General features: G+C 35.6%; 6 protein-coding genes across 11 annotated transcripts; 5 read left to right on the top strand and 1 right to left on the bottom strand.

Annotated features, from left to right (window-relative positions):
* The first annotated feature begins 18,559 nt into the window (after window positions 1-18,559).
* LOC108468440 (uncharacterized) lies at window positions 18,560-20,763 on the top strand. Its single transcript, XM_017769325.1, has 2 exons — window positions 18,560-19,191; window positions 20,142-20,763. Exons 1-2 carry the CDS (start codon window positions 18,560-18,562, stop codon window positions 20,761-20,763), a joined length of 1,254 nt encoding a protein of 417 aa, XP_017624814.1.
* Window positions 20,764-26,737: 5,974 nt separating this feature from the next.
* LOC108469640 (syntaxin-22) lies at window positions 26,738-29,647 on the top strand. The gene is made up of 7 exons (XM_017770601.2): window positions 26,738-27,170; window positions 27,555-27,648; window positions 27,788-27,927; window positions 28,186-28,257; window positions 28,698-28,855; window positions 28,953-29,053; window positions 29,262-29,647. The coding sequence occupies exons 1-7, from the start codon at window positions 26,983-26,985 to the stop codon at window positions 29,325-29,327; spliced, it is 819 nt and encodes a 272-aa protein (XP_017626090.1). The 5' UTR covers window positions 26,738-26,982; the 3' UTR covers window positions 29,328-29,647.
* A 119-nt stretch (window positions 29,648-29,766) lies between these two features.
* Window positions 29,767-31,893, top strand: LOC108469639 (uncharacterized). Of its 2 annotated transcripts, none has more exons than XM_053018367.1 (7): window positions 29,767-30,144; window positions 30,229-30,318; window positions 30,404-30,558; window positions 30,834-30,912; window positions 31,157-31,276; window positions 31,349-31,419; window positions 31,513-31,893. In XM_053018367.1, exons 1-7 carry the CDS (start codon window positions 30,037-30,039, stop codon window positions 31,742-31,744), a joined length of 855 nt encoding a protein of 284 aa, XP_052874327.1. In that variant the 5' UTR covers window positions 29,767-30,036; the 3' UTR covers window positions 31,745-31,893. The 2 variants fall into 2 exon arrangements, with proteins under 2 accessions (XP_052874327.1, XP_017626088.1); XM_017770599.2 differs by having other exon boundaries at window positions 30,792-30,912.
* Window positions 31,894-31,987: 94 nt separating this feature from the next.
* On the bottom strand, window positions 31,988-38,860 carry LOC108469638 (calmodulin-interacting protein 111). 3 transcript variants are annotated; one of them, XM_017770597.2, is made up of 11 exons: window positions 38,238-38,860; window positions 37,947-38,105; window positions 36,697-37,568; window positions 35,913-36,117; window positions 35,433-35,640; window positions 34,446-34,939; window positions 33,784-34,210; window positions 33,558-33,638; window positions 33,235-33,425; window positions 32,976-33,163; window positions 31,988-32,393 (listed from the first exon to the last, which is right to left on the bottom strand). In XM_017770597.2, the coding sequence occupies exons 1-11, from the start codon at window positions 38,523-38,525 to the stop codon at window positions 32,333-32,335; spliced, it is 3,174 nt and encodes a 1,057-aa protein (XP_017626086.1). In that variant the 5' UTR covers window positions 38,526-38,860; the 3' UTR covers window positions 31,988-32,332. The 3 variants fall into 3 exon arrangements, with proteins under 3 accessions (XP_017626086.1, XP_052874326.1, XP_017626087.1); XM_053018366.1 differs by having other exon boundaries at window positions 31,988-32,389; window positions 38,238-38,843; XM_017770598.2 differs by having other exon boundaries at window positions 37,952-38,105; window positions 38,238-38,369.
* Window positions 38,861-40,377: 1,517 nt separating this feature from the next.
* Window positions 40,378-44,750, top strand: LOC108469853 (alpha,alpha-trehalose-phosphate synthase [UDP-forming] 5). 3 transcript variants are annotated; one of them, XM_017770922.2, is made up of 4 exons: window positions 40,378-40,709; window positions 41,418-43,509; window positions 43,694-43,967; window positions 44,220-44,750. In XM_017770922.2, exons 2-4 carry the CDS (start codon window positions 41,522-41,524, stop codon window positions 44,544-44,546), a joined length of 2,589 nt encoding a protein of 862 aa, XP_017626411.1. In that variant the 5' UTR covers window positions 40,378-40,709; window positions 41,418-41,521; the 3' UTR covers window positions 44,547-44,750. The 3 variants fall into 3 exon arrangements, with proteins under 3 accessions (XP_017626411.1, XP_017626410.1, XP_052887566.1); XM_017770921.2 differs by having other exon boundaries at window positions 40,395-40,709; window positions 41,434-43,509; XM_053031606.1 differs by lacking the exon at window positions 40,378-40,709 and adding an exon at window positions 40,720-41,148 and having other exon boundaries at window positions 41,434-43,509.
* Window positions 44,751-45,524: 774 nt separating this feature from the next.
* Window positions 45,525-46,550, top strand: LOC108468438 (transcription factor MYB93-like). The gene is made up of 2 exons (XM_017769323.2): window positions 45,525-45,931; window positions 46,028-46,550. Exons 1-2 carry the CDS (start codon window positions 45,663-45,665, stop codon window positions 46,548-46,550), a joined length of 792 nt encoding a protein of 263 aa, XP_017624812.1. The 5' UTR covers window positions 45,525-45,662.
* Window positions 46,551-71,124: the final 24,574 nt, after the last annotated feature.

Here is a 71,124-nt window from a genome sequence, read left to right as displayed (position 1 = left end):
AGGAAAATTAATAAGATACTTAGTGTATAAAAACTCATCAAAAGGGATGAAATTTGCCATAAACAGGATACTGCAGCAACACTGACGCAAGTTTGAAAATTTACTAAAAATCATAGAAATTGAATTTGGTGATGGAATACATATCAAATTGAATCTTATTATGTCTAGTTTCACATGAAACAAATGAAACAAGAAAAGGAATTATATGTTAGAAGATATTAGAATTTTAGTGAAACAGGGTCATAGCAGTTTCTGAATCCCCTGTTCCAACTTTAGAAATTCACCATAAATTGTAAAGATATAATTAGGTAGTGTATTTTATATTCTCCGAATCCTTATTGAGTCTAGGTTCAGGATAAATAAACCTCATATTCATATGAAGTTTGTACAGAGAGAAATATGGTTCGTAGTAAACAGAGGTCAGACCAGTCAAGTCCTGAAACAGGGGTAACTTTAACTAATAAACTGTACTAAATGGCCCAACTAAAAATTCTAGAAAAAAATTAGTAGATAGGTATATGAGTCTAGATTCAGGGAAAATTTACGGATCTTGATTTCGAGTTTCGTAACTTGAGATATGATTTTTCTTGCGACTGTGATGCAAGTAGCTTAAAAGCTGCGAATGTAGAAATAAATAATCCAAAGTTCTAAATATGTTAAATTAAGCTTAGTAACACCTCATACTCGACTCCGACGACGGTCTCGGGCGTGGGGGCATTACATTTAGTAGTATCAGAGCAGGTTTAGTCAGTTCTCGGACTACGTGTTGTATGTACGGATTTTGCTATACATGCCATATGTATAAATTGTGATAGTGTGACGACTTCTGACCTTTTTTTAAATGAATTTTTTTATATAGTAAATGGATCCCGATCCAGCTGTGGCAGATGAAGTAGAGAGTAATGCGCCAGCTCTGGCTGAAGGAGCAGCGCCGACTGAAAATCCACCTCCTACTGTTGGTCAGGGAGGAGGAGAAAGGGGTCGGGAAGCCTTTCTCCAAATGATGAGTACATGGTACACTGAGTTCGTTCGTACGAACCCAAATGTACAACCTCCCCCACCTCCCCCAATTCCTCAACCTGTACCCCCGATGCCTCAAGGTATAGATCTGATGAAATTTCACAGAACTCCAGTTGATAGAATTCGCAAGCAAGGGGCCGAAGAATTTAAAGCAAATATTGATGATGATGCCGAGAAAGCAGAGTTCTGGCTTGAGAATTCTATCTGAGTATTTGATAAATTATCTTGTACACCTGAAGAATGTTTAAAATGCGCTATATCTTTGTTGAGGGATTCAGCTTATAATTGGTGGAAGACTTTGATTTCGGTGGTACCGAAAGAGAAAATAACTTGGGAATTTTTTCAAGAAGAGTTTCGGAAGAAATATATTAGTGAAAGATTTATTGATCAGAAGCGTAAAGAATTTCTTGAGCTAAAGCAAGGTAATATGACGGTTACAGAGTATGAAAGAGAGTTTGTTCGATTAAGTAAGTATGCCAGAGAGTATGTTCCTACAGAGGCCAAGATGTGCCGACGATTTGAAGACGGGCTCAACGAAGACATCAAGGTATTTGTTGGAATTCTTGAATTAAAAGAAATGGTAGTATTGGTTGATCGAGCTTGTAAGACCGAAGAATTACTTAAAGAAAAGAAAAAGGTAGAGGCTAAAACTAGAAATTGGAAGAAAAGACCGATGAGTAGTTCATTTTCACAGCAACCTGGAAAGTCAAGGAATATGAATTCTCGTTCCCAAGCTTCAGCTGGACAATCATATGGGAATTATAAGAAGCAAAATGTGGGTCCTAAATCCCAGACTACTTCGGCAGCCAGTGTAGGGAACTCGAGATTTGTTAAACCTGAGTGCCAGCGGTGTGGTAGAAATCATTTTGGTCCGTGTAGAGAAAATGAATGTTTTCGATGTGGTTCTCCGGATCATTTTATTAGAGACGCTTGAGAGAGTGAAAAAGAAAAATTTCGAATACAAAAACAAGTGGGATGGATTCGAGAGGAAGATATCCAAGAAAAGTCGGAGCGAAGCAAGCGGAAGAATGTAGCCGAGGATGCACCGGTTAGACACGAAGGAAGGGCTCCGCTAGAACTTATGCTATTAAAGCGTGAAGATGCTTCCTCACCGATGTGATTACCGGTACATTTTCCTCTATAATGTTAATGTTATTGCTTTGATTGATCCCGGTTCTTCTCATTCATATGTGTGCATGAAATTGGTGTCTAGTATGAATATACCTGTTGAGAACACAGAATTTATGATTAGAGTGTCGAATCCGTTAGGTAAATGTGTGACTGTCGATAAAGTATGTAAGAAATGTTCTTTAATGATTCGGGATCATTACTTTCCGGCTGACTTGATGTTGTTGCCGTTTGATGAGTTTGATGTTATTTTGGGTATGGATTGGTTGACATTGTATGATGCTAAAATAAATTGCAAAGAAAAGGTTATAGAATTAAAGTGTGAAAATGGTGAAACTCTGCGGGTTGAATCAGATAAATCAGAGGCATTGCCTAGTGTGATTTCTTCAATGTCGGCTCAAAGATATTTGAGAAAGGGTTATGAAGCTTATTTAGCGTATGTAATTAATACAAAAGAAGTTGAAAAGAAAGTTGAATCAGTGCTGGTTGTGTGTGAATTTGCGGACGTATTTCCAGAAGAATTGCCAGGTTTGCCTCCAGTCAGGGAAGTAGAATTTGGTATTGATTTGATACTGGGAATAGCTCCGATTTTGATTGCTCTGTATAGAATGGCACCAGCAGAGTTGAAGGAATTAAAGTCGCAGTTGCAAGAGTTGACTGATAAAGGTTTTGTGAGACCAAGTTTTTCACCTTGGGGTGCTCCCGTGTTATTTGTGAAAAAGAAGGATGGTTCTATGAGGTTGTGTGTTGATTATCGGCAGTTAAACAAGGTGACAATCAAAAACAAGTATCCGTTGCCAAGAATTGATGATTTGTTTGATCAGCTAAAAGGAGCGACATGGTTTTCAAAGATTGACTTGAGATCTGGGTATTACCAATTGCGGGTAACGGAGTCGGATGTACCTAAAACTGCTTTTAAAACAAGGTATGGTCATTATGAATTTTTAGTTATGCTATTCGGATTGACAAATGCTCCTGCTGTGTTTATGGATTTAATGAATCGCATATTTCGGCCATACTTGGACAAATTTGTTGTGGTGTTTATAGATGATATTTTAATTTATTCAAAAGATGATCTGAGCATCTTGAGCATTTGAGGATAGTTTTGCAAACTTTGAGAGATAAACAATTGTATGCTAAGTTTAGTAAAAGTGAATTTTGGCTACGGGAAGTTGGATTTTGGGTCATATTGTTTTGGTGATGGTATACAAAGTTGATCCTAGTAAAATTTCAGCCATTGTTGATTGGAAACCACCGAAAAATGTAATGAAGTTAGAATTTTCTTGGGGCTAGCTGGGTATTATCGGCGGTTTGTAAATGGATTTTCTATAATTGCGGCTTCTATGACTAGACTACTCGAAAGGATGTTAAATTTGAATGGACGGAAGAATGTCAACAGAGTTTCAAGAATTGAAAAGTTATTAATCAAGCACCAAGTGTTGATACAACCCGAATCGTAAAGAATTTGTGGTGTATAGTGATGCTTCTCTAAATGGTTTGGGATGTGTGCTCATGCAAGAAGGAAAAGTGGTGGCATATGCTTCGAGGCAGTTAAAACCTCACGAGAGGAATTATCCTACTCACGATTTGGAATTGGCTGCGGTGGTGTTTGCTTTAAAAATTTGGCGACATTATTTGTATGGTGAAAAGTGCTGAGTATATACCGATCATAAAAGTCTTAAGTACTTGATGTCACAAAAAGACTTGAATTTAAGACAGCGAAGATGGTTGGAGTTATTGAAAGATTACGAGCTTGTTATTGATTATCATCCGGGAAAAGCGAATGTGGTTGCTGATGCTTTAAGCAGAAAGTTGTTGTTTGCTTTGAGAGTGTGACAGCCCAAAATTGACCCTAGTCGGAAAGTGGTTTCGGGACCACAAAACCGAGTCATAAAAATAATTAATTGTTATATTCTATGCTTATTGTGTGTGTACATGCACATGTGGAAGTTTCATTCTCTAATTTTACCAATTGTATGAGAAATTATTAAATAGGGATCAATGTGAGACATGGTGAAATATGATAGGCTAATTTTAAATGGCTTATTAGTGCATGTTAACACAAAGGTGGACTTGCATGTCAAATTGCCCAATTTATTAATGGTGGCCGCCAAGATAGGATATTGATGGGCAATATATATGTTTAATTAGATTTTTGTAATAAGGAATGGGTCATTGGAGATAAAATAATGTTAGTAAAGAAAGAAAAGAAAAAAAAAAAAAAAATGCTCATCCTTTCCCCATTGCCGTGAATTGAGCAAAGAAAACCAAAAAAAAGTTGAAATTTGAAGAGGAGAAACTAAGGTATTTCGCCATGGCTATCCTAGTCTAAGGTATGCATGGTGATTTTTCTTTTAATTGACTATGAGACTAAATGGATAAGTACATAGCTTAGTTGACCTATGGTTTAATTTCATGAGTCCATAGCTCAATATCCATTCGCAAGTGCTAAATTAGTGTCATTTTGATAAGTTTCTTTGGGATGTTAATTACTTGTTAAGTAGCCTAATTGATGCTTGGATGAGTAGGATTCATGGTCGTAAGAGTGTATATACATTTTAGAAAGAAAAAAGAAAATGTTGTTGTTAGTTGAGTTGCATTTGATATTCATTCGGTCAAATGGGAGAAGAATAAGATGAATTTAAATGTTGTGGTTTATTATTTAGTTGGTTAATGATGTGGTCATTGCGAATGCAATGGTGTTAAAGGAAATAGGGTCAAATGTTGGTTTGATGAACTAATTGCTAGTGGGCAATGTGTTGTATTGAGAATGTTTGAGTGAATTCAAAGATGTTTATATGATGAATTCGGTTGTAGATGTACATGCCTAAATAAAATGCTCACTAATGATTTTGAAATTAAGTTTTATTATGTTGTGAAAGGAGTGGCGAAAGAGCTATAGACTATTGCGGATGTATGATGGGTTAGTAGAGTCTCTAAATTGATATGTGGTAAATGTAAATGTTAAACGAAATGGAAATGGTGTTATATTGGAACATGCACATTCGCCACATGATTGAATGCATAGATGGGTGATTTCGTGTATTCGCCATAAGTGAGCATATTGGTGGCTTAATCTTGACTTAGAAAAATCGGCTAAAGGAAAATATGGGCTAATATGTGGAATTTGATTCATGATTGCATACATATATGACTCTAATGCCTAATATATAAGGGCTAAGTACCTTGAATTTCCCCTTTGATATTCAAAATGATTGAATCAATTTATTTGTTAATATTAAGCTCAAGAGCAAAGGGGAACTAGATCCGATAAAGGAAAGGAAAAAGTAATTGAATAGCCGTTGAAGACGTTCGACAACATCCGAGGTAAGTCATTAAGCGCATATATTTGATATTGCTTAAATGATTGGAAAATCTATGCAATTGTATTTAATGGAATGCTATATATATATGTATAAATGAAATTGTATGTGTATGGAATGAGGATAATTGTTGAATGTAAAAGAAATAGTGGAATGTGTAGAAAGTTTGCTTTCGGCACTATGTGTGCGGGCAATACGGTGTATGGTGTCGAGATTGGCACTAAGTGTGCGTGCTGGAAATATATGGCACTAAGTGTGCGTGCTGGAAATATTTGGCACTAAGTGTGCAAGCTGGAAAAAATACGGACCTTTGGGTGTGCGAGCTCGGAGGGTATGGCATGTGTGTGCGAGCTTAAATTACGTGGCACTAAGTGTGCGAAATCGAGTAGTAAGCACTGTGTGTGCGAACTCTATATAAATGGAGGTGTGTCTCCATTGAATTGAGTATGGACAGCGGATCGGGTAAGTACCTCGAGCTCAATGACGAATAGAGAATACGTTCATGCTTGGGGTTGAATTTGGTAAGCCTTAAATCTATGTGATGATTGAAATTGTATGGTTGTGCTGGAAATTGAGTTAATGTGTAAAAATGCTTGATTATCTTGTTGTGTAGAATATGAAATGTGGATGTATGAATTGGTATGAGATTGGACTGAAAGGTCCGAGGTATTATGGTATAGATTCGATATGGACGAGTACCTAGCCTCATTTGTTGTACATGTAGTAGTAACTTTATCAGTGGATTGATGAATGCTTATGACTTACTGAGTTGTAAACTCACTCGGTGTTTTTCTTGTCACCCATTTTAGGTCTCTTGGACTCGTATTGTTATGTGCTCGGAACCGTCGTTGAAGTCATCACACCGGCTGAAATCTTGTGGTATTGTTTTTTGTTGTTGAAGAACATTTGGCATGTATAGGCTATTATATTTTGTCGAATTGTGGGTTGTAAACTTTAAGCCATGTGAAAATGGCCTATGTGGTCGTCGAGTGGGATGCTAGAACCTATAGCCACGAGTCTTAGAAACTCAAATTTTGTTAAGGTGGCCATAAATTGTGTCATGTATGATGGGTGATTAAGGCCAAGGAAAAATTCATGAAATTGGCATAGTCTACTGCAGTAACTGTTGCGGACAGCAGCAGTGAGATGAGATTGAAAAATCACTAAAAATAGTAGAAGTAGAATTAAATAGTGAGTAAATTATGGAACTGATCCTTGATGAATCTATTTTATATGGACGAAACGAAACGACCATATGAGCAGTATACTGGGAAATATTAAAGTTCTCGTGAGACAGGGCCAGAACGATTTCTGGGTCCCCTGTCGCGACTTTGAAAATTTACCATAAATTATCCAGAAAGAATTAGGAGTCATTCCTTATATTTACAGATTCCATTTTGAGTCTAGTTTCATTAGAAACAAACGGCACCAGTATTAAAGCCCTGTACAGAAAGATATTCAAGTTGTAACGCGGAGGTCAGAGCAGTCGATCCCTGTAACATGGGTGACTTTAACTAATAAACTGTACCAATTGGCCCAACCAAAATTCTAAAAATAAATCCATGGATGGGTATATGAGTCTAAATTCAGGAAAATTTACAAAACCAGTTTCCGAGTTTTGGAACTCGAGATATGATTTTAAGGTGACGGTGACGCAGTTTTCCAGCCTGTCCAGAAATGCCAAATTGGTCGGTACTTTAAGAGGATTTGTCTCGTTAACCCTCGTGTCCGACACGGCGTCGGTCACGAGTTAGGGTGTTACAATTTTATTGGTATCAGAGCTATGGTTTAGTCGGTTCTAGGACTACCATAGCGCGTGTGAGTCTAGCTATACATGCCAAATTGATAGTGCTTAATAATGTGATGACTTCGACGGTTGAAATTTTTGTTTTGATTAGCGATGGAACCCGGTAGAGAGACCCTTGGCGGATGACGTTGAAAGTGTAGCGGCTGCTCCTGCGCAAGGGACACCGCTGTTGAGCCTCATCATCCGCGAATAATCAAAATGAAGGGCGAAACAAGCCTTCTTCACTATGATGAATGAGTGGGTCGCATAATATGCCCGAACCAACCCTACTGTCCAACCATTCCGAATTTAAACACTCCACCCCAAGAGCCCGCAATGCCTCTAGTTACTGATCTGTGAGGCTGAGTAAACCACCGTGGACTTGATTAGGAAGCGTGGGGCCGAGGAGTTCAAGGCCATAGTTACCGATGATGCCGAAAAGGCCGAAGTTCGCTCGATAACACCATTAGAGTATTAGATGAATCGTCATGCACACCGACGAATGTCTTAAGTGTGCTATATCCTTGTTCGAGACTCACTTACTATTGGTGGAGGACTTTAATTTCCATAGTCCCAAATGAACGAGTTACTTGGGATTTCTTCCAATCCAATTTCGAAAGAAATACATTAGTCAACGGTTCATCGATCGAAGCGTAAGGAATTCTTGGAACTCAAGCAAGGCGGATGATCAGATCGAATACTGAACATGAGTTCGTAAGACTTAGTCGGTATGCTCGGAGTGTGTGGCTGATGAGGTTGCGATGTGCAAAAGATTTGAAGAAGGATTGAATGAAGAGTTAAAGTTACTAGTGGGAATTTTGGAGATAAAGGAGTTCGTGACGCTAGTCGAACGAGCTGCAAGGCGGAAGAACTTGGGAAGGAGAAGAAGAAGGCTGAATTTGAAGCAAGAGATTACCGTAAAAGATCGACGAGTAAAGCTCCGTTCTCGGCTGTAAAGAGGTTCGTGGAGGACACCAGAAGTCGAGGACGATCAGGAATTTCCATTAGAGCCCGACCATTGACGGACTCCGAGCTACTTGATAGCTAGTGTGGGCAATAATCGTCAAGAGAGACTGAATGCCCCAATGTGGAAGACGACACCTAGGTGAATGTTGGGGTAAGTCATTAATAGGGCTGTTATGGATGCGGTTCAAGGACCACTTCATTAGAGATTGCACGAGCTAGATGAGAGGAATAAGACACAATGTGCAAGACCTAGTGGAACGACGGTGGAGGTAGGCCCCGAGAATCTCTGGAGGTAGGGGTGGTAATCGAGAGGAGCCTCTAATACGGCTGTCCGATCCGAGACCCGTACTCTGCTAGAGCATATGCCATCCGCGCACGAGAGGAGGCATCCTCCCCGACATTATCACCGGTACTTTTACTCTCTTTGATACTATTGTGATTGCATTGATTGACCCCGCTCTACTCACTCATATGTATGTGAAACCTTAGCATCCAAGAAGACTCTACCTGTTGAGTCTCGAGTTCGTAATTCGAGTGTCAAACCCTTTGGGTCAATACGTGCTTGTTGATAAAGTGTGCAAGAGATGCCCCTAATAATTCGAGAATCTGCTTTCCTACCGATCCGATGCTTCTACCATTTCATGAATTGATGTTATTCTTGGTATGGATTGGTGACCGTGCATGATGCAAAGGTGGATCGCAAAAGGAAAACCATTGATTTGAGGAGTGCAAATAATGAGGTAGTCCGAGTCGAGTCTCTCGATTTAAAAGGAGTGCAACAATAATATCTTCTATGACCGTCAAGATATGTGAAAAGGGTGTGAAACATACCTTGCGTATGTGTTTGGGAGTAAAGAGACGGAAAGGAAACTCGAATCGGTACAGTGGTTTGTGAGTATTCGATGTTTTTCCGAGGAGTTACCGGATTGCCACCGGTTCGAGAAGTGGAATTCGCATCGAAGTTGTACCGGTACTACGCCGATTTCAATAGCCCCGTATCGTATGGCATTAACGGAATTAAAGGAATTGAAGGTTCAATTGCAAGAATTGACGGATAGAGGTTTCGCTCGACCGAGTTTTTCTCCATGGGGCGACTTTGTATTGTTTGTGAAGAAGAAGGACGGAACCATGAGGTTGTGCATCGACTATCGCCAACTCAATAAAGTGACGATAAAGAATAAATATCCATTGCCACGAATTGACGATTTGTTTGATCAATTAAAGGGAGCCTCGGTGTTTTCAAAGATAGATTTGAGGTCGGGTACTATCGGTTGAGGTCCGAGAATCGGACATACCCAAAACCGCTTTTAGAACGAGGTACGGTCACTACGAATTCTTGGTGATGCCGTTTGGGCTCACTAATGCCCTCGGTGTTTATGGATTTAATGAATAGAATTTTCGGCCATACTTGGATCGGTTCAGTAGTTGTATTTATCGATGACATTTTGGTCTATTCGAAAGATGAAACCGAACATGCGAACACCGAGGCTAGTGTTGCAAATCTTACGAGATAAGCGATTATACGCAAAGTTCAAGAAATGTGAATTTTGGTTGAAAGAGGTTAGCTTTTGGGGCACGTGGTGTCCAGATCGGTGTCGGTGGACTGAACAAAATTTCTACCATAGTCAATTGGAAACCTCCAAGGAATGTTACCGGTTAGAGCTTTTTGGGCTTGCGGTTACTACCGACGGTTTGTGAAAGGATTCTCGATGATAGCCACACCCATGACAAAGCGCTTGAAAGATGTCAAATTTGAATGGACGGAAAAGTGTCGAAAAGTTTCACCAATTGAAAACCCATTTGACGAAAGCTCCGGTTCTAGTACTGACCGAATCGGCAAAGAGTTTGTCATCTATAGTGATGCCTCCCTACTTGGGTTAGGTTGCGTATTGATGCAAGAAGGTCGAGTTGTGGCCTGCGCGTCGAGACAATTAAAGCCACATGAGAAAAATTATCCAACCCATGACCTCGAATTGGTCGCCATCGTATTCGCTTTAAAGATATGGCGACATTACTTATTTGGTGAGAAGTGCCAAGTGTATTCGGATCACAAAAGTCTCAAATATTTGATGACTCAAAGAGACTTAAATCTGCGACAAAGACGATGGCTCGAGTTGTTAAAAGATTATGAACTCGTTATTGATTATCACCGGGAAAGGCCAATGTGGTTGCGGATGCCTTAAGTCGGAAATCACCGCTTGTTTGCTTCTGAGCGATGAATGTACACTTGTCTATTCTACCCGACAATGTGTTAGTAGCCGAATTAAAGGCCAAACCATTGTTGGCTCATCAAATTCGGGAAGCTCGAAAGTTGATGAGGAGTTGCTTGCAAAACGGGTGAGTGTGTTCGAACAAGGAATCGAGTTTCAAATTGATGATGACGATTGTTTGAGGTTCGAAGTCGTCTGTGTGTTCCAAAGAATTGAACTTATTTCGATAATTCTAAATGAAGCCCATTGTAGTCGAATGTCAATCCACCCGGTAGCACTAAAATGTACAATGACCAAACGCCAATTTTGGTGGCCCTTGATGAAACGAGACATTTCGAATTTGTTTCAAGGTGTCCGATATGTCAACAAGTGAAAGCGGAACATCAAGTGCCATCGGGATTACTTCACCTAATTTGAGCTATGAAGAAGAGCGGTTCGCATTCGATGCATGAAGTAAAAGAGTTACTGAAACAAGAAAATTCCATTGGTAAAGGTGTTGTGGCATAAACACGAATTGAAGAAGCCACTTGGGAACTCGAGGACTCTATGAAAGAGCGATACCGAGCCTATTTACAAGAAGATTTTCGGGACGAAAATTCCTTAAGTGGGGAGAGTTGTGACACCCAAAATTGACCCTAGTCGGAAAGTGGTTTCGGGACCACAAAACCGAGTCATAAAAATAATTAATTGTTATATTCTATGCTTATTGTGTGTGTACATGCACATGTGGAAGTTTCATTCTCTAATTTTACCAATTGTATGAGAAATTATTAAATAGGGATCAATGTGAGACATGGTGAAATATGATAGGCTAATTTTAAATGGCTTATTAGTGCATGTTAACACAAAGGTGGACTTGCATGTCAAATTGCCCAATTTATTAATGGTGGCTGCCAAGATAGGATATTGATGGGCAATATATATGTTTAATTAGATTTTTGTAATAAGGAATGGGTCATTGGAGATAAAATAATGTTAGTAAAGAAAGAAAAGAAAAGAAAAAAAAGAATGCTCATCCTTTCCCCATTGCCGTGAATTGAGCAAAGAAAACCAAAAAAAAGTTGAAATTTGAAGAGGAGAAACTAAGGTATTTCGCCATGGCTATCCTAGTCTAAGGTATGCATGGTGATTTTTCTTTTAATTGACTATGAGACTAAATGGATAAGTACATAGCTTAGTTGACCTATGGTTTAATTTCATGAGTCCATAGCTCAATATCCATTCGCAAGTGCTAAATTAGTGTCATTTTGATAAGTTTCTTTGGGATGTTAATTACTTGTTAAGTAGCCTAATTGATGCTTGGATGAGTAGGATTCATGGTCGTAAGAGTGTATATACATTTTAGAAAGAAAAAAAGAAAATGTTGTTGTTAGTTGAGTTGCATTTGATATTCATTCGGTCAAATGGGAGAAGAATAAGATGAATTTAAATGTTGTGGTTTATTATTTAGTTGGTTAAATGATGTGGTCATTGCCGAATGCAATGGTGTTAAAGGAAATAGGGTCAAATGTTGGTTTGATGAACTAATTGCTAGTGGGCAATGTGTTGTATTGAGAATGTTTGAGTGAATTCAAAGATGTTTATATGATGAATTCGGTTGTAGATGTACATGCCTAAATAAAATGCTCACTAATGATTTTGAAATTAAGTTTTATTATGTTGTGAAAGGAGTGGCGAAAGAGCTATAGACTATTGCGGATGTATGATGGGTTAGTAGAGTCTCTAAATTGATATGTGGTAAATGTAAGTGTTAAACGAAATGGAAATGGTGTTATATTGGAACATGCACATTCGGCCACATGATTGAATGCATAGATGGGTGATTTCGTGTATTCGCCATAAGTGAGCATATTGGTGGCTTAATCTTGACTTAGAAAAATCGGCTAAAGGAAAATATGGGCTAATATGTGGAATTTGATTCATGATTGCATACATATATGACTCTAATGCCTAATATATAAGGGCTAAGTACCTTGAATTTCCCCTTTGATATTCAAAATGATTGAATCAATTTATTTGTTAATATTAAGCTCAAGAGCAAAGGGGAACTAGATCCGATAAAGGAAAGGAAAAAGTAATTGAATAGCCGTTGAAGACGTTCGACAACATCCGAGGTAAGTCATTAAGCGCATATATTTGATATTGCTTAAATGATTGGAAAATCTATGCAATTGTATTTAATGGAATGCTATATATATATGTATAAATGAAATTGTATGTGTATGGAATGAGGATAATTGTTGAATGTAAAAGAAATAGTGGAATGTGTAGAAAGTTTGCTTTCGGCACTATGTGTGCGGGCAATACGGGTGTATGGTGTCGAGATTGGCACTAAGTGTGCGTGCTGGAAATATATGGCACTAAGTGTGCGTGCTGGAAATATTTGGCACTAAGTGTGCAAGCTGGAAAAAAATACGGCACTGGGTGTGCGAGCTCGGAGGGTATGGCACTGTGTGTGCGAGCTTAAATTACGTGGCACTAAGTGTGCGAAATCGAGTAGTAAGCACTGTGTGTGCGAACTCTATATAAATGGAGGGTGTGTCTCCATTGAATTGAGTATGGACAGCGGATCGGGTAAGTACCTCGAGCTCAATGACGAATAGAGAATACGTTCATGCTTGGGGTTGAATTTGGTAAGCCTTAAATCTATGTGATGATTGAAATTGTATGGTTGTGCTGGAAATTGAGTTAATGTGTAAAAATGCTTGATTATCTTGTTGTGTAGAATATGAAATGTGGATGTATGAATTGGTATGAGATTGGACTGAAAGGTCCGAGGTATTATGGTATAGATTCGATATGGACGAGTACCTAGCCTCATTTGTTGTACATGTAGTAGTAACTTTATCGATGGATTGATGAATGCTTATGACTTACTGAGTTGTAAACTCACTCGGTGTTTTTCTTGTCACCCATTTTAGGTCTCTTGGACTCGTATTGTTATGCGTGCTCGGAACCGTCGTTGAAGTCATCACACCGCTGAAATCTTGTGGTATTGTTTTTTGTTGTTGAAGAACATTTGGCATGTATAGGCTATTATATTTTGTCGAATTGTGGGTTGTAAACTTTAAGCCATGTGAAAATGGCCTATGTGGTCGCCGAGTGGGATGCTAGAACCTATAGCCACGAGTCTTAGAAACTCAAATTTTGTTAAGGTGGCCATAAATTGTGTCATGTATGATGGGTGATTAAGGCCAAGGAAAAATTCATGAAATTGGCATAGTCTACTGCAGTAACTGTTGCGGACAGCAGCAGTGAGATGAGATTGAAAAATCACTAAAAATAGTAGAAGTAGAATTAAATAGTGAGTAAATTATGGAACTGATCCTTGATGAATCTATTTTATATGGACGAAACGAAACGACCATATGAGCAGTATACTGGGAAATATTAAAGTTCTCGTGAGACAGGGCCAGAACGATTTCTGGGTCCCCTGTCGCGACTTTGAAAATTTACCATAAATTATCCAGAAAGAATTAGGAGTCATGCCTTATATGTACAGATTCCATTTTGAGTCTAGTTTCATTAGAAACAAACGGCACCAGTATTAAAGCCCTGTACAGAAAGATATTCAAGTTGTAACGCGCGGAGGTCAGAGCAGTCGATCCCTGTAACATGGGTGACTTTAACTAATAAACTGTACCAATTGGCCCAACCAAAATTCTAAAAATAAATCCATGGATGGGTATATGAGTCTAAATTCAGGGAAAATTTACGAAACCAGTTTCCGAGTTTTGGAACTCGAGATATGATTTTTAAGGCGACGGTGACGCAGTTTTCCAGCCTGTCCAGAAATGCCAAATTGGTCGGTACTTTAAGAGGATTTGTCTCGTTAACCCCTCGTGTCCGACACCGGCGTCGGTCACGAGTTAGGGGTGTTACAGAGAGTTATGAACACTCAGTTGAAAGTGTCAGATGATGGTTCGATTCTAGCAGAGCTAAGAGTAAAACCGAAGTTTTTACAAGAGATTTCTGAAGCTCAAAAACATGATCAAGATTTGCAAGCCAAGAGAAAGCAGTGTGAAGTTGATACAGAGTCAGATTTCAAAATTGGTTTTGATGGGTGTTTAATGTTTAAAGATCGGATTTGTGTACCAAAGAATGATGAACTGATTCAAAAGATCCTACAGAAAGCACATAGTGGTTATTTCTCGATTCATCCAGGTAGTACGAAAATGTATAATGACTTGAAGAAAATGTATTGGTGGAATGGAATGAAAAGAGATATATCAGATTTTGTGTCCAAATGCTTAATTTGTCAACAGGTGAAAGCTGAACACCAAGTGCCTTCGGGATTTCTTCAGCCTATAATGGTTTCTAAATGGAAATGGGATCGGATTACTATGGATTTTGTTTCAGGATTGCCATTGACTCCAGGAAAGAAAGATGCCATCTGGGTAATAGTTGACAGATTAACTAAGTCGGCTCATTTTATCCCGGTACGTACGGATTATTCTCTTAACAAGTTGGCTGAACTGTATATTAGAGAAATTGTTAGATTACACGGAATACCATTGTCGATTATTTCAGATAGAGATCCAAGGTTTACCTCGCGGTTTTGGCAAAAGTTACAAGACGCGTTAGGTACAAAGTTAAATTTTAGTACTGCTTTTCATCCACAAACTGATGGACAATCAGAGAGAGTAATTCAGATTCTTGAAGACATGCTCAGATGTTGTGTATTGGAATTTCAAGGAAGTTGGGAAAGATATTTGCCGTTGGTAGAATTTGCTTACAACAATAGTTATCAGACGAGCTTGAAAATGGCACCTTATGAAGCATTGTATGGTCGTAAGTGTCGAACGCCTTTGTATTGGACTGAACTCAAGGAAAATCAGATATATGGAGTTGATCTAATAAAAGAAATCAAGAAAAGTGAAGATAATTCGAGATTGTTTGAAAGTCGTTTGAGATAGATGTAAATCTTATGCAGACCTAAAGCGAAAGGACATTGAATTTCAAGTTGGTGATAAAGTATTTTTAAAGGTGACTCCGTGGAAGGAAGTTCTTAGATTTGGACGGAAGGGCAAATTAAGTCCGCGTTTTGTTGGGCCGTATGAAGTAATTGAAAAAGTTAGACCGGTAGCATATCGGCTAGCATTACCACGAATTAGAGAAGATTCATGATGTGTTCCACATATCTATGTTACGTCGGTATCGTTCGGATCCTTCACATGTAGTTTCACCGATGAAATTGAACTACAACCAGATATGACCTACGAAGAAGAACCGATTAAGATTTTAGCTCGAGAGGTCAAACAACTAAGGAATAAAATGTTGCACTTGTGAAGGTGTTGTGGCAAAGGCATGGAGTAGAAGAAGCTACATGGGAATCAAGAAACTATGAGAAATCAATACCCACTTGCATTTACGGTAAGATTTTCGAGGACGAAGATCCTTAAAGGGGGAGAGTTGTAATATCCCTAATTAGGGCCTAATCGAATAGTGGTTTCGTGACCATAAATCCGAGATAGAAATAATTATTTTATAATTATTTTGAGGTTTATGATATGATTGCATGATTGTGTGAAAATTTCGTGATGAAATTCTATGCCTAAAGTGCTTAAATTGAAAGTAGGGACTAAATCGAATAAGTTGCAAAACTTGCATTCTAGAAGTTTTAGTATGAAATTGTTTTGGAATATTAATGAGGAGGTCTTAAATAGCAATTTGACCAATTTTAAGTTCATGGACAAAATTAGGACATGGAAGGAATTTTTGAAAAGTTTAGTAGTAAGGGTATTTTGGTCATTTAGTTATTAAAATGAATTAAAAACAAAATTAAAAGCCAATTTTTGTCCATCTTCTTCATTAGGCCGAAATTTCAAGGGTTCTCCATAGCTAGGGTTTGTTTCAAGCTTCCAAGCTCCATAATCAAGAAAGACGTGGAATCGACCTCAATCGAGGAAAAGAAAAGATTGTGGACTAGATTGCAAAATCCTTGTATTTTGGTACCAAGGTAAGTTCATGTGTAAATAAAGTAGCATAATTGTTATTTTTAAGTTATTGATGTTAATTATATGCTATGCTGAATTTAATTATGAAATGTATGCTTTGTGGTTAATTTCAAATAATATGTAAATTATGCGAGCTACTTGTTAAATATAATTGTTACCGAGTATTGATTTCGGCATTCTACGGAAGACGGCAAGGATAAGTGTTCAAGGAAAAAGCCCGTTTGAACCTTAGGAATAGATTAGGATACAAGTGACATGTCACTAGGATGGTTGAGCATCCGAACTCGTTGAGTTGAGTCCGAGTTCACTTATGGATGCGAATGTCCGAACTCGTTGAGTTGAGTCCGAGTTCGTGAGATGTAACTAGGCATCCGAGCTCGTTGAGTTGAGTCCGAGTTCACTTATGGGCGGGTTACATGATTGCTTGATTTCATATATGGCACTTACATGCAAGTTATCCATGTATCCGAATTATATTCCGATGTGTTCAACGGGTAAAGCTCTACTCAAATGGAGGAATATTTGAGATGTAAAGAGACGTATTGGTAAGTGATGTGAAATGGATATTTTGAACAGGTATGTATTTAACCCTCGGGTTGAGTATTGATACAACCATGATAAGGTAATAAGATGATGAAAAATGATTAGAAATGTGACATGTGTTTTAGTGATGCATGCTAATGTTGATTGGTATGATGCTTGTTATGTTACTTATTATTTGCATATGAACTTACTAAGCATTTATGCTTACTCCTCCTTCTTACTCATTGTAGTTTTGGCCAAGCCAGCTCGAGAGTCGGAAAGGTCAAGGCTCACCACACTATCCTAAGACTTTTGATAAAGGCTTGTAAATTTAAGTATGGCATGTATAGCAATATATCTATTTTGTGTAAATGATCTTATGGTATGGTAATGGAATGGTTGAGGAAATGTTTGATAATGATAAATTATGAAAATGGTTAGTTTAGATTATGTTTGATGATAAGGAAAATTAATAAGATACTTAGTGTATAAAAACTCATCAAAAGGGATGAAATTTGCCATAAACAGGATACTGCAGCAACACTGATGCAAGTTTGAAAATTTACTAAAAATCATAGAAATTGAATTTGGTGATGGAATACATATCAAATTGAATCTTATTATGTCTAGTTTCACATGAAACAAATGAAACAAGAAAAGGAATTATATGTTAGAAGATATTAGAATTTTAGTGAAACAGGGTCATAGCAGTTTCTGAATCCCCTGTTCCAACTTTAGAAATTCACCATAAATTGTAAAGATATAATTAGGTAGTGTATTTTATATTCTCTGAATCCTTATTGAGTCTAGTTTCAGGAGAAATAAACCTCATATTCATATGAAGTTTGTACAGAGAGAAATATGGTTCGTAGTAAACAGAGGTCAGACCAGTCAAGTCCTGAAACAGGGGTAACTTTAACTAATAAACTGTACTAAATGGCCCAACCAAAAATTCTAGAAAAAAATTAGTAGATAGGTATATGAGTCTAGATTCAGGGAAAATTTACGGATCTTGATTTCGAGTTTCGTAACTTGAGATATGATTTTTCTTGCGACTGTGATGCAAGTAGCTTAAAAGCTGCGAATGTAGAAATAAATAATCCAAAGTTCTAAATATGTTAAATTAAGCTTAGTAACACCTCATACTCGACTCCGACGATGGTCTCGGGCGTGGGGGCATTACACCGATGTTGATGAGTTTCCGAACGATATCGATGATGAAGGCCCAGAGGAGGTTGAAGATGTTCACGGCACTTCATTCTATAACCCGAGTCATGGTATTATTTTACGAAATGAACCTGGGAGCAACATGTTGAACGTAGATCCAGATGCAACGCATGCATCCAAGTTCCCTGAGTACGCTGATATAGTACCTGCTCATAGATTGGCGTCAAATTCATAATTCGACGAGTTGTTCGTTGGCAACAGTTCGAGAACAAGGCGGATTGTGTATTTGCCATCAAACAATACAGCATGAAGTTGTCGATTGATTACAAGGTTGCCAAATCTACACCGACATTATACGTTGGGGAATGTTGGAGAGCCGACGATGGGTATGGTTGGTGAGTTCGTGCTGCATTTATACAGAGGACTCAACAGTGGCAAATACGAAAATTAGAAGGGCGTCATACATGTACCGTCGCACGCATGTCTCACGACCACCGAAAATTGGATGCCAAAAGTATTTGCAACTGCATCATGCCACTGGTGAAAGATAGCCCAATCATTCCTTTGTCGACATTGATTGCAAACATGCAATCTCGATTTCAGTACAGAGTGTCATACAGGAAAGCGTGGTGGGCGAAACAAATGGCCATGCAACAATTGTACGGCGACTGGGAGGAGTCATACAATGAACTTCAGAGTTGGATTTCAGCAATGGTAGAGTATGTCCCAGGAACTGTCGTGGACTTGCAAACATTACCTTATAGAGGCCCTAATGGAGAATTGGAACTTGGAAAAAGAGTGTTTCGTCGACTGTTCTGGACTTTCGATCCATTTGTTAGGGCCTTCTCCCACTGGAAACCGGTAGTGCAAGTTGATGGAACATGGCTTTATGGAAAATACACGCAGATACTTCTGATTGCGGTTGCACAAGACGGTAATGGAAATGTACTACCAATTGCTTTTGCCATCGTAGAATCGGAGAACTCTGAATCATGGGCATATTTCATTCGAAACTTACGGAGACATGTTGTCAGGCAAGACAACATTTGCATTATATCTGACAGATCGAAGGGTCTTATTGCTGCAATTCGACAATCGGAGGTTCCGTGGAGGTCTGTCTATTGTATTCGTCACATCGCTGTGAACATCCATAATGAGTATAAGAACAAAGACTGGCGCAAACGAATTGTCAACATGGGTAAAAATATCGTATTTAAATTCGTATTTGTAATTATTTCTAGTCCATTTCCTAATTTTAACGCATTTTATCGGAATATATACATAGGTAGATATGATCATGGTAGGGCGGCCGAGCCCATACAAATTTTAGGCACATTTACTAGGCCAGCCCTAACTTGCCCAAAATATGGACCTAAAATTTTGCCCAAGCCCGATTCAAATAAAATTACTAAGCTCGAGGCCAGCCTGGCCGGCCCATATTAAATTTTTTATTTCATTAAATAAAAATTTTAAAATATAATAAATCAAATATATTTAAAACATAAAAACAAATATTAAAACAAATAAAAATAATACTAAAACAATTCTTAAAACAATACACAAATTAATAATATAATAAAAATGGTTATATTAAAATTTAAAATAAAATAAAATATATATATTAATATATAATTAATTTGGTAAAATGGGCCCGGCCAAAAACTCTTACCCGAGGCCTAGCTCGTTTTCTAAACAGGCCTCGTTTTTTTGCCCAAACCTATTTTTCGGGCCTATATTTTTACCCAAACCCTCCTATTTTTCGGGCGGGCCTTCGGGCCTGGCCGAGCCGCCCAGCCCATGATTAGCTCTATACATAGGGTACAAGCTGGAACCACACCGATTTAGACATAAGTTGGTGAGGTTAGAGACTGATATGGCGGGCTGCAAACCTTCTTTTACACTGTGGTTGAGTAGTATGGAGACGTGGCAATGGGCTCAATGTTTTGACGAGAGGTACCGTTATGGCCATATGACAACTAACCTTGTTAAGGCCGTTTAACTCCGTCTTAAGGCGTACGTGTCACTTGCCAATTTCAGCTGTTTTTTCAACCATATTTTACAGGTTAGCAACCTTAATGCCAAAAATGGGGTTGAAACAAGCAAAACAGTTAGAGGCAGGACACGTGTACGTCGAAAAAATCAGAGATGCCATGAAAGATAAAACTCAAAGGGCTAGGTTGATGAATGTAGAACTATATTCTCGAAATTTGGAAACTTTTCGAGTGACAGAGTATATCAGTCGTCGGTCAGGGATCCCGCCACGGTCCTATGGAGTTGATCTCCGAAACAGGCGGTGTGAGTGCGGGATGTTCCAAGCACTATGGTACCCGTGTGCGCATGTGGTTGCAGCTTGTGCTACCTATAGTTTGAATGTCAAACAATATATCAATGATGTATACACACTTGAACGTACGTTGCATATTTGGGGTAACGAGTTCCCTGTATTAAGGGATATATCGACATGGGAAGTGCAATCGCCTGCATTCGAGATGTTGCCTGATCAGTCACTACGTAGGAGAGTCAAAGGTAGACCGACAATAACGAGGATTCGAAACGACATGGATGTAAAAGAACAAGTCGATCCAAAGCTTTGCACCATATGTAGAACAGTTGGCCACAATCGGAGCAAATGTCCCCATGGAAACGTCTACACTGGCCAATCTTCACGGTCTGAAAGAAATTAAATGTTGTGGCGAGGTCATCTATATTATGATCTTTTAGAAATAAAGTTTGTATATTTAGTGTTAAAATTATATTTAAAATTAATAGTTACAACTTTTAATACTTTAAAAGATTTTATAATAAATTAAATAAAAAAACACTAATATATAAGTTGTGAAACCTTAAACCAATACAACAATCACATAATACTTGAAATTTACATAACTTAAAATTGGAAAGAACTAAGAGTGGTATCATCATTCGGGGTATAACGGTTTACGGGCCTTCGTTGACGGGGTAGACGTTGAGGTGTATTGTACACATCTGAAGGATTGGCAACTGGGTCGATCGTGGCCTGAGGCGGGGTGGAGTACATGTTATTGCCAAACATATCAACTAATGTCGGTGGTTGCTCTAGGTCAAATGGACTCGAACCGCCTATATCCAGGTGATATGAACTCAAACCACCCATGTCCGGGTGATATGAACTCGAACCACCCATGTCTGGATGATATGAACTCGAACCATCTATGTCCGGGTTATATGAACTGCTCTGGGACTCATCACAAAAAGTGTCAACCAATTGCTCCAATGTGTTTAAAACTTGGTCCTCCGAGTCGGGCTCCGTTATATGTTGATCCTCTACCTCCACCGTAGGTTGATTTCCATGTCTGTAGCCGTGACCTGGTACTATCATAAGTTGTCCACCATATAAATAAACTTGCCATCGATTCATGTACCACTGCATATATTCAGTTGAGGGACTGAAGTCAAACATGCAAGAGTGCATCTCAGGCCGCCTGTCGTACCGAGTATTCCATAGTGCTACATAACATTGATGTTCCACGCTCCAATCTAATGTATGTCTCCCCTGCATGGTCTTACCGTGGACATCAGCAAACTGTTGTGGCTCGACCAACACAAATTGTTTACACCCAAATTGTCACATAACTCGATCACCGTTGTACCATTCAACGGTTGAGAAGTTGAGCACCGGCGTGTTAATGCACCACATACGAGCTTCAGCGTGAACCCTTTGAGGAATAAGGGTTGCAATGTTTACTGCAGAATACGGCATCCACAAGAACTGCACAATATAACATAATGAGTCAGTTCACATCACATACTGTAAGTGGATAAGTTAAATAAACGTTACTTAAACTATATTAATATATACTAATTTCTCTCCAGCGTACGCCTCTATCATTTGACGGTAAATGATTAATGTCTGGCTCGCACCAATTCCCAGAGACGTCGCCCATCTGAAATCGAAACAAACACGTTGGTAGTTAAACTTTGAAAAATATTATCCACACTTATGAGTCGTTAAATGTTAAGTATAATTTTGTTTTTACCTATTTATAAGTGGCCACGAATATGGTTGGTGCCTAACAGCCGCTAGAAACGGTATCCTGTATAGAGCCCAAGACTGCAATAGACCCAGACAACCAGCCATATTACTAACCCCATGTTTTGTTGCACGATAGAGCTCATAGTATAATCGACCAACACTGCGGGTCCCAAATGTAATTACCAAGACGAGAAAAATCCTCCAATAGAGGCAAGTACTTTAAGTGGACTCTATTAGACGTGTTGTTCGGTAGAAGTACCCCCCCAATCAGCTGCATAATATAGGCTCGAGCAGCATACATCACCTCTTGCTCAGTGGCAGTGCTCGATAACTGCTTAAAATTTGCTCTCAACCATACTAATGTCAATCATGTGAAATTCTGTTCCCCATCACGAGGGGACCGTCCAAGCAGTCTGTGGCATACTACAGAAGTTTCCAACACTTTGCTTCAACCCGTGACCACAGCACCGTCAACTCGTAACCCAAGTTGCATAGCGACGTCTTCTAATGTGATAGTGCACTCCCCGCACAGCATAATGAAGGTGTGGGTCTCCATACACCACCGCTCAACCAAGGCGGATAGTAAGTTTGGCCTCAAGTTAAACCTCCGGATCAATGCGACGTCCCCAAATCCGGCCAACCGTAAGTATGGCATGATCCGCTCGTCTGGATCGTACTTGGGAAAATGACACCGCAACCTCAAAACCCGATAACCATCCTGTATGGTAAATTTTTTATAAAAATATGATAAATCAATTATCTATATAATTTAAACATAAAAAATATATTCAAGAGTAAAATTGAAAGGTTGAAAAATAAAAACATCACACTTATAATATACCAACGTAACCATTCTAAGTATTTTTTTATTTAAGTTAAATTAAATAAGTAATAATATATTAATAATAGAATGAAAATTTGTCATAAAATATTAATAATAACACGTAGAAATCAAATGCGATTATTATATCCTAACCATAGTTAAGCATTAAATTAATTAAAATAAATATATTAATAATAAAAGAATGAGAGAAATTACAGGAATATGAACTGGGGACTAGTAAAATTACAAGAAAAGAGAAATTAATTGAGCAGCAACTCAAACTCCACCAGTGTAAAAAATAAGTCCAAACCAGAAAGCAACCCAAGAGAAGATGATTGGTTCAAGCAAGTTTAATTTGACACCAATAGCTACAATACTTATATATTTCTAATTTTAAAATTTTATGATATCTTATTCAAATTTTAAAGTGAGTAATAGCGAAAAATTGTTTTCAAGGAATACTAATATTTTTTATATGATAAAATTTAAAAACATAAAGTATTTTTAAACAAATACTTATGTTTTCTAGTTATTTATAAATTAACTAGTAAATAATCAAATATATTCACTTTTATTATTATTGTTTTAATAATATATATATTAAAATTAAAAGAATTTTTTGTCATAAATCGAGCTCGTCAAGTAATAGTTTTATGTATTAATCCCTACACACCGTCTAATAAATTAAGTATGAAATTAGTAAAAATAAAGTAAAGTTTTAAGTAAGTCGATTTTAAGGGATAGTTATTTAAAAAAATGAAAATATCCTAATTTATTTTTATAATATATCTATTCTATTATAATTTGTGTGATTAAATTAGATGTTTGGAGGTGAGTGCTACTAACTTTTTTTTAAGTATACAAATACAATTACAAATAATGTATATCTAAATCAATTATAACAAAAATAAAGTATTACAAAGTATAATCAAATTAATAATCTAAAATGTTCAACAGAAGCTAAATAACAACTAATTAGAGATAAGTATTTTAAAGCAGTCAAAACATGTTCAACAGAGTAGCGATTAGCAAAAAAAAAAAAATTGAGAAACTAAACCGAATTTTTTTTAATTTATAATAAATTTTACTGTTTCGTCGATCATCTATGAAGTGCGGTCCGTATTTACTCCAGAAGACATCTTCAAATCTGTATAATATAAAAAATAAACATACAATACAATTATTTATTATATTACATTAACTATAAAATATAAAAACAAAAAATAAAATTTTAACAAACGTACCTTTTTTTCCCTCACTCCACTTCTTCATCTATACAAGGGGACCAAGCCCCACCCATATATATAACAAATTTCTTTTTAAAAATAAAACAATAAAAGAGTCAAAATAATAACAAAATATATTTAATATATATTTTTTAAATTTATATTTATATTTAAATTTATTGATAGTCATATCACTAACATGATGTGACAAGTTATAATAAATATATATATATATATATATATTTTAATTTAACTTTAAAATTTAAATACATATATCTAATGTTAAAAAAGAATTTAAAAATAATATTTAAAATTGTAAAAATATATTATAAAACATTTTAAATATACATTACAAAATTTTAAAATTAATAATAAAATAAATAAACAAAACAAAATAAGAAAAAAACATAAAATTTTAAAAAGTAAAAAAAAGGAAAAGACAAAATTTTAAAAAATATTTAAAATAATATGATTTCTTATATTATTAAAAATTATAATTTTTAAATGTATTTAAAATTGTATTTAAAATTTAAAAAATAATCTCAAAATACATATCTAAAATTTACAAATATGTATATTAATAAAAGATTTCAATTTTTAAAGTTAATAATAATAATTAAACATAAAAGAAAAAACAAAACAATAAAAATAGTAAAAAAGAAAAAATATATTTAATATTTATAAAATAATATTTAATATATTTTTTAAAATTTATATTTATATTTAAATTTATTAATAGTCACATCACTGATATGATGTGACTAGTTATAATAAATATATATAATTTAATTTAAACTTTAAACTTTAAATATATATACCTAATGATAAAAAAGAATTTAAAATAATATTTAAAATTGTATGTAAAATTAATAAAATATTAAACATACATTTCAAATATTATAAAACTAATAATTTCAAAACTAATTTGAAAAATACATTTTAAAATTTATAAAAATTAATTTCACAAATATATATAAAGTTAAAAATATTTTTAAAATAATAATTAAAATATTTAAAAATATTATAAAACATTTTAAATATATATTACAAATTTTTAAAATTAATAATATAAATTAAATAAGCAAAATAAATTAAGAAAATAATATAAAACTTAAAAAGGAAAAATTTAAGAAAGAGACAAAATATAAGAAAAAAGTAAAAAAATAAAAAAGTAAAAAAAATATAAGAACCTGACAAATCAGAAAAGTGGTGACGCCATTTAGAATGGCTCCACCCAAAAATGGAATTTTTTTTAAGTCCCCCGTTTTTTCAGATTTTTTAGTATTTCCTTAGTATTTTATACGTATTGGTGGCGCCATTCAACATGGCTCCACCAAAAAATAATTTTTTAATACCCCTGGCTGACGTGGCAAAGTGGTGGCGTCATATTATATGGCTCCACCACTTTTTACTGTAGAAAATGGATTATTTTTGTATATAATTAAAAGGGTGAGTTATTTTGATAATTAATTTATTTTTTAGGGTTACTTTTATAAAAAAGCCTAGCATTCCAAATGCAATCACTTTCTTACCTATTAAATTTTTAAGAAAGTAGCCACTTTCTATCATACCAAACATACTCTTAAATTGAAAAAAAAGATAAGTCTAAGGGCACTCAACCTATGTTATTTTGATTGCTGTAATAGCGACAATACCAATTAAATAAATGCATGATTGATAAACATATCCTAAAATTAGATTAAGCTTAAAATGCATCCATTTATACAGTACTAAATCAAGATTCTTATTAATGTTTTTGAAACTAGATTGATGGTCAAACCGATTAGATCATCGATTTTCAATTCGATTGGTTCGAATGGTTCAAAGTAAATAAATGTTAAAAATTTATAAAAATCAATTCAATCATCAGTTTAATCGATTTTTTATCTCGTTACAATCAGTCTATACTAATTTATTAATTAATCAATTTTATATATCTCACTAAATTGATACCTAACCAATTTCCAATCCAATTGATCTGATGTATTAAATCAACAATGTTTTTTTTTTTCTTACATAAATTAAAAATAAATAATAGCAAAATCCATATTCATAGGGACCCAAATAAAAAAGAAAAAACCTTTAATCAATAAACCAATGAGCCCACTCGTGCTGAAGAAGAAAAAAGAGCTCCAGTCGTGGTGGAAACTCAGCTGTACACTTTCCATCACCCCACGTTTCTTTCTTTTCACCTTGTCGGAATAAAATAAAATACACTACAACAGAATAATAACCAAAATTTAAAATTACGAGGAGATAAATTGAATCAATTAGTAAAAATAAATTAAAATTAATTAATTCGAATCAAAGTTTTATTTTAGATTTATAAAGTTGGGTAGGACAATTAAACTAAACATGATTGACATAATAAAAAATATATAATGTATTTAATAGAGTTTCGATTTGTTTGAAAACTTAAAAGAAAAAATAACCTAACACAAAAAAATTCAATTAAATATCAGAATTTACCGGAATTAAAAGAATGATGTGATTGGATTGGGTTAATCACTTTTTTTTTGGTGTAAATCAAATTTTAAAATTACACTGATTAAGAAATAATTATCATTCTTAAAAAAGAAAAAAAAAAGAAAATTTATTTTGAATACGTCAAATTCGATTCTATTTCTTTTTTTAATTGCTCTGTTACAGTGCCTCAAATCTCGCCCTGTTCTTAGGTTCCTTTTTTTCACCCAATTTCCATCGTCTTTCCTAACCGTTCAATTGAACATCCCCTCTTTTCTGGTCTTTTTGTTTTCCCATCCCTTTCTCTAGAAAATTTTGACACCAATTTTCTCGAGAAAGTTAGGGTTTTTACAAAGACAGATATAGAGAAGGAGCAATCATGAGCTTTCAAGATCTGGAGGCTGGACGGCCATTTGCGTCGAGGCAAAACATGATCAACGGAAAGCAAGACGCTTCGCAAGCTGTGGCTTCTGGCATTTTCCAAATCAACACCGCCGTCTCCACATTCCAGCGACTCGTCAATACCCTTGGCACTCCCAAGGACACCCCTGAGCTCCGAGAAAAACTGTAATTTTGACTGTCGACGTGATTTATAATGGATCATTGTTTAATTTGGAGTCAAAATACGTACAATTATGGTTTACTTTTGTTCAATTGCGTTTTCGAGGGAGTCCAATTAGGGATGATAAATTATTTCCTTGGTCTAGTTCAATATGACTTTCTTTTGGAGAAAACTCAGAGAATTCTCTTTTACGCTTGGATGAACGTGACGATTCTCGAAATAGTTTATATATTTTTTGATATTTAATCTTGGACTTTCTTGATTTTATAGTAATCTGCATCGTTGTATTGCATGGGAAACAGTTGCTTTCTTTCTATTTTCTTGAGTGGTTTTCGGTATGCTAATTATATCGGGAGTGGGCAGTATAGCTGATATGTCTCACTTGGCAGGCATAAAACAAGGCTACATATTGGGCAATTGGTGAAGGACACTTCAGCTAAACTTAAACAAGCTAGTGAAACCGATCACCATGCTGAAGTTAGCGTAAGTTTGGTTTCTGGTTGATTATGTCTACCAAGCAAAGCAGCTGTGATGTTTGTTGTTATTATTTTTATTTATTTGAAATTCATGGTAAGTCATACGAAGTAAGAATTTGATGCCTTTTGTTTCCTTGTAATTGTAGACAAGCAAAAAGATAACAGATGCCAAACTTGCAAAAGATTTTCAAGCAGTTTTGAAAGAGTTTCAGAAGGCTCAACGGCTTGCAGCTGAAAGAGAAACTTCATATTCCCCTTTTGTTCCCCAGTCAGCTCTTCCTGCAAGGTATGTATCATGGGAGGGCCTACATGTACATGGATGTGTGGCAGAGTGAGTTCTATGTGTTTGTGTTAGTTTCATACATGGAAAATTGAGTCGTTAGCAACGTGGTTTTGACAAATGACATAAAAACCTCTATACTGAATACTGAAATTTCTGCCATTTACTGGTTGCAAATTTAAATTGTTACTTGGTACTCTTCAATCCTGCTTTAGGCTTTGGCATGTTATTTTTATACTCGAGATTTCTTCCTGTTATATGCAGCTACACGGCAGATGAGATGGATGCAGGTTCTAATAAAAGTGCTGAACAGCGAGCCCTTCTTGTTGAAAGAAGGTAAGTTCTTTAGGAATTTTAGCAAGCCATCCCCATTGCATGTTGCAGGCTGTTTGGATCACTTTTGACTTTTCTAAATAAATTCTGGATTTGTATGAACCCTCTGTGCCAGTTCTTTTTTCCGGCGTCCATGTGTCTACATGCATACTTGCCTGCTTGTATATCAATATGCCTTTATAAGATTGGAGCAACAAAAGTAATCAAAAGATCCTAGTTTGTGCTTCCTAGATACTTGTGGGAAGGTTTATAATCATATTCTTTTCTCCATTCCATGCATATTTAAAATATGTATTGTCTAGAGAACTTTAAGAACAAAACCTTGTGTAATACAAGGAAGCTATTTGTTTAAACTGTTTATCTGTTGCGTTATCTTATTGTTGATTTTTTTGAATTTGATAGTCCAACTGCAGCCTTTAGCTTTTGAGTATTCTTCCTTGCAGACAAGAGGTCGTGCTGTTGGATAATGAGATTGCATTTAATGAGGCTATCATTGATGAAAGAGAACAAGGAATTCAAGAAATTCAGCAGCAAATTGGTGAGGTGAACGAGATCTTCAAAGATCTTGCTGTGCTAGTTCATGAGCAGGGAACTATGATTGGTAAAAAAAATATTTAATCATTTGCATTGAGTTAACTATGGCTGTTCTCAACTTCTGGATCATGTAGAGAAGTACTGAAAGTTTATCTGTGGTGCAGATGACATCGGGACCCATATTGAAAATTCCCAGGCTGCCACTTCACAGGCAAAATCCCATCTCGTGAAAGCCGCAAAGAGCCAGAGATCAAATTCTTCTCTGGTAACATACAATGCTCTGTTTCTTTTATTTTATGAAGTTAAAATTGTGTGTTGCATGTAAAACACAATTAAAACAGAGGTTAGGTATTTGCTTCTTTTAATTGTAATAATGGGACTTGTGTGGGGTTTTCGTAAGCTGTCTTCTGACCTGCCTATACAAAGCCGCCTTCATTCCAAGGAATTAATATGTTTATATTTTTTTTGGGCAGGCATGCTTGCTCCTGGTGATATTCGGAATTGTGCTTCTGATAGTGATCATAGTACTGGCAGCCTAATCAGAAAGTCGTCCAAGATGATCAAGGGCAAACTCAAAAGATCTTCCCAGCAGCAAGAATGTGGTCTTCTGAGTAATGTGTTTGACGTTTGTTTGCAAGACATGATGGCTGACTCGAATTCGCTTAATAGTTTTTCAAGTATATAGCATGTGATTATCAGTAAATCATAATGATATTTTTGGTTAATCTTTGGCGGAGTGTCTCTTTTCTAAGTTGGTGTTTTGGTTTTTTTGTTGAGGATGTCTTTACAGCTTTCGTGTTGTAATAAGAGTTGCAATTCTTTGTCTTTCTATATAAATATATATCTATGAGTTGTTAAATAGCTAGCTTAAAATATTTATGCATTGCTTCAAAGTATGCTAGGTTTTCTGATTTCCATCCCATAAAAAAAAAAAAGTAGAAATTCATGTTGGCCGATGTCTAAGAAATTGGTTTGGTGCCAATACAATTGAAAGAGCGGATATGAAGGGCTGGATCAATGCCAACAATCCATGACTTTCACACTAATTAAATTTAATCTCAAGTAATAATTTTATTTATTCCAACTATTTGAGTTGAAAATTGTAGTACACCTTTTATATTACAAAATCATCAGAATTAATGGTCTTCAAAACTGCTGAGCTGGAAAAGATTAGTAGATCACCGGTCTTTTAGGTCTCGAGGGGAATTGGCGGGAAAGGAAAACAAGGAGAGAGAGATTGTGGAAGAGATGAGCTCGTCGGCAGTAGAAGCAGAAGCGCCGGATCTGGTGTGCCAGTTGGACAACGTCCAAGGTATGGTCGACGCACTCTCTGCCGTTCGATGGAAACGCCATCAGGTCTCTTTCTTTTCTTTTCTTTTTTTGAAAATTTACGGTTAGGGTTTTGGGGATTTCAATTTGCTATTTTTGCTATAAGCATAGGACGCAGTGGTGGAATTATCAGAGCATGGTGTCGTTTTGATCGTGGAGGATACTGGTTGTCTTCAAGCCAAAGTTTATCTTCAACGTGAGGTACTCATTTTTCTTCTTCTTTTCCCCATTTATTTTAGTTAATCTGTAGCTGTTTGAGCTTCAGCCGTTCCTTTCCTATTTTCAGCTATTCGTTCGCTATGAATATCATGCTGAAGGGCGACCACGATTTGGAGTAAGTTTGGGCCTCTTTGTCGACTGTTTGAACTCATTTTCTGCACCTGGACGTTCAAGTATGATCGAGATTCAATACCCAGGACCTGATATGCAGCTTCTTATCAAGTATATAAATCATATTCTTTCTTTATCAGCATCTAATATAGTAGAATTTCAATTCAATGTTGAGAATAACTCCGGTAAATACGGTATGAATTTCCAATTGTATCTAATTTCAACTTAAATAAGTCAAGGGAGCAAGGTCCCTCTCATCCATGATTAAGTTGATTTCTACATATTTAAAAACTCAGCTCCTGGTGTGACTGTTTTTTTTTTCTTTTCTTTTCAATGATTGTTAGGTCTGTTGATTCACTTGATGCTTGTATTTATGCGGAAATCAGGACAAGAATTCCAGATACAATTTCATGGGACTACAACTTTGAACCTGCCGGAAGCACGCCACTTACTTTTACTGTCAAGGTATTGTATGTTCGTGGTGTGATCATATCATATAAGAAAGAACAAAGCATGGTTAATGGCTGCTTCAACCCCTTGTACACCTAAATCTCTGATGTAATGGATTTTTGAGCTTTTCCAGACACCATTGTTGTCTTCTATTAAGAAGATGATACTACATGGTTGGAATGTCCACTTTTGCTTTAAGATCCTGTTAGGTTCAACCAATTCTTACGGCTGCAAATTACAACCATAGTTTTTTATTCAGTCCGCAGCATTAAAAGAAGCAATTGATGATCTAGAATGGCCAGGGTCGAGCATCCAGATCAATCTACAGCCAGATCCCCCATGCATTACGTTTAAAGGAGAAGGCCATGGAGACTTGCAGGTGCTGTTTTACTTCCACATCCGTTGAGGTTTTTGACCACTCGGAAGCTTAACTACTCATCCTTTCTTGCAGATAGATTTCACCTATTATGTAAATACGGATCTTGTGATTGCATTTCACTGTGATTGCCAAGTATCCTATAGGTATGTTTATTTTCAATTGATTCTTTATATCATATACTTACCATTTCACTTAAGCAAACCAATATCATCTGTTACTGTGTTGGAACTTGGCAGGTATAAATACAAGTTTCTTCGAGCAACAACATCGAATCTACCCAGCAGTGTTATTAAAGATAACAGAGGAAGTAAACTGACCATTGGGAGAGGAGGGATGTTGAAAGTTCAACACTTGGTTTCAGTTGCTAGATCAGCTACTTCACATCCTCATATTGATTCTGCTGGGCATCAGCAACCTAGTCGAATTGCTTATATCGAGTTCTTTGTGAAGTCTGAGGTAGATGAATAAAGTTGATTCATAGGAATTCTGTTTTATTTTTCGGCATTCAATTTGGAGCTGTCAGTGATCTATCAAGTTGTAGCAGTGCAAAGGAAAACCGACTTTTGAATTTTTCTTAATGATTATATATAATTTCATACTTGATTCATGACACTGAAGTTTTGGGACTTAATTAATAGATAATATATATTTCAATTGTTGTTATCTCTAATCCAAAGGAAATAATTATAGTAGATAATGAAATTAGCACTGTTTTAAGGAGAAATTAGGTCATTAGATAAAACTTATAGGGGTCCTCAAAGAACTCTGAAGATCAATAAATTACAAATATATAGACGTGCTATTACATTTTACAAGGCAAGCCAAGTCAAAATTTTGGGTTTCCATAAATCCGTTCTACTCTACTGCATCTTCTAGCATTGATAGTACTTGCAAAAATCCTGAACCAGACACGGCTAAACTGAAACTCCATCTCACTGCCAAAACTAACTCCATTTGATATAAAATGCACATATTAATTGCTCCATTCTTTCCACAGCCACTGGACTGGGCTGGACATTTTGTTTAATGTATTCTTGATGAAAGCATTCTCTGAGCCTATGATGGCTGCTTTGCCAAGCCACCAAACAACTCTGAGACGGGCTTTATTACAGTCTGCCTGCATTTAGATTGAGAGAATAAACCACATTGATTCAATCACATTCATATTACAGAACTCCAAAGTTTCAACTACTAATAACATCAAAGAAGTCATCTTTCCTTGATAGAAACCAAACTAGTTTTTTTATTAATTTTGATGCTATCAAATTCTAAACCCCACCAGCAGGAAGAAAAAAGAAAAGCCTTCAACTATGTCACAAAGTGTGTTGATCACTATAGTTTGGTTTCTTCTAACAGAAACAGTGCAATGGGTTGCCATCCTATAAGATCTGATACGGAACAGTTGAGCTTTAGCACTTTGGCTCTTTTGGATTAATATTTATAGTTCCTTTAAATCTTTCCAGCAAAGCTTTAGAACATTAGTCCCTAAGGACAAATCACATATACGGTAATGCCAAATCTGACAGAAACCCAGAATTCAAGATCATATGCAAATATGCAAGTTCTCATTGATTATATATATTCAGTTGCTGTGCGTATTTCGCATGTTGAGATCGTTAGAGAAAGAGAGCTACATCACAGCTACTCAGTCTCATTGACAGAATATCGAGGAAAGCGAAGTAAAAGAAGAAATGTTTACCAAAATGTGAACCCAGTGAATCTAGTTGAGCACTGTTGAGATCCTAGTTTCTTTTCCACAGAGCTGGAGTGAACAAGCCTTTCAAACTTTGCTGATAGCTCTTGATACAACTGAATCTCCGATGGCCGTGCTTGTCTGATTGCAGTTTTTATGTGGCACATTGCTAATTCCTCAGCATCAAGGCTCTCCTGATTCCAACTTAACATTAAATAAAAAATGATAAAGAAAGGTCCAAAATACAAAGCTTGAACTCACAAACCTCAAGAGCTATGACAGCTGCCTCCCGGCAAATCAATGATATATCGGCACCAGTACAGCCCTCCGTGAGATGAGCAAGTTCTTTTAAGCTAACATCAGAGCTGCAAGGACTTTTGCTCAAATGGATGCGAAATATCTCTTCACGGTCATTCTCATCTGGTGGTCCCACATATAACAGTCGATCGAAACGTCCTGCATGAATCTTTTGTTAGATAATATGAGAAGGTAAACATGTTCATGCCATACAAGGACTAGAAAGTTGTAATGTTGGCTGCATTCCCCTGTGCATCAACAGTGGCAGGGAAGGAGAGAGAAAGAAAGGACCTGGTCTTAGAAGGGCAGGGTCAATCTTGTCTGGTCGATTAGTGGCTGCAATAACAGTAACATCAACTCTTTGATGCAAACCTAGAATGGCGAGAATTTTAATCCAGTCAGTATACTACAAGAAGAAAACTACAGAGCATTGATATCCCATATGAGAAAATATATATATGTGAATGAAAGCACCATAAATATATGAGAGAAATAATGCTTAGCATCTAATACTAACCATCCAACTCAACAAGAAGTTGACTCATGACCCTGTCAGAAACCGAAACCCCATCATTATCCTTCCCACGAGTTACAGCAAGGCTATCAATTTCATCAAAAAATATGATTGACGGAGCATTAGCCCTTGCCTTTGCAAAAAGGGATCTTACTGCCTTCTCAGACTCACCAACCCATTTGCTGAAAAGTTCTGGACCCTTCACCGCTAGAAAATTCAATCCAGCCTCAGAAGCCACAGCACGAGCCATGAGGGTTTTGCTACAACCTGGAGGTCCAAACATCAACACCCCTGTGGGAGGCCGAGTACCAATCCTCTTAAATGCATCCTGGTGTTTTTGAGGCCATTCAACAGCTTCCATTAGCTGAGTTTTGACCTCCCTTTGACCGCCAACATCTTCCCAGTTAACTTTTGGAACCTCAAGTATGATCTGGAGGTAGAGAAAAAGGGTCGAATACATGGTAAATAAATCAACTTGCAACTCTAAGAAATATCAGCTTTGATCCTTTTTAGTTAAAATATTCTAAAATCATGTTGGAAGGATAAATTTGTGTACACGGCAACTGTTATTTGGTGTTGTCATAACAATAGTAGAGACCAGTTCCATTGAACAAATTGCAAGAAAAGATTTCCCCAAAAAACAGTTATATCTCTTAGTCACATACCTCACGCATGGCACTAGGTCTCACTTTCATCCTGGCCTTTTCAAAATCCTCAAACACCAAACTTAGCAGGCAATTTTCTTTCACCAAAGACAGCCCTTCAGAATTATTGTTAATGCCATTCTGGATGTTAGCTGTTATTTGTGAGACCATCTCAGTAGAATCAGGCAATTTGCAAGAGGATGTAGAATCTGAAGAACTAGATGAAATGTCTCTTAAATCACTTCCACCTTCCATTCCTTCCATATTATTGCCTGACTGGCCCACATATGTTATTGGCATTTCACAGGATCCCAAACCATGACAAGAAACTCTAAATTTAGAGTAGCGCCTAAGACAACCTAGAGCTGCCTCATTACAAAGGGAAGCTAGATCAGCACCTACAAAACCATGTGTAGCCATGGCAAGTTGCTGAACTTGCATATCTGAAATGCAGTGGTCCATGTTTCTAAGAAGAGTACGTAGTATATCTAGCCGTTGCTTTGGAGATGGCACACCTGCATATGAATTATCAATCTAGCATATCAGAGATCAGGGAAAAAGATTTGCTATTTGTATTTGCACCAATTGGATGGACAACAAAAGAAACAACAAAACCTATTATTCTAAGTTCATTTATGATACCACAGGCTTCCTTGAATATGGTAAATGCACCAAGAGTTCCCAGACTTGAATATTTATTATATTCATTTATTTCTTAGATATTTTAAGCTACTAAGAAAAATTTCTAAACTCAAATATCTTTCCATTTCTTCCTCCATGCAAGCTTTGAGGAAAAATAAACAAGAAACAACTCCATCTGTTCGATATTGATTAAATTATAACTGAATTACACTTTACCCACAACAAATCAGTTTGTGAGAACATCATAATGAATACATAGTACTTGAGATGGAGTAGATGATGTCATTTATCATGTGAATGTAAGAAGAGTTACCATTAAAAAAATTATCAAGGTAATGAAATTTAATATCACAAATTCTATCTTACCAATCTCAAATTCCCTGTCAAATCTTCCAGGTCGTCTAAGTGCAGGCTCAATGCTATCAGGCCTGTTGGTAGCAGCAATCACAAGTACTCCATCAGTTGTACTAACCCCATCCATCAAATTCAACAAAGTAGCAACCATTCTTTGGGATAGTTGTTCACCTCCTTCTTTCCGTGCAGGAGCTATGGCATCCAACTCATCAATGAAAACCTACAGAGAGGAACTTGGTTAGGACGCATCTAAGAGGTACAGGAGATATGCAATGATTCTTAGAAGACATAACCTTCAATTTTTTCCTTCAAAAGATAAAACGGAAAGGTTAAAATTGACATGTTAACATTTTTCTACAATGTCTTATCAAGAATTTGTTGTTCATCCTCTTTATGGTGTTACAAAGTCACAACAACTAAGCATAGAGTTATAATGCACACAGTGAAGAAAGCCAACAAAACTAACCAAAAGTTTGAGAGAACAAAACTAACCACGGAAGGTGCAGCCTGTATAGCTGACTCAAAAACTTTGTGTAATTCTTGCTCACTTTCTCCATGATATTGACTAACAATCTCTGGTCCATTAACACAGAAGAGGTTAATACCAGCATCACGAACACATATCCGTGCCAAAGAAGTCTTTCCCGTTCCAGGTGGGCCATGAATAAGCACTCCCTTTGTAGTTTGTAAACCAAAACTAAAACAGTTACATTAGTGATCAACATTTAACTTTTACCATGAGAAACAAAAGAGAGAAAAAGGATAAAAACAAAAAGCATCTGTGAATGAATGCATCAGTGAACTCCAACATCTGAGAAAATAGCAACAAGAACACTTTACTGCTTAAAACAACAAACTGCCAAATTCAATTAAAAGATAAAAAGAGATTTTTTCCATGTTATGGAAATGGAAACCCACATAATATATAGATTTTACATCACAGGCTCGATTGTCTAGCCCTCACAACCTCATTCAAGTTAGCTGATCATGGACCAAACTTTCATCAAGTATAGGTAAACAAGTTTTAGAGCCTGATGCTAACCAGCTAGTGCATAATCTGATCCTTTGTAATTTGCTTTTTTACAAACAAATACATTCTACGCATTACAACATGCCTAATCTTCATTGTAATGGACAATTTCAACATCATAATAGTTTATTTATATGGAAAACAAAAAACTTTCACAGAATAGACTAGTATTTTGTATAACAGACCACTCAGTAATACTATTAGTTCCAAAATGTAAACAAGCAGGAGCAAATTTATATCATTTACCTTGACAAAGCATTCTTCACCAATGAGGAAATGATTTCCTTCAATATTGCATATTCTTTAGACAAGCCACCCAAATCTGGAATATCATGCTCCATAATGGTTTTCACATTGCCAGAGTCATTTTGCACACACGGTGAAGATCTTTCAGCTTGAGTTTCAGAAGACAAATCCAATGATGACTGTAAGTATACTTCAGTCTTGTGGTCTACAACAAAAGCACTATTCACATGCTCCATTGGTTCAAGAGTTTGTGGGGGCAAGCTATGATGACTTCCATTTGTCAAATCTTTGTTACTGATACCAGCACCTATCACACGGAAAATGCAAAGCTCCGAAAGAATTGGAATGGCCACAATATTTCCACGCAATAGATTTCGTGAATACAACCATGAAGTAGCACAGGTCTCTAGTAGCTTCTTAGAACTTTCATCCCTTAAAATCTCTTTAACATCAAATGAATCAACACATAAACCATTTGGTTTGGAGATATTTGATGCAGAGCTTTCACAAAAGGGTGAATCTACCTGAGCAGAATGAAGTGAACTCAGCTTTGACTGATATAATGGCGTCTTAGGGGAAGATGTTATTCCATTCTCAAATAGATCATGACTTCTCCCTGTAGAGAATTCCATTTTAGATTGTATATCATAGCTTGTATTTACTGTATTCTTAGAAGTCAGCTCCAGATGCAATTGCTGGCAGCTATTCAATGAGAGGCAATTAGAATTTGGGTTATGACCCTTTTCACTCTCATTTATAAGACCAGTTTGAAATTCACTTTGTATAGGGTAAACAAACACGATGCTCCCAGAAGAGGGAGAACCCAGTGTATATGAAAGGCTTGAAGACAATCTGACTCCATTCTTCAAAACCTGGAAAGAAAGAAAAAGATGAAGGTAGAGCATAGCATCAAGTCCATTTGTAGCTTCCAAAATTAAGAAGGTGCAAGTTAAGAGACATAGCATCAAGTCCATAATTTACAACTTAAATGATATCCATCAATTCGCCTTAACAAAATATGCAGCCCCAACGGACCCTCTGAAATATATTCTACCACATAAACTTAAGTAGTTACCCATATCCTTTCAGAAGTAACCAACTTTTATTTAATTGTAATGCATCTACATTAGGTATAACGGTAGCGGAAGCATCCACTTCCTTTTAACTTTTGTTTAAATTCATACAAAAAAAAAAAAAGGAGAAGATAGTATATAAAGAGTGTTAGACTACCATAAGATGGTCATTCGAACCTTACAAGATGGAAAAACTGTAGCAAGTGCAAAGTAGTTTCCAACTTCTTTTGTAGTTTCATTGGCCGAACCAACACCAAAAGGTAGAGTATATTCATCTGTTACAGAACTTAAAGGACATCCATTTGAATGTTTATTCTTCAAAGCAGAAAGTGAGACCTAGCAATGGGATTAGAATATAATTCAGCAGCAGAAAAGCGGTGGTGCAGCAAGGGTAAGAATGCAATCCTTGAAAAGTTACTAACATTTCCTATCACATACTAGAAAGTAGAAACAGTCATAATGAATTACCGATACTAATGAACCAGGAGCGAGATAAGAAGCGACCATAGAAGACTCTGACAACCAAATTTTACAGCTTCTAGTTTCGGAATCAACATAATTAACTCGTCCAATGAAAGCAGATTTTCCAATAAGAGAAGGATATTGCTTCGAAACTTCATCAATGGAACACCTAAGATCTTCTTCACTAACTTCTGAATCAAGAGAAGTCACCGAAAGTGTCCGTGGAGAAGCCGATAGGTCGGAATTTGATTGCCTTGAAGGCGTCTTCGATTGCTTCTTGGACTTTGAAGGCATCTCCACAGCAGGCCCCAAAGCCTGGGATCAGAAAGTAAAATAAAGAAGAAATAAACTGACTGCAGTGGAACTGAAGAATGGCGAAGCTTTCTTCTTGAGGGAGGCGGCTCTTATTTTGGTGCCGCGAACAAAGCGAAAACAAATGGTGAGCACTAAGAAAGCACACTGTGAGGTCCCTAAGGTCTCAAAACAACCGCAATTTGTAGGATACAGTCAGATTTATATTTTGGGGCCAAATGTGAGGCAAGCTTATTCTCAGTTTTGGTTCAAAGCAGCCCACCCTGGGTTTTGTTTTTGATGCTATATATCGAACAATAAATTCAAAAATAAACTCTGAGGAAGAAAATTTGAAAGATAAAATCATTATATAACTTTTTTTTTTTTAATTTTAAATTTAAAATTTTGAATTTAAAATAAATAAAATTTAAATAATTTATTTTGGTACAAATTAAAATTTTAAATAACATAAAAAAAAAAAAATAGTTCACTAATTTTTATGGGAGGAAAAGAAGAGAATGGAGAAATTGAGAAAACAAGTGTGAAGTAAGTGAAAGGTGAATGAGTAAAGTAAAAATAGGGTAACATTTGTAAAATGTTTTACGAGTTCTCAAAGTGTAAAACATGAAGTTAATTGTAAGATATTTTGCATTGCCCAATTTTATTTTCTGTAAACAAGCACATAAATATGAGAACTATATTTTCCCTAAAATAACAAACACACCCTTATACTTCAAATCCAAATTTCGCTACTAAATACAAACAATTTAAAATAATAAACTAAATTAAGAGTGTCACTTTCGCAACTGTTCTTAGATACAATTATTTGTTGTTGTGAACCTAGCCTGCTATAATTGAAAGGGTTAATAAAGTGGTTAATCTGGGGTTAATGTAAGTTTTGCCCCTTCAATTTTTTTTTTTTTTTACTTTTATTCCTGAATTTGAAAAGTATTATTCATTTAAGCCTATTATGAAAAAAAGGGGGATAATGTGATTTTTTGCTATTGAACTTGATAGTTACATCCCCATTATCCTCTTAAACTTCATAATTAGCTTCACTTTGATACCTATATATATTTTTTAACCTGGTTTGAACTTGAAAATTATGTCTATTTTCAATTTAAATAAAGTAGATGATGATGTCATACAATATTAGAGTATCATATTTAGTTTTTAATGACCGAACTGATGGTTGAACAAGTTAAATCATCAATTCTCGATTTAACCAATTCAATTGTCAGACTAACAATAATTAAAAAAATTATAAAAATATAAAAAAATCAAGTAAAACCGGTTTTATCTCTCTTTTTACTTATTTTTTTTTAGATTTTTGAGAATTTTAATTATTACTAGTTTGACAATTGAACTAATTAAACTAGTTGAATCAAGAATTAGTGGTCTAACCTATTTAACCATGAGTTCAGTTATTAAAACATTGAATAGGACAACTATGAGATTATACCACATCATGATCTAAAAATTTTAATTTTTCAAATTTAGAATACTAAATCATCAAACTTTTAAGATTTTTTTAAAAAATTTAAGTTTAGAGATAAACATAAATTTAATTATTAAATTCAAGAATAAACCCAAAAAAATATAGATACCAAAATTAAGCTACAGGTGAATGTAAACCTCCTTATCAAATTTAGAGGTAAAAAGTTACGTTATCATTAATGATACCAAATTAATTAATCAAAGCAATTAATTATTGAGTTAAAGGCGCAGTGTGATGAGTTCTAAGAAATAGAAAAGAACAGAAGTGTACCAACTAGCTAGGGCCATGGCAGATACGTGTCGACCTCTCATGCCATCAATGTCAGGAGTTTGAGTTAGGTATGGTAATTAGAGGAGTTAATCTATGTTTGTAATGAAAACTAACCATAGTTAAAATTTAAAAGACATGTTAGTGGCAGTGTTGGGTTCTTTTTCTTTTCCATTGTTTGGATTCATTCTTTGCCTTCACTCATCACTCAACAAGACAGCACTCACGCAACTCTTTCAGAAAATGACAGCACAGAAAGAAAAGCATAAGATGCTTTGTACAAAGAAATACCATATGCTGTGAATTTCACACATCAAAGAGAAAGTAAGAAACTTTTTTTCGGGGGTACAACAAATGAGAATTGGCATGAACTAAAAGGCCTTCCTTCTTCACAAACAGAATCTTTCTTATAGCCTCCCAAGGTATGTTTTTTTTCTTCTAATCTTCTTCACTGCAATAACCCTTTTCGTTTTTGGTCTTCGTATTACCTGCCACTATCTGCTCTGCTTTTTTCTATTATTTGACTTCCCACTTACTTGGTTCCTTTTATCACTGCATGCTCTTTTGACGGCCTATGTTGTTTCTTTCTCTGGCTCTTCTATATAAAGCTTTTAACTTTATTTATTTTTATTTGAACATGGGTTGATTGTACATTTTGATATTTTTCAACTACCTGTTTTGATCAGCCTTGCTTTGTGTAATTAGTTGATTGCTTTGTTGAGGCTGATTAAAATCAAGAGGCAAATTTGCCACTACTAGATTAAAACTTGTCTGATTTAATTTTTTTTGGTTGAGGCTTTAGTGTATTGGTTCTTTTTGGGGTTTATTTCAAACCAACCAGTGTAGGTTGTAACTTGTAAGGTATTTGTTTTCCCCTTTAGAAGAGTTAAAAGCCCTTCTTAGTGATGTCTTCTCAAATTGGAAACTTGTATGGTACATGCATCTTGAGAATTATATGCCGCTTTTGGCTTTTACTTGCTGTTTTCAATGGATTCTTATACTATTGTTGCTTTTGAATTTTTCATTCATGCCGCATCTGGTAGGCTGATGAATGATATGCTAGGATGCACTTAACATGTGTTTGTTTTCCATATTGCCTTCTGAATTCTGATTATATTTTGATGTGCTAGTGTTTTCTCTTTGTAGATTTCTGTCAACTAGTTATAGAAAAGAGGATCAATAAGGTCTTGTGCAATTTTCAGAGGCAGGAAGGATTTTTCTATCCTTTGCTGTCATGGTTTCGAGGTCTTATTCTAACCTCTTGGACCTTGCTTATGGTGGTACCCCAACTCTTAGTCAAGAAAAAAAGAGGTTTCCTCGGGTGGCTACTGTCCCTGGGCTCTTGTCAGAGGTAGAAGACGATAACTGCAACAGTGTTAGCTCTGATGCTCCTTCTTCAGTTTCTCAAGAAAGGATGATTATCGTGGGAAACCAGCTTCCACTTCGAGCACATCAAAATACAGATGATGAGGGGTGGTGCTTTAGCTGGGATGAAGATTCACTTCTTTTGCAACTCAAAGATGGGCTTGGAGAAGATGTAGAAGTAATCTATGTAGGTTGCCTTAAAGAGGAGGTTCCTCCTAACGAACAAGACGATGTGGCCCAAACATTGCTTGAAACTTTCAAATGTGTCCCTGCATTCCTCCCTCCCGAGCTTTTCACTAAGTTCTATCATGGATTCTGTAAGCAACATCTGTGGCCTTTATTTCACTACATGCTTCCTCTATCACCAGATCTTGGTGGTCGATTTGATCGCTCCCTTTGGCAAGCTTATGTTTCTGTGAACAAGATTTTCGCCGACAAAGTGATGGAAGTCATAAACCCTGATGACGATTATGTGTGGGTTCATGACTATCATTTGATGGTTTTGCCAACATTTTTGAGGAAGAGGTTTAATAGGGTGAAGCTTGGATTTTTCCTCCATAGTCCATTTCCATCATCTGAAATATATAGGACACTTCCTGTAAGAGAGGAACTTTTAAGAGCACTACTCAACTCTGACCTCATTGGCTTTCATACTTTTGATTATGCCAGGCACTTCCTCACGTGTTGTAGCCGAATGCTCGGTCTTTCTTATCAGTCAAAGCGTGGCTACATAGGGCTTGAATATTATGGTCGGACGGTGAGTATTAAGATTCTTCCGGTTGGGATTCATATAGGACAGCTTCAGTCTGTGCTGAATCTTCCTGAGACTGAAGCTAAAGTGGCTGAGTTACGCAATAAATTTAGGGGTCAAACTGTTATGCTTGGGGTTGATGACATGGACATATTTAAGGGGATCAGCCTGAAGCTTTTGGCCATGGAACAATTGCTCATGCAACATACTGAGAATACCGGTCAGGTTGTTTTGGTTCAAATTGCAAATCCTGCGAGAGGCCGAGGAAGAGATGTAGCAGAAGTCCGGTCTGAAACTTATGCCACAGTGAAGAGGATTAATAATGCGTTTGGAAGACCAGGATATGATCCAGTGGTTTTAATTGATACCCCTCTCCAGTTTTATGAGCGGATTGCTTATTATGTTATAGCTGAGTGTTGTCTGGTTACAGCAGTGAGGGATGGGATGAACCTTATACCATATGAATATATTATATGCCGACAAGGAAATGAAAAGCTAGATCAGACCCTGGGGCTAAATCCCTTGGAACCAAAAAGGAGCATGTTGGTTGTTTCTGAATTTATTGGATGCTCACCATCCCTGAGTGGGGCAATTCGAGTAAATCCATGGAACATTGATGCTGTGGCTGACGCTATGGATTCCGCACTTATTCTCTCCGAGGCAGAAAAGCAATTGCGGCATGAGAAACATTACAGGTACGTGAGTACACATGATGTTGCATATTGGGCACGTAGCTTTTTGCAGGATCTTGAGAGGGCTTGTGGGGATCATTTAAGGAAGCGGTGCTGGGGAATTGGTTTTGGTTTAGGGTTCCGAGTAGTAGCTATGGATCCAAATTTTAGGAAGCTTTCTGTCGAGCACATTGTTGCAGCTTACAAGAGAACCAAGAACCGAGCAATTCTTTTGGATTACGATAGCACCTTGCTGCTGACTAGTTCATTAAGTACTATCCCCAATGTAGAGGCTGTTGGAATCTTGAACAATCTGTGTAGAGATCCCAAGAATGTTGTTTTCCTGGTCAGTGCAAAGGATAGAAAGACTCTAACTGAATGGTTTTCCTGTTGTGAGAAGCTTGGAATTGCAGCAGAGAATGGCTATTTTATCAGGTGTGTTTTTTTTTCCTGTTGCTTCAGCTCGATGAACATCTAATTCTTGTCGCCAATGCTTACAGTATGATTCAGTATCAGTTGAAGGTCGTTATTCCTTGTCTGTAACTGAGGAAAAAGCATTGCATAGAGAGGATCTAATTGTTCATAACTTGTCCCTTTATTTACTATCTTTTGTCCCCAGGCCAAAACATGATGCAGATTGGGAAACTTGTATCTCTGTGCCGGACTTTGATTGGAAGCAGATTGCTGAGCCCGTGATGAAATTGTACACTGAAACAACAGATGGTTCTGCCATTGAGACTAAAGAGAGCTCCCTTGTGTGGAACTACCGAGATGCTGATCCTGATTTCGGATTTTGCCAGGCTAAGGAACTTTTAGATCACCTCGAAAGTGTTCTTGCTAATGAGCCAGTTTTGGTAAAGAGTGGCCAGCACATTGTAGAAGTTAAACCTCAGGTTAGTAGCACATGTTCAACGAAATACCAGTTTATATCAATTACATAATTGCATTTTCTAGTTAACAAAACAGAGCAGAGCGAGTTATATAATTTAGTGAAAGCTTGTAGAGAATAAGTTCTGGAAGAAGTTTTAGGCATTACTTTTGAATGTCAATATCATTTAAATCCTCACTTCAAAACATTCATTTCCATTTTTGAAGTGCATAGAATATGTGTGCTGACTGCCATGCCCACACGTCTGCTCATTCAGGGTGTGAACAAGGGTCTGGTTGCGGAACATCTCCTGGTAACAATGAAACAAAAGGGAATGCTACCCGATTTTGTTCTGTGTATTGGGGATGACAGGTCTGATGAGGACATGTTTGAGGTGATAATGCGAGCAACGGCTGGCCCCTATCTCTCCCCAGTAGCGGATGTGTTTGCTTGCACGGTTGGGCAGAAATGTAGCAAGGCCAAGTACTACGTGGAAGACAGAACTGAGATATTGAGAATGTTTCAGGTTCTAGCCAATGCTTCTGAACATGCTTCCAAGATTGCTCCCCGCCCTTCTAACCGAGCCATTATTGACAGAGTGTGATCATCTTCACTCTCGTATCCAAGTCTACTTTGAATTTTCAACTACTAGAAGAGTATAAAATATGGGGCTATTGGTCCTTCGCATATATATAGAGTTTTCCAGTACCTATTGTTTACTATATTTATCTTGGGCTAGTTTTTCATGTCAGTGTTCTAAGAACATGAATAAAATAACTTTACAAATGAATAATCTTTTGGTTAATAATGGTTCTTCCACTTCCATATAAAAGCAACACAAGGGCTAATAAACACCATTATAAGATGCTTAGTAGACTTTGGAAATGAGTGTAATATTGGGCTAAATTAGCCCATTTTAGTGGCACAGTTGTGACCTAATTCTTAAACTCGAACCAAACTGGCCAATGTCATAGTCCCCTGACTGGTCTAAGCTTTATCCATGCTTGAAGCCAACGAAAAGGTGGTGATTAATGCAACTTTCGTTCGTCGCCTTCAGTCAATTTATGATTTCCTTGGTCAAAGCTGAGATGTCGGGATTGAGGTTTTTTGGGTTTTAAGTTTTATTATGGATGAGTCCAATTTAAATTTATTCGATCTAAATATAGTTTTAATTGGTTGTATTGAATTGATTTTAATTCTATTTGATTGAAAATATGATTTGCATTTTAATTATACTAATAAACTGATTATGAATTTCAGAATCTGAATTTTATTTATTATATAATGTTTATGGATAAATTGATTAATGAAACGATATATATTTAAAAACAAAATTTAAGTAGCCATGCATGGTTTAAGATATTAAAATCTCGTTTATCGGTTACTGTATCGACCCCTCCATTCTATTTCTATTACTGCCTAATCCGGATTTATAGGGTTTTAAATAAATTTATGAATTTCCAGGTTACTTCTTAAGAATGTGTGTGCCTCTTGATCTAGGAAACCTTCAAAAAGTATGACAATGACATCATAGGTTTGAATATGATAGTCCATCATGCACCTATAAAACCAGACCACCCAGGTCAATTCGGATCATCAAGTATCCTTAAAATTTTCAAAGTTAAAACCCGCATCTAAGAGCAGTTCAGTTGAGCTAACCTGATACCTGGTTCTTCTGTGCTCTGCTGGTTTATTATTAGTTTCGTTGGTGATCAGCAAAATGGGAAGGTCTCCATGCTGTAGTTCTGATGATGCTAATCTCAAGAAGGGTCCATGGACTCCAGAAGAAGATGAGAAGCTGCTTGGTTACATTAACACGCATGGCCATGGCAATTGGAAAACTCTTCCAAAGCATGCTGGCTTGAATAGATGTGGAAAAAGTTGCAGGCTAAGGTGGGCAAACTATCTGAGGCCTGACATCAAGAGGGGGAGATTCTCCGAAGAAGAAGAGAGACTTATCATTAACCTTCATTCCACTCTTGGGAACAAGTATATATATTTATATCTCATATCGTTTATTCCAATGATAAATCTTGGCAATTGTTCATGTTAAAGGTTTAACGGCTTTGATTTAATTTTGTACGGGTGGTCAAAGATTGCTACTTATCTCCCTGGACGAACAGATAATGAGATCAAGAACTTTTGGAACACCCACATCAGGAAGAAGCTTCTCAACATGGGACTCGACCCAAACAACCACAAACCAAGAACCGATCTCAATCACCTTTTGAATCTTACCCAGCTGATTTGTGCTGCACAGTTAGGCAGCTTGATGAATCCTTGGGACAGTAGTGCTCTTAAAGTGCAGGCTGATGCTGCTCAGCTGTTGCAAAACCTAATCCAAACCCTGAATACCAACCAACTCTCAACTACTACTGCTGGTTTAATGGGGTCCCAGAATTCTTACCCATATGAAGGATTGATACATGGGACAAGCTCTCTTTATGCCGATGAACCAGCCCCAGTTCCTCAGAAATTTCATTCAATATCTCAGGGTGTAATTGACAATTCGTGGGCAAGTTTTGAAGGTTATGAAATCCCAGATATGAGTGATTTTCTAATTTCTGAATTGGTTTCGGAATCTCCTGAGACTCTACTACTTCCATGAACCAAATGGGAGACGACAAGACCAACACCAATCACAGCTCAACCATGTCACCTGCAGACACTTCCATGTTCCAGGCTTGGGAGAAGCTAATGGGTGATGAAACTGATAGCTCCTTCTGGGAAGATATTCTTGAGTAAGTCTTCTTATTTTTTATATGCTTTGCTTAATTTTCTTGTTAGTCACACTAATTAGTATGTTTACGTTATTTATTTAACACTTATATATTAATTGCTTTTATTTTTGCAGTTTGACATCGTCCCCATCATCTCCCATAAAATGGTAGAGGCATTCCATATGAAGATACTCGACAACATCATGTTGGGAAGAAACCGAACAACCGAAACAAAGCGAAAGCACAACCGGTGTTCTTTCTCTCCTTATAACTCCCGTCAAAAATTATGGCAAGCACAATAGCACAAGATATGTTCTCTAGCAACCTTAATCAACCACAAATCAACTAATATAACCACAACAAAAATAAATAGAAACACCGATATTTTTACGTGGAAAACCCCTCTAAATCAAGGGTAAAAACCACGGGACTTTAGAGTCCGATAAAGAGTTCCACTATCATCAAATGTTCGACTACAAGATCACAATATCAAGCCTACAACAAGCATTCAACTCCGACAAGGCTAACAATATGCAATCTTTAGCAAAAAAGAGAAAAATGAGAGAACATCACCAAAAACGTAGCTGCTGAAAAACGGGTATTTCTGACGCTACAAGACTCGGATGAAAAATCCGACCGTACAAAGTCAAGAACACCTTATCGCCTAGCTGCTGTCCAAAAATCAGCTCAATCGAACCACGGATGGACCTTCGATCGAAGAGTTGATTACTGCTGCACCAAACTTAAAAAAAACTGAAATTTTCTTCTCTCTTTCTCTCTGTTTTTAATTTGAGAATTTTTTTTTTTTTAGCTCTCTCTCATTCTGCCCACAACACTCGTAAAAGCCAAAATGAATGGCTCTTTTTTTTTTTTGACAAATCCAAGAAAAGAAGGCAAAACATTATGCCAGAAAATATGGGTTTCCCACATAGTGGGACCCACACCTAACAAATCTCCCCCTCCAACTATGTGGGGAATGTCTCCATGCCAGAGGTCAAACAACATGCTTCAAAATTTCCTCTTGGTAAGGCCTTCGTCAACATATCAGCACCATTATCATTAGTGTGTATCTTTTCAAGCTCTAATAGCTTAGCTTCAAGAACATCTCGTATCCAATGGTACCTCACATCAATATGCTTAGATCTAGCATGAAAAGTTGAGTTCTTACCAAGATGAATAGCACCCTGGCTATCACAGTACAGGACATACTTCTCTGAGTAAAACCAAGCTCATGCACAAACTTCTTCATCCAAAGCATCTCCTTACACGCTTGGTTCTTTGCAATGAACTCGATTCGGTGGTGGACAATGCAACACACTTTTGCGATCTCGATTGCCATGCCACAGCTCCTCCTGCATAAATGATTAAGTAACTCAAGTAGATCTCCTCGAGTCAATGTCTCCGCCATGTCGAATCAGATACCCAACAAGAACGGGTTTCTCATTGCGAAACAAAGTTTCATGTTGGAAGTGCCACGAAGATATCTCATAATCCACTTCACTTGCATTCCAATGCTCTCTGCTGGATTAGAAAGAAACCGACTAAGCGTACCAACAAGCATAAGCCAAGTCCGGTCTCGTGCAAACCATTGCGTACATCAAACTACCCACGGTGAAGAGTAAGGAATTTTCGCATCTCTTCCTTCTCCTTTTTCGTGGAAGGACTATGCTTAACACTCAATCTAAAGTGCATAGCAAAGGGAGTATTCACCGCTTTAGCTTTGTTCATACTAAACCTTTGAAGTACTTTCTCAATGTACCTCTCTTGTGATAACCATAATTTCTTGGCCTTTCTATCACGTGTGGGTCTTATGCCAAAATTTGCTTTGTTGGCCCCAAATCCTTCATTGCAAAGGATTTACTCAACTCTTGTTTCAACTTCTCAATTCTAGAAGCATTCTGACCAACAATAAGCATATCATCAACATAGAGCAAAAGAATAATAAAATCATCACCAGAGAATCTCTTAACAAACACACAATGATCAGAAGTAGTCTTCTTGTAGCCTTGCTCCCCCATAACAGACTCAAACTTCTTATACCATTGCCTTGGAGCTTGCTTCAAACCATACAAGCTCTTCTTCAATTTGCACACATAGTCCTCTTTCCCTTGTGCAACAAAAACCTCTGGCTGCTCCATGTAAAGCTCTTATTCCAAGTCACCATGAAGAAAAGAAGTTTTCACATCCATTTGTTCAACCTCTAAGTCATAACAAGCTGCCAAACTCAGTATAGTTCTGATAGAGGACATCTTCACAACCGGAGAAAATATTTCTTCAAAATCAACCCCCTTTTTCTGAGTATAACCCTTGACGACCAATCTAGCTTTGTATCGTGGAGATGAAGACTTCTCTTCTTGCTTCAACCTGTAAACCCACCGATTCTTCAAAGCTCTTTTGCCCTCAGGCAGTTTCACCAATTCAAAGGTATGGTTCTCATGCAAGGATTGAAGTTCGTCTTTCATCGCTTCAACCCACTGATCTTTGTATTCACTCTCCATAGCCTCTTTATAACATTCAGGTTCTCCTCCGTCAGTTAAAAGAACATATTCATCAGGAGAATACGATGAAGATCGTCGATCTCGGAAGACCTTCAAGTGGAAGCTGCGGTGGAGCTATAGGTGCTTGTTGTTGATCATTCACAACATCATTCATGGGAGTATCAAAGTCACCTATAGTCTGATGGTCACCACTAACATCACCATGCACATCATCCTGGATAGGATCTGGTGAAGAGTCTAGGGGAACCGGATTCACATCGATCAAGTCACCACTACCTTGTGTATCCACTTTCTCCGTCTTATCAATGTCATCAATGGTCTGATCCTCAATGAAGACAACATCTCTACTTCTTACGAGTTTCTTCTGAACTGGATCATAGAGTCTATAACCAAACTCACCATCTAGACCATAACCAATAAAAATGCATTGTCGAGCCTTGGCATCCAACTTGGATATTTCATCTTTTGGAACATGAACAAATGCTTTACAACCGAACACACGTAGGTGATCATATGACACGTCTTTACCAAACCAAACTCTATTTGGCACGTCACCTTTCAAAGGAACACTAGGAGACAGATTTATCACATATGTCACTGTATTCAAAGCTTCAGCCCAAAACGATCTTGGTAACTTTGCATCTGACAACAAACATCTGACTCTCTCAATCAATGTTCGGTTCATTCTTTCACTAACCCATTTAAGCGTGGAGTCTTTGGTGGTGTTCTCGATGTCGATTCCCATCACAGACAATACTCATGAAACGACCACTGTACTCGCCACCATTATCGATCGAATGCACTTCAACTTCTTCCCGTTTCCTTTCAACCGATGCTTGAAACTGTTTAAACACCTCAAAACTTGATTTTTAGACTTCAAAGTGTAAACCCATAGCTTTCTTGAACAATCATCAATGAAAGTGACAAAGTAAAGTGCACCACCATGTGATCTTACTTTTATCGGACCACAAACATCCGAATGGACCAACTCTAGCAACTCGATTTCCGATGAGGAGGATGGCTTCTAAATGAAACTCTTTCTCGCTTTCCCGCTAGACAATGAGCACAATTCTTCATGTAGCATTCTTTAAACCCGAAAGTTGATTCTTCTTCGCTAAACAGCTAAGCCCTTCTCACTCATGTGGATCGAAGTCGTTTATGCCACAACTCGTTGAGTTGTCATTCGATGTCACATTCACCGTCTCTCAAGAAGTCAAAGCTTGCATCAAGTACAAATTTGAGCTCTTTTTCCTCGAGCCACAACCAATGAGCCTTTAGTCACTTCCACCGCCCTTCTTTGAAGGTGTTAGAATCCTCATCATCAAGCTTTCTGCGAAATCAAATTCAAGCGGACATCCGGTGCATGTCGACATCCTTGAGAGTTAACTTTGTTCCATTGTTACTCACCAAGCTAACATCTCCCATACCAATAACCGAAACCAAACCATCATTACCCATCTTCAATACCCCAAAATCACCAGGAGTATAAGATGTGAATAATTCCTTCCTCGACGTAACATGAAGTGATGCACCAGTATCAATCACCCAACTAGTCTCGTCGCATGCTAGGTTGACCAAATTCTCATCACAAATAACTAACAGATCTTCACGAGTAACAGTAGCAACACGCTCGGATTTTTCATCGTCATTCCGATCGTGTTTATCACCACTACCTTTGTTCTCTTTCTTCCACTTGAAGCAATATTTCTTGATATGACCTTTCTTCCCACAATGATGACACTCAAGATTCTTGTATCTCGATCTTGACTTGCTTCGGCTTTTATCTCTACCCTTTCCATCTTTGTCTCTGTTTCTCCCCCTGTTCTCTATAACCAACACCTCGGACCGTGATGTAGAACCACGAGATCTTCTTCTAACCTCTTCATTCAACACACCACTCTTAGCCAAATCCAAAGTAATAATACCCGTAAGGGAATTAATGAGTGAGACCCAAAGGTCTCCTAAGAGTCCTGTAGAGTAGCAAGCAACCAAAGTCCTAAAATTTCGTCATCAAATTTGACACCCATACCAAGCAACCGATTCATCACACTCTGAAATTCACTAACATGGTCACTATAGACATTCCTTCTTTATATTTCATGCCATCATTTTCTTCAAAAAAACAACTTGTTATTGCCCGACCTCAAGCATACAAGCTTTCAAGCTTCTCCCACAATGTTCGAGCATGTGTCTCCGATCAATGTGGTTGTAAACATTTTCTTCAACAAATTGCGAATAAAGCCACACACTTGTTGATGCTCAAATTCCCATTCTTCATCACTTTTGAATCGGGTTTTGAGTAGTAAAGACCGGAAGATGCAAAGCCTTCACAAACAACAAATCCTTCATTTTATTCCGCCAAAGTTGATAATTTGTGCCATTCAACATAATCATCTTGCTCGTATTAATTTCCATAATTATCTGACACAATAACCAAGCTCTGATACCAGTTTGTTGGGAAGAAACCGAACAACCGAAACAAAGCGAAAGCACAACTGATGTTCTTTCTCTCCTTATAACTCCTGTCAAAAATTATGGCAAGCACAATAGCACAAGATATGTTCTCTAGCAACCTTAGTCAACCACAAATCAACTAATGCAACCACAACAAAAATAAATAGAAACACCGATATTTTTACGTGGAAAACCCTCTAAATCAAGGGTAAAAACCACGGGACTTTAGAGTCCGATAAAGAGTTCCACTATCATCAAATGTTCGACTACAAGATCACAATATCAAGTCTACAACAAGCATTCAACTCCGACAAGGCTAACAATATGCAATCTTTAGCAAAAAAGAGAAAAATGAGAGAACATCACCAAAAACGTAGCTGCTGAAAAACGGGTATTTCTGACGCTACAAGACTCGGATAAAAATCCGACCGTACAAAGTCAAGAACACCTTATCGCCTAGCTGCTGTCCAAAAATCAGCTCAATCGAACCACGGATGGACCTTCGATCGAAGAGTTGATCACTGCTGCACCAAACTTAAAAAAACTGAAATTTTCTTCTCTCTTTCTCTCTGTTTTTAATTTGAGAATTTTTTTTTTTTTAGCTCTCTCTCATTCTGCCCACAACACTCGTAAAAGCCAAAATGAATGGCTCTTTTTTTTTTTTTTGACAAATCCAAGAAAAGAAGGTAAAACATTATGCCAGAAAATATGGGTATCCCACATAGTGGGACCCACACCTAACACATCAGCCTGATCAAAGAGAAATATTTCATTCATTTTTCCTTTAATTTCCTTTTAGCTGATTTCTTCATTTATTAATTCATTTGGGAAAAGCTTGATTTAGCTACCTGTATGTTGTAGGAGACACCTACCTTTTCTTGTAAATCTTTTTTTTTTTTTGGTTATTTTTATTCAAATTAAATGGCCGTAAATTCCTTTCCAATTAATAATAGGCTGAAAAATATTTAAGTTCATAACATCGAGTTTTTTCTATCTTAGATTAATGGGGAATCGATACTTTACTCATAGCCATATATTTATATCCATTGATGAGATGCGAGTGAGGTTAGGTTAACATGCATGCCGCCCGAAATCCACTTCCGATGATCAACAATGGAATAGGGACCCTACATTCCTGGCAATATGTTGATCGATCTAATGGCAACACAAAATACCTAATACATACGTGTATATAATATATTTCAAGTGTTTGTACTTTTTGGGCATGCAGTATGGCTGCTAAGGGTATAAAAAATGCACTTAATTCCCACTAGTTCATCATTGTTCCCCTCGGTTATGATTCATATGTATCAAAACTAGATAAAACTTTCCTCATTCCCAGTTGATTTTTCGTCAAAATTCTAAAACTTCGATCCAAATTATTTTAAATATTTTAATTAATTAATTTTAAAAAGGAAATTTAAAAATAATTTCATTCAAGGTTTTAAAAACATAATTTTAATTTTTTTATCAATAATAAGTAATAATAATAAGAAGTTAAAAACTTCGGCAATCAAAATTCTATATGTAACAAATTTATTGGGATGGAGAGAATATAAAACTTATGATATTAAAATATTTCAAAAATATATAAATTAAAAAATTTAAAGATTATGAAATTAAGTGGCGCATGATATTTGAAAATATTTAATATGATTTTGATAATTTTGTAATTATTTTGGATAATCATGCAGTTATTTGAGGTGAATGCCATTAATCTCTCGTCTAATGCAGTGCAGAGGCGTAGTAGGGGTGGGTAGGTGCCTCGGTCCATAAAATGAAAAATTATTATTTAGGTTCTTTAAATTTTTTAAAATTTTAAATAGTAAAGATAAAATTATACTTTGCCTCTTAAAATTATAAAATTGATTTAATCTTTTAAAAATTATAAAGTTATAAACTATAAAAGTTAAAATTTCATTCGCCCCTAAAATATTGTTTCGGCTTCGCCCTTGATGTAGTGTGTATATTTAAGTTTAATTAGTTTGGTTTTGTTTAAATTCTTGATACATCTTCTTCATAATATATAAAGAAATGATATATTTCTTACTAAAACTCTTATCACACATGTATGTATATGAAGTTATAAATTTAAAATATAGATATATGTTTAAAAATAATACAAAATTATTGGTGATGGAGGTAATAGGCGTGCATAGTAAAATTAGAATGTATAATTAAATCAAAATAAAGTCTTGGTTAAATGATAAATTTAAAGTTTTTCAATATAATTAATAAGGGTTCAAATCCCATCAATTAAAAACAAAAGGTTATTATTGTAATTTCATAACTAATGGTTAGTTTAGCATTACTTTTGAGAATTAATTTTGAAAAGTTTAGTTTAAGATTTAAGTGTTTAGAATTGTTGTCAAAATGTACTTTTGAGAAATAAAATGTTCATTTTAGATATAGTATTATAAAGTAACAAACATGCATTTAAATAATGTTCAAATTAATTAATATTATGATATTTTAGTAAGAACATAAAAAATAATTTATTGTAACTCATTTTAATATTTTAATATATGAAATAGAAATTTTAAATATTTTTAAGCAATTAATATTAATTATTTATAAAATTAATTAGAATATGTAAACTATATTATAAATATTTAAATATAACCATTAAATATTTATAATTAGATATTAACATATTTGTATTATTTTAAGAAATGCTTTTTTTATTTTTAATTAATGATTTTATTTTAAAATGTAATTTGAATATATAACTCATATCATATTATATATTAACATAACATATAAAGTATAAACCTAAAAATTAAAATACTACAAGTATTTGGATTAAAGTTTTAAAAGGGTAATATTCATATATCAAATATAATATTAAAATTTTACATTAGCATTTGAAATTTAAAGTGAATGAAAATGAGAAAGAAAAATGAAAAGATGAAAAAATAATAATGTTTCCAGAAGTTATTTTGGCTTAAGAAAATAAAAATGCTTTTGAAAAGCCATTCCTTTAAGCCATAAGTTGTTTAGTATAACTTTTCTTTCAAATATGCTTTTCAAACCAAAAGTGTTTTTTTTAAGTATTGCTAAACACAGTCTAAATTAGTGCTTGATTAATTCGTGACATCAAATCGACCAAACATTTTAATCATAGCAGAGATGGTCTAGTTTTCAACAAAACTACTTTGTTTGTTGTGTTTTTGCTACATTCGATGCATGTCGTACTTACATTAGTTTCCTGTCTTGCTCCTTTCTAGAGGTGTGCATGAGCCGGGTCGGGCTTAACTAAAAATTTAGGCATATTTTCTAGGCCCGGCCCTAAAAATGGCCCTATAATTTTGCTCAATCTCGACCCGGATAAAAATGTTTAAACCCAAACCCGACTTAGCCCGCCCATATTAATTTTTATATTTTTATATATAATTTTAAAATATATATAATACATCAAAGATACTAAAAACATCAAAATAAATATTTCTCAACAAATTGAAAAATAAATTTTAAAAAATATGTATACTTGAATAACACTAAGATAGATGCAACTAAACAAGCAAATGCCTCTAAAATAATAGCAAAATTAACAAATGTCTTTAAAAAAATAACAAAATTAACAATAAAATAAGTTTTATACAATATCCAAACAATAACAACAAAATAGTAGCTACATAATAGTAAAATGGTAGCAAAATAGAGAGAAAACAATAAGAAGATAATATTAAAAAAAAAAATTGTCCTTTAGTGAATTCGAGCCGAGCCTGGACCAAAAATGCCTTACCTGAGGCCCAACCTATTTTTTAAACGGGCTTTATTTTTTTGTCCAAACCCATTTTTCGGGTCTACATTTTTGCCCAAACCCTCCCACATTTCGAGCGGGTCTTCAGGCCATTAGCAGGTCTACTCCTCGCCATCCTCAAACATTATTGTTTTATGTTTATGAGAAGTTATATTATACACAGTTTCAAGTTTTATTTTCATAACCTTCCGTTGACGGGTATTAAAAAACTAGTTGATCGCTGTCTCTCTCTTCTAGTTATTCACATGCTGAATATTCAAGTTTGACCCAACCAAATCCTACTATCCGTATCTTCTCATTCACCTTACAACCATTTTTAATATAAAAAGTTTTTTCCAAAACATTCTGTAACGGCCCAAATTTCAGTGATATCGGAATAGTGATATGAGATCACTAAATCCGACATGTGAGTTTAGATATTAGTAAGTAAAAGTTAAGTGTGGTTTTAGAAATGATTTCGAATTAGTGAAATTATGAATTAAAAGAAATTTGTAGATTAAATAAAATAAAAACGAGGTTGTTGAAACCATTTCTAAATCGAATTTTGGAAAATGAGAATCGACTTTAAGAAAAACGAAAATGGGTGTCGCCACCAATCTTTTTAGGTGTGATTGGATCACCTTATAAAATGTTTTGTTTTAAAACATTAATTTTGGTCTACGAAAGTCGAGAAAACGGATTCGAGAGTCGGTTACGTACGAGGAAGGGTTAGCACCCTCGTAACGCCCAAAAATTGGTACCTAATTGATTATCAAGTGTCTTTAATGTCGGAAATTTGAAAATTTTAAGATGTAATCCTTTTTAAAATATTTTGATTTTGAAAATTGGGGTTCACTCGTATATTGATACTGAGTTAGCCTTTTTGGAAATTCCTATCTTGAAACAACAAAGCCATTTGCGGGTTTTCACCTTGGCCTCTCCATTTTTTCTTTTTTTCTTTTTTTTCTCTTTTTCTTTTTTTTTTCCTTTTTTTTTTGAAATAGAAGTCCCAAAGTGCCCTTTGCGGGTTTTCACCTTGGCTTCCCTTCTCCTTCAGACAAAGTACTCCTTGACCGAGTTCGAATTCACTGGATCAGATAAATTTTTCCTATCCATTTCTTGTCAAAATTAGTGCACCTCTAGAGAAAGCCCTTTTCACAACATATGGCCCTTCCCAATTCGGCATCCTTTTGCATGGGAAGGATCCCTTTCAGCACAAGGTTTCCTTTATGAAATTCTTTTAGACGAACCTTCTTTGTCATAAGTCTGTGTCATCTATTCTTAGTACATTTGCTTAGGATGAATACTTTCAAGTTAAGTTTACTAGAGGTATTCAATTCTTGACTCCATCAAAGCTTGGACGAAAAATCTTGATTCATAAACCCATGAGAAAGGGATTGCCCCAGCAGCAGTCCTGGCTGTTGTTTGTCAAACCCTACAAAAAGATGGTTCAATGATTCTTAGTAGACAAGAATGAAGTTGCTGACTTTATCCTTCAACTTGGAAAGCTGAGGTACAGAGATTACTCTCGGAGCATGACTCGATGATGTTTCTGAAGCATCCCTAATCTTCATAAATTGCCCCCAACTGTGAAGCTGCCAAATGAGCGTAGAAAATAGGAGCCACAAAAAATATGGTTGTGGTGATACATATAGGATAGAGAATGAACAAACTCTTGCAGATCATCAGCCGAAAACCCAGCCTGGTCTAAGAGAACATGATAGTGGGTCTGCCTCGTGATTCCAATCATTCCAGTATGGGTACCAAGGTAAAAATCATTGTTCTTTGGATGGCATATTTTGTTGTCAATGACAGTACCATGTAGCACATTGTCAGGAGATCCCTGCTGAAAAAACTTGGTAAGATGGTTTTTCGTACAATAATAACCACAATCTTTAGGGTTCCACTTCTCGTCAAGGAACTTACAAGCCTCAACAACTTGATCAAAACTTGATTGAATTGAAACTCGCTAACCCCATCCCTGAAAATAATGATTTGATCAGGTTTCCTCTTCCCTGAACTTGTACAGAAGTCTAAGAGAGCTTCCTTCATGATACCGTCATCCACTTTGTTAGAAACTGGTTTTGATGAAAGAATCTATCATTTTAAGCTTCAGAGACTATGTACGGCCTGATGCCCCATAGCTAGAAATCAATGGCCACCACCTGGAGCTAACCATTGACGGCACATTAGACTGCTCAGGAAAGCCAAACAATGCACTCATTCCAAGGATGATGGTTGGAACCTTTGAAACAACTGGAATTGAAGGTGTTTGCCCCAGCGTAAGCATAGAGAGTAGGCGGTAATTTCTTATGCCAATTTTTACCAGTCTCGGTCATCTTCTATAATTTGTTTTTTTTTCTTCTTTTTCTTTTCTTTTGGAAACCTTTGTTGTACTTTGGTATGGCGCATTACCTTTGAAAAGACTGCAAACTTTTGGCATTGTGCAGTTATATAATCTGTTTTTTTTTTAAATGGATGACTTTTAACTTTGTAATATTGGCATATGAAGCTATCTCTCCCTCTTAATGGAGTAGTTGACGTCCACAAAGATGAGTCATTGTTAGCTTAAAACTTTTGACGAGCTCGGGCCCATAACATACATGCCCCATAAGTCTTGACTCCTTTAAATTTGGCATTCATTGTACAACTGATGCGATCCCTTTCCATGGTGGGCTAACAATACCCCAAAACCTCATGTTTATCCTGGCAATTGCAAATCCTCCTACATGCGTCTTTGGACCACATTTTTTAATTCCCATAATAGTCTCAATAAGGTCTTGTTTTGTCTCCTCAGCTAATTCCAATTTCGCAATCTTTCATTCCTCTAAGGCTATATTTCTTACCACCACTTCATGGGGTAAAAACCATTTTCAACAAATTCAGAAACAAGTCACAATTTCTGTCACCTTCAAAGTACTAAGATTCCTCTAAACACATATCGCACTCAAAAGGAACTCTGAATCTGTAGTATCGCTGCCCGTGTCATTGATATCTAGGGATCTATGATAAGCACACAAAAGAATATACAAGGAATAAATGAATTCAAGAATGACTATTTACATGAAATGAAAATTTATAAAGAATGTCAAAGGTCGAAAGAATCAGAATGAAAGAATATTTACTCGGATAAATAATAAAAGTATGTTTTATTGAAAATAAAAATGTCTGAACATGAGCCCACTTCTCAAAAGAAATCTCATTACTCCTAGGCTTTAGAGCAACAAGAGTGTTCGAATATTACTCGTAAAATTCTTAAAGATTACAGGGAAGTTCTTACGTAGTCCAATTGTTTAAAGAACTTCCGGTTAAAAGGGCGAATGCCCTCAAGGTTTCTTTGTTCAGTCCCTTCCTCATGTATGACATTGATGGGATGATTTTCATTTCCAAACACCCTCTTCTACGGGTAAGCTATCCCTCCTGACACAAAAGTCGGGGATATGTAAGGGAATGTCATTAATTCCCATTCAACTTCTTTTTCACTCAGCTGTGACCCTCTTCTCTCTCTCTATTTTTTTTTTCTCTTTTTAATAACTTTAACTAATTAGGGTCTTTTTATAATTTTGAATGCAAATGATGCAATGAAATGCTATAAGATGCAAATGAATGCAAAAGGTATCAATCTCGATTCAATCTCATTTAGAAAACTTTATTTAGAAAAAGAATATCTTTACATATAAATGGATTACAAATACGCTTTCGCCCTAATGCCCAAAGTTTTAACTCTATCTAATAAAAGGGCTAACTCTCAATCTACATTTGACGATGACTCATGCATCATACTCAATACGTCAGCTCGTACTGCTAAGTCTCGAACGTGTTCAGTTACCTCTCGGATCTGAATTATCACTTTTCTAGTAAGGTAATCTCTATCTCTGACTTGTTTTTTAGACTGGCGCAGTTCTCCCTTTAAATGATCCTCTCGTGCCTCAAGCTGTTCGATAAAAAGCTTACTATCTTGCAATGCTGATTCCAACTCCTCAACTTTGCCTTTTAGCTTCTTTACCTCTACTATGGAATCACTACTTCATTGCAGATGAAGGGATCGCCCAAGCTCAGTCACCCTAATTTTTAACCCTTGATTTTCTTTCTCTAAGGTCAAATTCCGTAATTGCATCTCTTGGAACCTCCTCTCCCAATATTCGGCTTTGGACTTTTCTTCTCGGACCTCTTTCTGCAACTGATCTGAAGACTTTCCTAGTCTTGCTCTCTTCCAAGCTACTTGTGCCATTTTGTAGTACTCCTTTAAATCATCTCAATCTTCCTCTATCTTTCTCTTTTCCTTCTTTACCTTCTCGACCTCCATCTTTTGCATATCGACGTCTAGGCTCAAGTATATCTTTTCTTCCTCGAGCTTTGTTATCCTCTTCTCGAGCTCCAAGTTCTTTCTCTCAAACTCTTGCTTTATAATTTCTAACTCCAAGGGCGTCACTTGCAAATATTCCTCCATCAGTCGAGCTCCTTCCACGCTTGGCTTAGGAATGTTATCATTAATCCTTCTACCTCTCCACTCGACGTACTCCGGAGTCGTAGTAGAGCTAATAACTACTCCCTTTAATCGACAAGTCTTGTTCCGAGCACTAGAGATCTCACTGACCTTCCTATTGTAGTCAGCTCCTCTATACATGAACTCATTCTGAACCAAACCGTAAGTTGCCGGTATGAACTGTCTCAATCCATGTTGCCTCAGCATAAGCAAAGGGGCATAACCAATGGCACCCCAAATTCCCAACAGAGAGACCCAATCAAAACTGCCGCATCGGTAAAGAATCTCACCAGGAATCATCCATAGAGCCCTCCACTCTACGTCCTTTGACGGCAGATTCTGAAGTAGTGCTATCCAACTTTTTTAGGAACATCAACTTTCCTAGTTGAAGCTGCTATATCCTTCAATGAGGAGTAATCCTCGAAGACCCGACAAACCACCCTATTTATCAAACGGAAGTGACTGTAGAACCAAGCTAAAAGTAACTGAGCACATCCAAAAAACCTGCCCGCACTGGCCCTCCTACATGCATTCAAGGACCTGAATATCTCTACCAAAATCGCAGGAACAGGAGTGACCCGTTTGCTAAGTCGATGGAAGAGATCCGTGGTCGCCTCATCTACATATCCCAAGGCCTTGGGGAAAACCATCAATCCGTATAAGCTTAAGGCAAAAATGTCTACCCTCTTCGCCTCGTCTGGATGTGTCTGGATCAGATCTTTCAAAGCTCCCCACGAAATGCACTTACTCTCACCCTTTTCCTTAATTCTAGCCATGATCCACTGCTCGCTCATCCCCGTAATGGTCATCAACTTCTTACCAAAGGTTGGGGCACAAGCAGCTCGAGAATAAATCCTATTACACTGAAATCTAGGACACCGAAGTAAGGCTGTGTATTCCTCCACAGTAGGCACTAAATCTACCTCCCAAAAGGTAAAACAACTGTATGCTGGGTTCCAAAACTGAGCGAGAGCTTGAAACAAGTTCTCATCAACCTGAATATCAAACAAATAGGGAAAATCTCTGCACTTACCGTAGAATGATTGCTTGGTCTCATTGCCCCATTGATCCCAAATCGCCTTAAGCTCCTGCAGATTATTCTGTGTGACACTGATGTGAGTGTAGTCTGACAACTCCGACATATATCCCACAGTTATGCTATCCCCTTTTCCTAGCTGAGTTTGCTCAGACCATCTATGGACGTTAGCGTTGCCCTCCACTCTATCAAGAAGTCCGTTCTCCATAATAAAACTTTCTAACTTAGAAACTGACTGTGAATTACCTTTTAAATGCAAAATGACATGCAATGAAAAAAAGAAACAGTCAGTATCACATAATATTAATAAACTCAAGAATGATATGTGAAGGTAATATCTAAAATATAATTCTAACTAAGTTGAGCTCTTACGGTTTTTCTATATGAGGTTTTAGTTCTAAAGTTGAGGTACCTGAATCAGCAGATTCCTCGATTCTCACCCATTATAGGCTTATTTGAATCGAGTTTAGTTCAGGGGAATACATTTCCCTATAGCTACACGGAGATGAAAATCTCACGAAACCATAGGTACGGATGTATCCCGAAAGTGATCCACTATCCTGCACGGAGGCGAAAACCTCACGAAGGCGTAGTTTCTCACTCCCACTTAAGGGTGTGACCATAACGGTCATGCAAATGCAATGCGTATCAGAATATATAACATATGCAATAATACAAACACATGTAATGCAAAGAAGATTGAATTTTAAAATTTTTCAAATTTTCGACATTAAGAAAAAAGGTAATCAATTATACGGCTTGGCTCTCTTATTAGTCCCCAGCGGAGTCGCCAAGCTGTCGAAATCATTTCTAAATCGAATTTTGGAAAATGAGAATCGACTTTAAGAAAAATGAAAATGGGAGTCGCCACCAATCTTTTTAGGTATGATTGGATCACCTTATAAAATGTTTTGTTTTAAAACATTAATTTTAGTCTACGAAAGTCAAGAAAACGGATTCGGGAGTCGGTTACATATGAGGAAGGGTTAGCACCCTCGTAATGCCCAAAAATTGGTACCTAATTGATTATCAAGTGTCTTTAATGTCGGAAATTTGAAAATTTTAAGATGCAATCCTTTTTAAAATATTTTGATTTTGAAAATTGGGGTTCACTCGTATATTGATACTGAGTTAGCCTTTTTGGAAATCCCTATCTTGAAACAACAAAGCGCCATATCCAGTAAGTTAGGACACATTGCCTTGCAATTCCAAGACAATCGCTTGCACTTTGAAAACCTTTTTAAACTTAGAAGGGTGCTTGACTATTCGAACTCAATGAGAAAAGTTGCAACCCAATAAGTTAGGGCACTACTTTTCTCGAAGCTTCCAAACACCAAGCATTGCCTTTTTATTTTGAAAAACTTTGTAGTCTTTTTTTTTAAAACCGATGCATGAAGGAGCATATTAACATTATGGAATGACATACAATATGGCATATCATCATAATAGGTAAGTAAAAGCATGAATTTAAACAATATGATAGCAATAATATAAAGATCATGCATTAGATACATACATATAAAAAAATAATAGATATAGCAAATCTTAACAACATACGTACAAAGATATACATAGCATATATTGAAGATAAATAAGCAAAACATACAAAATAATAATTAAAAATGACATTTAATACCCAAATGATATATACAATATAAAAATATAAAAGAGTTATTATATATAAAATAAAGTGAATGATTGTTTAACAAGATATACATATAATACACATAAAATATGATATTTAATAATAAAATATTATTTAATATACAATATATAATATATAATAACAAAAATTTATAAAAGGATAATAATTATATAAAATAAAAAATATATTGGTTTAGAAGAATAATGTATAAAATACCAAATATGTAAAAGAATTTATATTTATAATAAAATAATAAAATAATATATATATAAATATAAGTATAAAATAAGTAATTAATGATGAAATATACGTATTATACAAATTATAATATTATAATATCTTCAAAATATATAATAATAAAATATAAGTAAAGTAATCATTAACATATGAATAAAAAATAAGTATATAATACAAGTTAAAACTTTTAATGATAATAACATATGGATAAAAAATTATAATGGTATAAAAAATGACATAATATAAAATAATTATAATTTATAATATGAAAGTGTATATATGTAAAAATAATATATAATATGTATAAATAATTAATAAATATACAATACAAGTAAAAAAATATAGATAATAATGTAAAATATTAATAATTTGTGAAAAATAATATATAATAAAATAATAATATGAAATAATATATTGTTAAAATGTAAAATAATATTATAGTATAAAGATATATAAACATTATGTGATAAAATATACTATAATAAATAATAAGTAATGATATATGCTAAAATATATATTAATATAACAATAGAAAAACATGAAGTAGTATAATATAATATATATACATGCATAGAAAATATATATTTGAAAATAAACTATATAAAAGGTTAAATATTATAATATATAAAATACATAATCAAATGTATAAAAGATAGGAATAAATATACGTATTTGAAAAATGAAGAAATTAAAATAAAAAAAGGTTGAAAAACTAAGATAGACGAAGAATAAAATAAGAACAAACCACGGAGAGTAAGAACGCAAGAGGGAGAGAAATTTGAGTGAATGCTCTCAAGAATTCTTATTGCTTCCCAAAACTTCAGTGATTTACAATGAATGGAGAGGCCTCTATTTATAGTTGAGCCTCCCCAAATCCAACGGTACAGATCAATTACATCAACGGTTAAGATTAAAGGATATCTACAAATTAAATCTCCAAGATTACAAGATCATATCTTCAAGATTGCATATCATATCTAAGATTGTATCATATCTAAGATTGCATATCATATCTAAGATTGGATATCCTTAAAGATTATATTTTCATATGAGTCAAGGTTATAGATGGACCTTAAATCTTTTCAAGTAATGGACCATTCTGATTGGGCCAAATTATATGTTTGTAATTTTGTACTGGACTTGGACTTTGTTTTATTTTTATTTTTTGGGGTTTATTATTTTAAATACTGAAATAGACCGGGCAAAATTGAGTGTCTACAGAGGTATCGAGACCTCGAAATCATAAAATGAGCCATAAATATTTTTATAAATATTTATGGAGTGTTAGTAAGTTAGTATTAAATTTTCGTTAAGAAATTTTAAGGTTTCGGTAGTCAATTAGGTAAAAAGGACTAAATTGAATTAAGTGTAAAATTGTGAAATATGATTAAATAGCTCTAGTAATAATTAAAGGAAGACTAAATAGGCAATTAAACACCTATTATTGGGCTGGACGGCATGAGTGTTCAGGAAAAATAAAAATCAAGTGTGAACAAGGGGCAAAATTGGAAATAGGGTAAAAATTAAATTGAAAAATATGATATATTAGGTAAAATCTAGAGTTTTCTTCATTTTTCTTCATCTTCTCCAGCAAAAACACCATTGAAGGGTTCTTTTAAGCTGGTATTTCATATTTTATTACATGTAAGCTCAATTCTTGATTATTTCTTGTAATTTTTGTGATTTTGAGACTTTTACAACTAGGTCCTAATATCTAATTCATTAGTTTTTGATTTTGATGAATATTTTAGAAAGTTACCATGAGTAAGTGCTGAAATTTTATGATGATTTATCATGGAATTAAGGTTTTAATTTCATTATATGATGATTTTATGAAGAGATTTGCATAGAAATTTATTTTAGGACCTAATTGTGACAGTTGTTGGAATTAGAGTTTTATGTTGAATCTTGGAATGTCAAAGGCTGTGAAGTAGTTTGTATGGTTTAGATAAAATGATATTTGAAAGGAATTAGTTTAATTTATAAATGAATTGAGTAGGGACTAAATTGTAAAAATTGAAAAGTTTGGGGTAATTGTGTAATTGTGAAAATTAAGGCATAAATTGTGAAATAGAATGGAATTGAAATAGATGCTAATGAAGGAATAATTTTATAATTATAGATCAAGAAAACGAAGTGAATCGTGGAAAGGAGAAAATTCAAGAATAGTCTCTGAATTTCTACGACTTTTGCAAATTAGCCCAGGTAAGTTCATGTGGCAAATTTCAATGTTTGATATGAAAATATTATGATTGTTAAAGTATTTTATTGTAGATGAATATTATCAAATTGTATTAACTAATGAATAATGTGTAACTAAAAGAACAAATTAGTTGGAACAATGGTTTGAATGCTTTCATTTTATGACTATAATGAATTGACGGAAAAGATGCGATTTATGATTCAGTATAAGACCATAGCCGGGCTATGGCATCAGTACAATGTGATTGGTGTTCCCGTATAAGACCATAGTTGGGCTATGGCATCGGTGTGATGTGATAATGTGATTCCGTATAAGACCATATCTGGGATATGGCATCGGTATGATATGTGATCAGTGTAAGACCATGACCGGGCTATGGCTTCGGTGTGTGATGTGTGACAATGTGAAAGTCCATGGTTTACTATGGCAATGTGATAATGAAGCACTCAATTCCATTATTGTTCCCTAATTTGACAATGAAAATAAATAAGAAATGGGCCTAAAGAATTAAGTTCGTGAATAGCAACATGGAAATTATTCAAACGAGTTTATTAATGAAATTTTGATTTGCAGGATGAATTAGATAAGCTAATAAATATATGATTGTGTACAATATTTGGTAAGATTTGTGAAATTATGCCTATGAGCTTACTAAGCTTCTATAAGCTTACTTGTGTGTGTTATTTGTTTTGCAGCTTGACTTATATACATACGGAGGATCGGATCTACAACAAGGATCACACTATCTAGATTTACTCCGGTAGATTTTGTTAAACAAATTTTTGATTTATATGGCATGTATAGGATTTGATTTAGTAATGTAATTATATGAATAATTAAGTATGCAAACTATGTTGAATGTGATGTTTTGTGATTGGAAAATGAAATATACATGTTTTGGCTTGAAATAATTGATTGGTTGGATTCTATTAGTGTATAATTGTATTTAGGTACAAGAAATGGATAAACGAATGTTATTTGATTAAGATATACAAGTAAATGTTTGGGGCATGAATAGGGTGTGTTTAGTATGTGAAAATAGTTTTAAAATGGTCAAAAATTATGTTTTCATACGGCCAAATCACATGGGCATGTGCCCAGGCCATGTGGAAAAGTCAGATTCTGCCCACGGGTAGGCCACACGGGCGTGTTCCAGGCCACACGGGCATGTGCCCCTATCTTCAAGGAAAATTTTCTAAAGTTGTCAATTTAGCTCCGAATCACTTCTAAAACATATATAGGGCCCCGTAGGCCCATATTAAGGACTTTAAGATGAAATTTGATAAGAATTGATCTGAAATGAAAAGTTTATGACTCGGTTTTGTATAAATGTTAGTGTATAAGTTCGGTACTGCCTCATAGCCCTATTCCGGTGATGGCTTGGGGTTGGGGGGTGTTACACATTCGATCGCAGAAATAAATTTTGATAAAAAACTACAAATATTTATTTAACTCTCAAACTTTTAAAAAATCATTTTAGCCTTTTATTTGATTTTTAATTTTCTTTTAATTTTTGAATTTTCATTTTTATGAAATCACATCAAAATGCAAGGAAAAGTTAACATCTATTCAAATTTGTTGATGTGGCGTCCATGTATATCTCACATTAATAATTAATTATTTTTAAAAATTTAAAATAATATTTAATAATTTTATACCTTTTAAATAGTTTTAAAGTTCTAAATAATTATTATACTCTTTTTGGATTCTTTATATTTAAAAATTATTTAATTGCTAACATTCATATGTATGACACATAAGTAAAGTTAACATATGTTAACTATTTCATCCATTTTGAGGTGATTAATGACAACGTAAGTCTAAGAGCTAAAAGAGACGAAAAATTAAATGGAAAACTAAAATAATTTTTTTTAAAATAAAATTGAAGGGACAAGTAAGTCATATGCCTAAAAAAATCGTCCTTAAAATATGACCAAGCTCGATTTTTAAAATTTAAAACTTGAGCGTAGCTTGACCTAACCTATTCTCAAGTTTATAATATGTTACTTTTCTTTGATATATATATATATATATATATATATATATATATATTATAGTTGGTGAATGTTCATAAAAAGTCTCTTTATTAGAGATACTTGATCAAATTAGTAAATGAGCAAGTTAAAAATTGAAATTTAAACATTCTTTTCAGTGCATAAATGAAAGCAAAATAGAAATCCTACAGTCTAAGAAATCCTTTGCCACAAACATCAACTTGCAGCAGAGGAATACTACTCACCGGAGGCTCCTCAAGAACTTCTAACCTCGGCTCTCTCGTTTGAGCTAAGTTTGCTAGATGATCTGTACATGACTTGCCTTCTCTGTGTCTGTTAAAATAAATAAAAATAAAGAACATACAGATTTTACGTGAAAACCCTTTCGAAGAAAAAACCACGAGCAGAGGAGAAGAAAATTCACTATGTCGAATTTGAATTAATACAAGAGAAATAGATTATGTCTATTTATAAGTTTTTTAAAGCCATATTCTAATAGGAGTGGAGTAGGATTGAAACACCTTATTCTAATCAATATAAAATAGATGGAGTTTAATAAGGTTTAAAAAACCTTACTCTAAAATAAAATAAAAGAACTGTAGTTCTATTTGAATTTTACTTTTATTTTATTTTACCGCTGTATTTTATTTAAATAAGGATTCGGGTCACTTAATTCTAACAATCTCCATCTTGACATGGATTCTCAATGAACAAGTTCTTCATCGTGAACTCTCAACGAACAAGTTCTCTACCTCTTCCATAAAACCCCTTAAGGGTTTAACTTCAACAATGAACACCAACCAAGTCTAAGCAATGCTCAAACTTGGTTATAGGAAGTGACTTAGTCATCATATTTGCAGGATTTTCATGAGTACTAATTTTGCTCACAACAATATCAGCACGAGCAATAATATCATGAACAAAATGATATCGAACATCAATGTGTTTTGTTCTCTCATGAAACATTTGATCTTTTGTAAGGAAGATTGCACTCTGACTGTCACAAAATACTGTACTGATTTGAAGGTCTTCATTGAGTTCACTAAATAGTCCTTTTAACCAAATAGCTTCTTTACTAGCCTTAGTAATCGCCATGTACTCAGCTTCAGTGGTAGACAAAGCGAATGTAGTTTGTAAAGTAGCTTTCCAACTAATTGCATAACCTCCGATTGTAAAGACATAACCTGTGAGAGATCTTCTTCTTTCAAGGTCTCCAGTAAACTCAGGATCAACATATCCAATGACTCCATCTCTAGTTCTTCCAAACTATAAGAAAACATTAGTAGCACCTCGTAAATATCTTAAAATCTATTGAACTGCTTTCCAATGTTCTTCACTGGGATTCACCATGTATCTCTAACTGCACTGACTGTATATGATAAATCTAGACGTGAACAAACCATACCATACATGAGAGATCCCACTGCACTAGAGTATGGAACATGTGATATGTACTTAATCTCATCATTTGATTGTGGAGACAAAGCAAATGAAAGTCTGAAATAGGCTGCTAAAGGAATGCTAACAGGCTTAGCACTTTGCATATTAAACCTGCAAAGAACTTTCTTAATGTACCTCTTCTGACTTAGGTACAATTTACTTGCTTTTCTATCTCTGAGAATCTCCATACCAAGTATCTTATTTACTGGTCCCAAATTTTTCATATCAAATTCTTCACTTAGTTGGGCTTTGACCTTTCTTATCTCCTTTTTTATCTTTTGCTACTATCAACATGTCATCAACATAAAGAAGTAGATACACAAAAGAACCATCTCTGTTTTTCTTAAAGTAAACACAACTGTCAAAACTACTTCTTTTGAAATCATGAGAAGTCATAAAGGAATCAAACCTCTTGTACCACTGTCTTGGTGACTGTTTCAAACCGTAATGAGACCTTTTCAGCAAGTAAATATAGTCTTCTTTTTCGAAGACTGTAAAACCCTCTGGTTGTTGCATGTAAATATCCTCCTCAAGTTCTCCATGCAAAAATGCAGTTTTTATATCTAACTGCTCAAGCTCCAAATCATGCATGGCCATAATACCAAGCAAAGCTTGAATCGAACTATGCTTCACAACTAGGGAGGACACATCTGTAAAGTCCACTCCTAGAATTTGACTGTAACCCTTTGCAACAAGCGTTGCTTTATATCTGGGTTCTTCAACTCCTAGAGTCCCTTTTTTCTTTTTAAACACCGATTTGCAACGAACAACCTTTTTACTTTTAAGAAGTTTCACAAGATCTCGTGTTCTATTTTTTTAGAGTGATTCCATCTCTTCTTGTATAGAAAACATCCACTTTTCTGAGTCTTCACAGCTAATCGTCTCAGAATAATTAGATGGCTCTTGGTTCGCATCTATATCTTCAGCCACATTTGAAGCCTAAGCAACTATATCAGCCTCGGCATACTTCTTCGGAGGTTTAATTTCTCTTCTAGTTTTGTTTTTGGCGATAAAGTATTGTGGTGAAGAAGCAAATCTATTCTCAATTTTTTTACTGGCTTGAGGAGTCAACTCTGTATTAATCTAATGCTCCACCTGCTTTTGATTTTCTTTATTGGAAGAGTCATTAAGAGATAAGTTAGGTAGCATAGCAGTTTCATAAAAAAACAACATCTCTACTAATCACAACTTTTCTATTTTCAGGACACCATAACTTATACCCTTTTACACTGGCTTTGTAACCAAGAAAAACACATTTAATGGATCTCGGTTCCAATTTTCCATTATCAACATGAGCATACGTAGGATACCCAAAGATCTTTAAATCAGAATAATTAGCAAGATTACCAGACCATACCTCTTGTGGAGTCTTTTTCTTAATGGCAATGAATGAAGATCGGTTGATTAAAAAACATGAAGTAGAGGCTGCTTCGGCCAAAAACGAATTTGGTAAGTTAGCATTCGACAATATACATCAAACTTTCTTTATTATCATTCTATTCATTCTTTCTACAAGACTGTTTTGTTGTGGAGTATAACGAACTGTCAAGTGTCTCACGATCCCTTTTGACTTGCATAGTTCATTAAACTCATTTGAACTGAACTCTAAGCTATTGTTTGTGCGGAGGTGTTTTATTTGTTTTCTCGTTTGTTTTTCAATCATAGTTTTCCAAGACTTAAATACAGAAAACACATCACTCTTTTGCTTCAGGAAGAACGCCCAAACTTTTCTGGAAAAATTATCAATAAAAGTTGGCATATAATTAGCTCCACCTCTCGAAAGCACTCTGGATGGCCGCCACAGATCAGGATGAATATACTCCAACGTTCCTTTCGTGTTATGGATTCCTTTTGTAACACCCCCTAACCCTGAACCATCGCCGGAATAAAGTTACGAGGCATTACCAGTCGTATCAGACAACTTATGAATAATTCACAAACAAAATAACATTCATAGCATAATTTAATTACTAAATCCCTATATTGAACTATTCAAATATAAATCATACATTTAAGTGAAACGGAACTCGTTTAAGTATTCCAATTTATTATTATTATTATTTTATTTTATTTTATTTTATTTATAAATTTCGACAGCATTTCTGCTTATTTTTACATAAAACCCCCTGCGATTAAACCATATTCATTTCAAACATAACCAATTCAACCAATTTATTTCACACATTTATTTTCTATCCTAAATACTTTCTAATCAACTTAATCAATATAATATCAATTTAAAATTATCTGTAATAGCCCAAATTTGACCGGGCTTAATGAACCAAACAAAAAACCAAAAATAAAAAATGTCCAATTTGTACAGTCCATATTACAAAAGAAATAAAGCCCAAAAGGCAAATTATACCCCATAAACATATTACACCCGTAACCCAAAATACTTAAACCCACACACCGGTTACAACCTGTAACCCAGCAGCCCAACACATACACCAAACCCAATAACTCTATCACCCCCTAAAACCCCTAGCCCGATCACAAAACTAAAGTGGCCCAACTGGCCCAAACTATTACACCAAGGCAGAAACCCTAGGGTTTCTGCCTTCTTTCTCCTCGAGCCACCACCGCTTCTGGAAAGTTCGGGGAGCGTCTGTCTAGCTCCCGAATTGAGGCCACCATTCAAGGCACTGTCTCAGGGTCTGTCAACATCCCATCAGCACCTCACCGCCTCCACGAATCCTCACCACCGGACTTCATGCCTCTATCAAC

The sequence above is a fragment of the Gossypium arboreum genome, chromosome 8 (genome assembly GCF_025698485.1).
Source record: "Gossypium arboreum isolate Shixiya-1 chromosome 8, ASM2569848v2, whole genome shotgun sequence".
In the NCBI taxonomy this organism is placed as follows: domain Eukaryota; kingdom Viridiplantae; phylum Streptophyta; class Magnoliopsida; order Malvales; family Malvaceae; genus Gossypium; species Gossypium arboreum.
This window is presented reverse-complemented; position numbering and strand designations above follow the sequence as displayed.

Bases quoted from the DNA above. Each gene is read 5' to 3' on its own strand.
- LOC108468440 (XM_017769325.1), top strand. From the start codon at position 18,560: ATGTCTCACGACCACCGAAAATTGGATGCCAAAAGTATTTGCAACTGC. The intron at 19,192-20,141 runs GTCTGTCTATTG...CATATTTTACAG, and splicing joins CAATCGGAGGTTCCGTGGAG to GTTAGCAACCTTAATGCCAA.
- LOC108469640 (XM_017770601.2), top strand. From the start codon at position 26,983: ATGAGCTTTCAAGATCTGGAGGCTGGACGGCCATTTGCGTCGAGGCAA. The intron at 27,649-27,787 runs GTAAGTTTGGTT...TTGTAATTGTAG, and splicing joins ATCACCATGCTGAAGTTAGC to ACAAGCAAAAAGATAACAGA. The intron at 29,054-29,261 runs GTAACATACAAT...TTTTTTGGGCAG, and splicing joins AGAGATCAAATTCTTCTCTG to GCATGCTTGCTCCTGGTGAT.
- LOC108469639 (XM_017770599.2), top strand. From the start codon at position 30,037: ATGAGCTCGTCGGCAGTAGAAGCAGAAGCGCCGGATCTGGTGTGCCAG. The intron at 30,559-30,791 runs GTATATAAATCA...AATGATTGTTAG, and splicing joins GATATGCAGCTTCTTATCAA to GTCTGTTGATTCACTTGATG. The intron at 30,913-31,156 runs GTATTGTATGTT...TTTTTTATTCAG, and splicing joins CACTTACTTTTACTGTCAAG to TCCGCAGCATTAAAAGAAGC.
- LOC108469638 (XM_017770597.2), bottom strand. From the start codon at position 38,525: ATGCCTTCAAAGTCCAAGAAGCAATCGAAGACGCCTTCAAGGCAATCA. The intron at 37,569-37,946 runs GTTCGAATGACC...CTTTCTTTCCAG, and splicing joins CAGTTTTTCCATCTTGTAAG to GTTTTGAAGAATGGAGTCAG. The intron at 32,394-32,975 runs GTAAACATTTCT...ATCTAAATGCAG, and splicing joins TTCACTGGGTTCACATTTTG to GCAGACTGTAATAAAGCCCG.
- LOC108469853 (XM_017770922.2), top strand. From the start codon at position 41,522: ATGGTTTCGAGGTCTTATTCTAACCTCTTGGACCTTGCTTATGGTGGT. The intron at 43,510-43,693 runs GTGTGTTTTTTT...TTTTGTCCCCAG, and splicing joins GAGAATGGCTATTTTATCAG to GCCAAAACATGATGCAGATT. The intron at 43,968-44,219 runs GTTAGTAGCACA...CTGCTCATTCAG, and splicing joins TTGTAGAAGTTAAACCTCAG to GGTGTGAACAAGGGTCTGGT.
- LOC108468438 (XM_017769323.2), top strand. From the start codon at position 45,663: ATGGGAAGGTCTCCATGCTGTAGTTCTGATGATGCTAATCTCAAGAAG. The intron at 45,932-46,027 runs GTATATATATTT...AATTTTGTACGG, and splicing joins CATTCCACTCTTGGGAACAA to GTGGTCAAAGATTGCTACTT.